General features: G+C 39.6%; 4 protein-coding genes across 12 annotated transcripts in view; 2 read left to right on the top strand and 2 right to left on the bottom strand.

Annotated features, from left to right (window-relative positions):
• Positions 1–2982, bottom strand: part of tcp11l1 (t-complex 11, testis-specific-like 1) — a 19483-nt gene extending 16501 nt beyond the window's left edge. Inside the window, exons 1-4 of one of the 2 annotated variants that reach the window (XM_063906273.1) lie at positions 2699–2982; positions 2214–2352; positions 789–921; positions 1–98 (exon numbers count right to left, since the gene is read on the bottom strand). The exon at positions 1–98 is cut by the window's left edge and continues 23 nt beyond it. In XM_063906273.1, coding sequence (XP_063762343.1) covers positions 1–98; positions 789–921; positions 2214–2349 — 367 coding nt within the window. In that variant the 5' untranslated portion in view covers positions 2350–2352; positions 2699–2982. Of the gene's footprint in view, positions 99–788; positions 939–2213; positions 2355–2698 lie in introns of those variants that run through there. The other variant, XM_063906281.1, reaches the window with a different exon arrangement.
• Positions 2983–10102: 7120 nt separating this feature from the next.
• LOC134859960 (DEP domain-containing protein 7-like) lies at positions 10103–28424 on the bottom strand. Its single transcript, XM_063876772.1, has 12 exons — positions 28219–28424; positions 27249–27434; positions 26967–27108; positions 26705–26800; positions 24765–24949; positions 23143–23344; positions 22151–22272; positions 20512–20667; positions 20258–20400; positions 19264–19389; positions 11071–11146; positions 10103–10488 (listed from the first exon to the last, which is right to left on the bottom strand). Exons 1-12 carry the CDS (start codon positions 28283–28285, stop codon positions 10277–10279), a joined length of 1713 nt encoding a protein of 570 aa, XP_063732842.1. The 5' UTR covers positions 28286–28424; the 3' UTR covers positions 10103–10276.
• On the top strand, positions 28027–52073 carry LOC134859915 (coiled-coil domain-containing protein 73-like). 8 transcript variants are annotated; one of them, XM_063876759.1, is made up of 17 exons: positions 28027–28104; positions 31299–31390; positions 31755–31895; positions 38399–38470; positions 38615–38686; positions 38777–38812; positions 39002–39076; positions 41914–41952; positions 43552–43687; positions 45546–45625; positions 45766–45888; positions 46037–46096; positions 46317–46421; positions 49653–49763; positions 49943–50083; positions 51050–51266; positions 51756–52073. In XM_063876759.1, exons 2-17 carry the CDS (start codon positions 31346–31348, stop codon positions 52070–52072), a joined length of 1770 nt encoding a protein of 589 aa, XP_063732829.1. In that variant the 5' UTR covers positions 28027–28104; positions 31299–31345; the 3' UTR covers position 52073. The 8 variants fall into 8 exon arrangements, with proteins under 8 accessions (XP_063732829.1, XP_063732824.1, XP_063732815.1 ...); XM_063876754.1 differs by lacking the exon at positions 28027–28104 and adding an exon at positions 28165–28339 and having other exon boundaries at positions 31302–31390; XM_063876745.1 differs by lacking the exon at positions 28027–28104 and adding an exon at positions 28165–28339.
• Positions 52074–52178: 105 nt separating this feature from the next.
• On the top strand, positions 52179–57314 carry LOC134859970 (uncharacterized). Its single transcript, XM_063876783.1, has 5 exons — positions 52179–53214; positions 53795–53888; positions 54074–54207; positions 56377–56462; positions 56919–57314. Exons 1-5 carry the CDS (start codon positions 52207–52209, stop codon positions 57094–57096), a joined length of 1500 nt encoding a protein of 499 aa, XP_063732853.1. The 5' UTR covers positions 52179–52206; the 3' UTR covers positions 57097–57314.
• The last annotated feature ends 9248 nt before the right edge of the window (positions 57315–66562 follow it).

The following is a 66562-nucleotide window of genomic DNA, read 5'->3' as shown; positions in this document are numbered from 1 at the left end:
TGATGGAATGTCCGTACGTCTGCGGCTCGTCCGTCAACTGAGCCTCCAAACAATCCCAGAATGCTTTGTGCACAATCTCTTTCACTTTGTGCTCCAAACTGTACAGGGGCACAGGAGAGGCTCTTACTACTTAACAGTGGTGGAAGAAGTACTAAGAGAGTAATACGTCCTGCATATAGACGTATACTTAAACGCATTACATTTAAATATACTTTAGATTATCTCAACTAATCCAATTGTTTATTAATTAATGTTCTCACATTAGATCTCACTGATCTCTAGTACAGTATATCTATTATTTTATTAAAAATATTCTAATGTGAATGTACACAAATTAAAGAATGCTTTTTTTATGCAGAATGGCTGATTTCAGACAAATATATATTATTTATATATAGTTAGTGATACAATAATGGGAATATCATTTAAATCTGATGCTCATAAAGGTGGAGCTAACTTTAATGATGTTTTTATACTTAAACATATCTAAATCAATAATAGTCCATCATAATCCAATACTTGTTTATGTTGATAAAATGAACCTGTATATAACTTGTGACTGAGGGTGTCAAATAAAAGAAGAGGATTATTTAGTTAAATGTTTGCCTGCAAAATGTACTGGAAGGATTTGGTTGCATAAAATAAAATACTCAAGATAAGTCCCTTACCATTGTACTTAGGTAAAGTACATGAGTAAATATAATTTCCACCCCTGCTTCTAAAGCAAGAAAGGGGTACGACAATGACAGCAACTTTAAAACAGTGACTGTATTTGACCAAATCCTCACCTCCCCTCAGGAGGCGCTGCAGGTTTGACTTTGAAAGCGCTGTTGACCATTATTTCATGGGCCAGAGCCATGTTGGAGACTCCTTTAGCCGTCTGCATCAGCTCCTCCATAGACACAAACTTAGGGGGACTGGCTGTGAGGGAAATCCATCTTTTAATGATTTAACAACATAACACATCAGAGAGTAATTTCCAAAGAAAATCATACCGTCACAAAGCAAACAAACTGCAGCTGAACTAATTGCATCCCTTACTTTTAAGTGGATTAAGTGTAAAAGCAGACACACACCAGACACACTACCTCACAGGATATATATTACTCTGAATTTCAAGCTACTGTACACTTTTTTATGTATTTAATGCGTTTAATGTATATAATACAGTATGTTTAGTAGACTGGTATATTAGGGAGTTTTTTCATTTATTCTGTATATGTTATAGTGTTTAGCTTATCCTCTGAATAAATGTATCTTTTACTGAGAATATGTTGATATTGTTTTTACATTTGTAATGTTTATCTATATTTTTACTCTATTTTTAAGTCGAGAATAATTTCCCGACTTGGGATAAACAAAGTGTATACTGTATATATCTATCTATCTATAAAATGTGCTAATCCTTTCAGGCAAAGGTTTTATCTGTGGGTGTGAATGATAATCCAATTTATACAGAGAGAATGAAAAAAGTCCAAAATGCAAGATTTGTAAAACATAAAGAATACATTTAGCATTTGAAAGTGTCGCTTCTTTCTTTCTTTTTATTTGTTTGGTCATGGCTTTGTGGGAAAAGCTTTATATTGATAGCCCTCACTAAGGCTATACAGTTAATGTCTGAATAAATTAGTCCTAGTAGTCAGACATTTACTTTTTATAGGATCTGCTATGAACTGTATAATTTATCTGCTAAACATAAAACAAATATGATTGTATTGGTATACGTGATCATAGTTCTGCAAAAGTTCTGTAATATAGTATGCTTAAGATACAATTTTACAAGTATAATCACTTTATATTATAATTAGGTTCTTATTCCTTAAATAAAAATATAAACTATATCAGCCCGTCAAGTTCCAGATGATTGTGCTTATCAAGAACTGTGGTAAATAGGTAGCAGACTCAAGTCAATGGAGGTCACGAACTGGAAAGCGTTATCCTGAACATCAGGTCGAAATAAAAGACACCACTTGCAAAAGTAGCTTCCTGGACCACAGCTGTCAAACATAAATGATTTATCCAGGAAGTTAGTTGCCCTGATAATATATGTATGAGCATATATTCTCACATATGTACATTATTATTATTTTAAATATGACTTTAATTTCTCTGGGAATGTTTATATAAACCTGACGTTGGATTAGAAATACATGATCCATTTTGAATCATGGCTGTTTCTCTGTGTAGCTGCAGTAAATCATCCTGTTTCTCACCTTGGGGAGTGTTCCCTCTTTGTGGGCTCGGAGTATTTGTCCGGATCCTCTTGCTCACAGTCTCCTCAGTAGCATCCTGTGTCCTCTCCTCTTTTGACTCCTTGTCTCCTCCAACTTGGTCTTTCTCCTTTTGCATGCTCTGCAGTAAATCAGATGCAGTTCAAATTTCCAATCGGCAGTTATTTCAAATGATAAAAGACAATTAAATGATTGCAGCACACATACAGTAACTGTGATTTTTCTATGTACACATGCAGTATTGCTCCATCAGTGAACAGCATTTTGTAATATGATTGGATTTCATAATACGGTCCAAATAGGAAATCAAGAGATGCAATTTGTTTTTGTTGTCACCCAGGCATGATGACATCACCTATAAGGCAGGGGAGTCAGTGTGCCAATGCGACGCTAAGGTGGTGAATACGACAGAGGTAAACAGAATAAGACGTAACAGTGCTATGGCTTTCTGTAGAAACGTTACTAACCTTGTAGTCAGCAGGAAAAAGGAAAGAGAAAAAGATGTGTTAGCTCAACTTCTCTACCGATAGCTTTGGGGAACAACAACAAAGCCTCCTTATGACACAGTTCCTTTATAGCCCGGCCGGCAATAGGGAATGATCACTGACAAATGTATTCACAACTTCAGCACTGCCAGACACCGTCTCCAACAGAATGAAGGTTTTGTTTAACACAAAGAAACTCAAGCTTACAGATGTCGCACCCTGTTCTCTTTTAACATGCGTAGAGTCGCCGCTAAGCTAACCAACACTTCCTGTTCTGGGCGGGGCTACCTTGACGTAACAGGCGAGCCCACTCGCGCACCCAAATAAACGCGCACTGAGTTAACGTTTGATGAGCCAATAATAATATTAGACAATTTCAATGTTTTTAAACAATTTATTTCAAATTTAAAAAATCACAAGTTATTAACCCCCTAACAAAACACTCATTGTTTACCTTATTGCATTGCAGATTTTTATAAAATAGACAAAACTCGTCTATTAGACTACACAAAGTGTGTCATATATTTACCAGCTAAAAACACCAACAAAAAAAGTTGAAAAACATTTCTTTCAACACTATGTTTTCTCAGTAATATACTGACAACTGTTTTACTATGTCTGTATGAAGGTAGAACATCACAGAAAAGGTAGATTAGTTGTGATAATCCAATAGACCAATGGTGAATTATGTCCTTTAAATCCGCTGTGGTGGTCGTCAATTAAATAGTGCTTACAGTGTGCCTGGGATCTGGCAAAGAGGGAATTCCCTCACAAAAACATGGGTAGAAAAAAAAAACGTTTGTACCCAGGAAAGGCAGAAATTCTAGCTGTATTTCTTTTAAACTAGACTAAATGACCCAGTGAATAATATCATGTTTACTTTAACAACACTTCTCAGTATTGCATAACATAACAAAACAGACAAGAATACCGAGTTAAATGTCCTTATCGCTTTATGGCATGACAAATCACAATCAGAGTCTCAACGTGAGGGTGGGTTGAGAAATGTATCGTTTAGGAAAAAAACAGGTTCATTGTAAAGTGTCCTTCTACATTGACTGGACTAGGGTTTGTTTTATCTTTGGAAACCTTACAGGATTATCAAATGGTTGCCAAACCAAATATGGTGTGGCCAGAGGCTAAATTGCAGACCAGCAACATGCTAGTCATTCATTTATTCCATTAACATGTAAGGGGAAAAAGCCAGACAATAATTTATCATATGTCTGTTTCTGGTTGATTTACTTCAGTGTTTTTCTTTTTATGAGATTTACCTCATAAATGTTCCATAACACTTCCGCTAAGGCAACATGTACATATAGCAACATTGATCTCATTAAAATGGGAGAAAACATCTAATCCACTTGGAAAACACTGAGGTTAATGCTGACGTTTTATTAGATACAGTGGGGCAAAAAAGTATTTAGTCAGCCACCAATTGTGCAAGTTCTCCCATTTAAAAAGATGAGAGAGGCCTGTAATTGTTATCATAGGTACACTTCAACTATGAGAGACAAAATGAGAAAAAAAAATCCAGAAAATCACATTGTCTGATTTTTAATGAATTAATTGGTAAATTCCTCGGTAAAATAAGTATTTGGTCACCTACAAACAAGCAAGATTTCTGGCTCTCACAGACCTGTAACTTCTTCTTTAAGAGGCTCCTCTGTCCTCCACTCGTTACCTGTATTAATGGCACCTTTTTGAACTCGTTATCAGTATAAAAGACACCTGTCCACAACCTCAAACAGTCATACTCCAAACTCCACTATGGCCAAGACCAAAGAGCTGTCAAAGGAGACCAGAGACAAAATTGTAGACCTGCACCAGGCTGGGAAAACTGAATCTGCAATAGATAAGCAGCTTGGTGTGAAGAAATCAACTGTGGGAGCAAGTATTAGAAAATGGAAGACATACAAGACCACTGCTAATCTCCCTCGATCTGGGGCTCCACGCAAGATCTCACCCCGTGGGGTCAAAATGATCACAAGAACGGTGAGCAAAAATCCCAGAACCACACGGGGGCACCTAGTGAATGACCTGCAGAGAGCTGGGTCCAAAGTAACAGAGGCTACCATCAGTAACACACTACGCCGCCAGGGACTTAAATCCTGCAGTTCCAGACGTGTCCCCCTGCTTAAGCCAGTACATGTCCAGGCCCGTCTGAAGTTTGCTAGAGGGCATTTGGATGATCCAGAAGAGGATTGGGAGAATGTCATATGGTCAGATGAAACCAAAATAGAACTTTTGGTAAAAACTCAACTCGTTGTGTTTGGAGGAGAAAGAATGCAGAGTTGCATCCAAAGAACACCATACCTACTGTGAAGCATGGGGGTGGAAACATCATGCTTTGGGGCTGTTTTTCTGCAAAGGGACCAGGACGACTGATCCGTGTAAAGGAAAGAATGAATGGGGCCATGTATCGTGAGATTTTGAGTGAAAACCTCCTTCCATCAGCAAGGGCACTGAAGATGAAGCGTGGCTGGGTCTTTCAGCATGACAATGATCCCAAACACACCGCCAGGGCAATGAAGGAGTGGCTTCGTAAGAAGCATTTCAAGGTCCTGGAGTGGCCTAGCCAGTCTCCAGATCTCAACCCCATAGAAAATCTTTGGAGGGAGTTGAAAGTCCGTGTTGCCCAGCGACAGCCCCAAAACATCACTGCTTTAGAGGAGATCTGCATGGAGGAATGGGCCAAAATACCAGCAACAGTGTGTGAAAACCTTGTGAAGACTTACAGAAAACGTTTGACCTCTGTCATTGCCAACAAAGGGTATATAACAAAGTATTGAGATGAACTTTTGTTATTGACCAAATACTTATTTTCCACAATAATTTGAAATAAATTCATTAAAAATCCTACAATGTGATTTTCTGGATTTTATTTCTCATTCTGTCTCTCATAGTTGAGGTATACCTATGATAAAAATTACAGGCCTCTCTCATCTTTTTAAATGGGAGAACTTGCACAATTGGTGGCTGACTAAATACTTTCTTGCCCCACAGTATATCTGTGAGCAAGCTTTTTCACGCATGAAGCTGATAAAAAATCCGATGAGATCAAGACTCTCAGATCAACACCTGCATCAGTCTCTGAGACTGGCTGTAACTGGGATAGAACCTGACATCAATCTCCTCACCAGTCAGAAGCAAGCCCACAGCTCACACTGATATGGTAAGCCTGCTGATTTCAATAACTATGCATTTATATTATGAATTTATACATACTATACTATGTCAGTATAGTAATGCTTTTTTCATAGGCAACATGTTTCTTGAACAGTGATTTCACAGACAAAATGAGACTGCAGCATGTCATCTGCTGATCGGCTGCTTGTGTTTTTTATCTAGCATTCCTGAAGGGCCTGCATGCTTCCAGGACCACGGTGAAGTGAGGAGGAGAGATTGTGGTTGACCGCTCCCATCCTGGAGCCAGGATCCTCATCATCACAGCACAACAACCTCATCTAAGAGTCAGGTAAATACAAAATCAGATCACCTTATATACCTGTTTATTACACTTGTTCTGCATTAATGTTATTTCACTGTAGCCTTAGTAAACAAATATACCGGTGTAGACAACATACTTGTTAACTCACCTTTATCTGAAAATATAGAATCAGCTCACCAAGATAAGACTACCTGATTGTTACCATTATTCTGTATTATTAATATTATTTCACTGTGTGGCCTTAAGAAACAAACAAACCAGTAAAGACAAAATATGTACCTGTTGTTAACTCACCTTTACTTCACTCTGTATATACACATTCACTCGGCTCACTTAGATAAGATTACTTCACCTGATTTTTACTTTTATTCTGTATTAATATTATTTCACTATCTGTAAATACAAAATACCTACCAATTGTAATTTCACCTGTACCTGTTACAAAATCACATCACCTCATTGTTACCTGGCATCAGCTTGTGTTTTTATTTTCTATAAAATAAAAGGAGTATCTGCGGTACTTCAAATAAACACGTGAAGACTTTGTATTACTTTTTTTTGCAAACCAACAGGTGGTGCCAAGGCCAAGCAAAGGGCAGCTGCAACAAATGATCATTATATTTCCACAATAATACTGGTTTTAACTTTGGTCCATATTATTTCCTGTTATAGACTGACCCCAGCCCCCCATCACAGAAAGGAAAGTTGATGTGGCCCCCACCGATAAAAGTTTAGGGACCCCTGGTGTAGATAGAAGAGAGGACCACTACATCAGGACACATAGAGCAGTGCAGTCCAGATGAAGGTACTTACCGGAGGGAAGGGTACCATTAGTACATATTTAATACTTTAAAAAAAAAATTTGAGTTAATCATTAGACTCAAACAATGTCTTTTCACTCAGTGCATTTAATTTCTTGTATTTAGGTTCTGCTGTTTAATTGAACCAGAAACATGTTTTCTACTTTTTTATAAATTTTTTTACATTTTGAGTTTATCAAAGACTATTTTGAAAGACTCCTGCCCGTCCTCCAGAGGCGTCTCGCCGTCTTCCAGTCCTTCCTCCAGAGGCGTCTCGCCACCCTCCTGCCCGTCCTCCAGAGGCGTCTCGCCACCCTCCTGCCCGTCCTCCAGAGGCGTCTCGCCACCCTCCTGCCCGTCCTCCAGAGGCGTCTCGCCGTCCTCCAGAGGCATCTCGTCGCCCTCCTGCCCAGCCCCCAATGTGTCCCCGTGGCGGCCTCCGGCCCCGTCTTTGGCCCCGTCTTCGTCGCCGGCCCTGTCGCTGGCCCTGTCTCCGCCCCTGCCTCTGCCCCCTAGAGTTCCCTAGCCTCAACCTTTGCCCCTGTCTCCGGCCCCCAGTGTTCCCTCGCCGTGACCTACGCCCCTGTTTCTGGGGCCTCAATGCCTCTGCCTCGCCCCCGGGTCGTCCGCCCGAATCCCGCCTCCGGACCCCCTCCACCCACCGTTATGGCCTTGGTCAGGCGTGCCTCCTCCAGACTTTGTTGGGATGTCTGGAATCTGTCCCTTGAGAGGGGGGTTCTGTCATGATCCTGGTTTCGTGTCTGTCATGTCTTCGTGTTGTGTGTTTTATTTTGAAATGTTTTCTCCTCTTGTGTCAGGTTAAGTTTCACTCCCTGTCTTTAGTTTCCCTCCTTCCCCTGATTGTGTCATTGTGTTCACCTGTTGCCCCTGTGTTTCTCCTCCCCCTTCCAGCTGTGTGATGTTTGGTGATTAGCCTTGTGTATTTAGTCTTGGTTCCCTTTTTGTCTCTTGTTCGGTCGTTGTCATTTCTTCCCTGATCTTGTACATGTTACCTGCCTGTTCCTGCCCGTCCATCTGTCTGCTCCTGTTCCCAGTGTCCCTGTATCCCCTGCTTTAATTTAAATAAAGCTTGCCTTTTGTTTGGACCCATACCTGCCTCCCGTTCATTTTACTGCACTTGGGTCCTGTTTCCCCAAACCCTGACACAAAAGGGAACCATAACATCCTGAAGCTGGAACAAGTGCTCTCTGAACTCAGAACAAGTAGATTAGCATGCCTTTTTGTTTTTCTGTCTTTTTCAGAAAATAACCACAACAGTGAAAAAGGTGATTATTTCTGCAATGCCAGCTTTGGAAGCATGTGGGCCTTGAACAAGTCCTCAAAGCCAACAGGTTGGGTGCCAATTGTCATTTCGGGCTATCGGAATAATGACACTGTCATTCATAGACCAGACCACAAAGTAGCAAGTCTCTCTTGCATTGAGGTGAAGCTGACCTTGCACTTGGTGCCAGTAAGGATTTTCCTCACGCTGGCTGAATGTTTCTCCTTCCTTACTGACACAGAAGCCCTTGAATTGCAATGCTTCACTACTTGTCATTTCCCTGGCTCCATAGGGACACTTTACCTCCAGCACAGCGGAAGACCCTACCAGACCATCTGGAGATGCCCCCAACAATCCTGATTGGGAGAGCCACAATGGACCTACATCTGGGTTGCCCTCACATTCATTCATAGTCCCCCACTCTACAGAGAAAACACCACAAACGTCACACGCTTTGACCTCAGGACAGTTCCAAAGTTGCTGGCAGTCAACCTTCCTTTCCTGAACAAATGCGAGTTTGATATGGTTTGCTGGCCAGTGGTAGCCACCTGAATTGCCCTCTGTTGCCCTTCAGATAATGCCATGCTGGCCACAATTGTCTCAGGTCCCTGATGCCAAACAGATTTGAGAATTTCAGGAACAGTAAGTGTTTCCAAGGTGTAGTGTTCCTCTTGGCTCAGGGGAGAAAAGCCAAGACATCCTGAGAACCTGCCCCCGAGTCTGTCCCTCAGCCAGTCAAGATCTTCAGAGTGGGCTCTCTTGTCAGCGGGTTAAATTAATTATTGGTTGGAGGAAACAGCTCCTCCACTGAATGTGTACTTTTAGCTACCTTTGGCTTCTTCCAGTGACATGTGGTGTCAGTGCAGCTGAAATTGTGGATGGCAAAGATGGCTAATGCAGCTGCATGACTGCATTTCCATTCTCCACGTGGGCATTGAAATTTTGCAGAGAGAATTCCCTCTTCTCCTGTAGACACCTGTGTGATGGTGGGATTGTTTTATTATTTCAAATATATTTACATTTTTAATGCCTTCCCAATTATCCCTTTAATTGTTTATACTGTATGTTTATTTCATGGATATTTCTGTTCGGCTTAAGTGTTTTCTGGTGTGTAATATTTGTAATAAAGATTTCATGTGACACATAAAATTGAGTTGTTGATGGGAATTAATGTCACTAATATGAATAAATTAACTCTAGGTTAACGGTACTGTTCCCTCTCTTGATATCACTACTCACCGACACTCTATAGACCTTGTCCCTCATGCTAGCCCTGACAACACTGATAAGTACACCTTCATCTAGACTGCACTGCTGTACGTGTCTTGTAGTGGTTCTCTCCTTATCTACACTCTTCTTGTCATCTTTGCAAAACGATATCAGATTGGTAATTGAAACAGCCATGACTTCTAGTTAAATTCAGTGTGGCTAAAAGGAAAGTCTTTGTTAAAATATGAAAGCGTGCGAAAGTCAGTTGAAACGATCTTAAGTTGGAGCCGTGCGACCCTGCTGTACTCGTCTGTAGTTCGTTTATAGCATAACGTTAGCTTTTTGCTTCTGGTGATGAGATTTATGATCTGAAAATGATAAAAGTAGGGTAGATAGCACATAATGGATTAAGTCAATTGTTCTGTTTCTGACACATTTCACAACTGATGCACTCTCATTCATTAATTCTATTCGATTTGTTTTGTATTACCCTCACTGATACACACCCATAAATGAAACAAACAAGCGTAATAACAGTAACACTTTATGTTTTAAATGTATATTCAAGAGAAACACGGCCAAAGTATATCAACACTTTATTTATTTTGTCAATAACAAAGCAAATACACACATACACAGGCAATAGTATGCTGGAGGAATCTTTGTCATCTCCAATAACATTTTAAGTAAGTCTCATACGTTAAGACAGTTAGCAAGAGTCTGTAAGAAAATGACCAAAGATGGTAATACCTAACTTCTGGAGAAACTGACTGTACAACACAGAGAGATAAAGTGCCTGCGTTTTTGTCTTCACAAAACTACAGCACATTAACAGCAGATTCACCAAAGTACTTGTTAAATATCTCAGGGTGCGCTTGATAAAACTGTCTGAGTAGGCGCTTTTTTTCCTTGGCAGAGACCTTGGTGTCCTGGTGAATGCTACTCAGCAGATTCCACAGGGCCTGGTTTGTGGTCTCCTTTGCAGAGTCAGTGTGAGTCCTTCTGGACACCTGCTGACAGAATGTAAAACCTGAAGGACAGAAACGGAAAAAGTGTTAACAGGGAAGGAACTTAGATTAAGAGTGCCACATTGCACTCAGTAGTTTTTGCTCCCCAGGGGCAATACAACATTGCTTTTTAAGGGAAATTTGTTAGCAGGCAAATGCCGACTTGCAACTCCAGCAGGAATGTATCATCAATTGCATTTATTTAATGGGCCAACTGTCAAATGCATTGTCTATATTTCAGTTTTTTTTATACTCTGTTTTGGTGTCCTCCATCTCTTGGGGTTGGTCTCCAGCTCTATACCGGCCAAATACTTTAATTTGTTAAGTATTAGACCTTATTTGAGATTGATAAGAGTCGAAAGAGTGAGTGAACTAAAGCAAATTAAAGTTATGGAGTGTAAAACTAAAAACTGCTGGGGAACTCACACTAAAGAGAAAGTTGTATACATCTATGATTCTTTAACAAGTATGAGTTAGTGTTACACTACATTTGACCATTTACTATCAATAGTCCACAGTCCACACACATGGCTTCTGTTCAGAGTCCATATAAGTCTGTATCCTTTTGTGTTAGACATTGTCGTTGGATTGACACTCAGTCTTACCGGTCACGTCGAGCTGCTTCCCTTGTACGAGGCCGGCCAGTTTCTCGCTCACTATTTTGTGCAGAGCCCCTGGTATCTGGAGAGAGGAGAGGAAAGTCTTAAGGTCGAACTATATAATAGCAGAAATGGGTTTGTCGATTAAATAACACTTGACATTTTTTTTGTAAAAGCATTTAATTTTTTTAAATTCTCACTTATCCAGTGAATGCCGGAGACGGTCATTTCTTAACTACATTTTGCAGCTCAAGATGACAAAGCAACAATGAGTTTCAGTATCACTGTATGTGAAAGCTCAAACCAATTGTAAATAACCCCATGAAGGTATAATTCATTTTTAGTTTAATTTGTACTTATTTGCATAATTGTGAACACGGAATTAATTTAAGAATTTTATACAGGCCTTATGCCATTCATTTTCCTATAGACTTTTATTTTGACAACGGTAAAGGTAAAATGTTAATCATACTTCACTTTGTTAGCGTGTAACTTTTTAGTACAGTGTATGATCTGGTCACGAACGGATGTACGTGTGTAAAATAGAAGGATTTTATAGTTTTAATGGACCCGTATGAGGCCAAACAGTTCTTACGGTGGTGATAGTTTGAAAGTATAAGGAATGTAGTATTGAACAAGAGAAAATAAAACAGTAAATTTGAACCAGCAGTAAAGACTCAAACCAGTTATATACGGGGATCCGTTACAGTAAGAACTTATCCTCCACGGAAAAAGTAAGAACTTTATCCTCCCCTGCAAAAGCTTCACCTCTTCAGTAAACCTGCTGCATCGACGACTTCAACGGACGAAAAGGACAACTTCTACGGACGGAAAGGAACACTTATGGATGAAAGGGATACGTGCAGCGGTGAATTGAAGACGGTTTGGCGGTAAAGGCAGCAAGAAGGCGAACAAAGGATAACAAAAATGGAGGGAAACGATGCTACTCTGCACGGCAAGGATAAAGAGGAGCAGATTGATATCCTTCAAAAGGTAATTCAGGAATACAAGGAAATCATAGAAAGGGAAGCAGAACAAGGTGCTGTTAGTAACGAACTAAAAGATTCATTGCAAATCAAGCAGAAAATTCTCGACGAACTGTTAAGCAATGAAGATGTTGATACAGATTTAGCCAGACGTTCTGACAGAGCGCGAGTTCCCACTGAAAAGATGCTAGCATACCGTGAAGATGAACAGTGCAAACGAGCAAAGAAACTTGTTAGCTTGTATGAACAGTGGAAAGACCAAGCTCGTCAAACACGCAATGAACTCAAATCTGAGCTAGCTGAAAAATGCCTAACATCCCTTATAGACAACTTGGAAATAAGGAAAATGGATATCATGAATGTGTATGAAGAATTGAGAAAGCACGGCACGCCCGATACTGAGCTAAGGTGTAAAGTTGATGCTTGTGCAGCGGTGACGATTGACATTGTCAAAATCTTGAACGAAAGACTGACTGAAGTAAATGGAGAATATGATGCAGAATATGAAGGGCAGCGTTTGCATGAGCTGCTTAAGCATGACTATGCGCGGTCCATTTATGGCTCCACTGCTTCAATACTGACTGGCAGTCATCGTTCCACGCACTCAAGTGTTGCAGCCAAGCGAGCAGAAGCAGCGGCGGAGTTAGCTGCTAAGGAGGCTGAATATAAGGTGCTAATGGAAGAAAAGAAACAGAAGGAAAAAATGTGTGTTTTAGAAGAAGAACACAGAAGGGAATTAGAAAAGCACAAGGCCGAATTAGAACAATTACGAGCTGAAAAAGACTTGAAAGCTGCCCACGCCAGACTTGAAGCATACAACAGAGAAGTGAAAGAGGAGTCTGATGCCCAGTCTTTTCAGTCATGTCATGATCCTATGCCACACAACTCTATTCCCCCTGCCATAACGCACCCTTACACGGCTGTCACTCCATCTCATGCCATCGATGTATCCTGCCTAGCCCAAGCCGTTCAGGACAGCATTGCCATTAACAGACTTCCAATGCCAGAGCCCACAGTGTTAAATGGCAATCCAATTGACTTTGTTGAGTGGAAGGCTTCATTCACATCACTTATAGATAGAAAGAACATCCCCACTACCGATAAGCTGCACTACCTCAAGAGATATGTAGGTGGCTCAGCTCACAAATGCATAAAAGGGACTTTCTATCGTAGCGACAGTGAAGCTTACAGTGATGCATGGAACAAGCTCAATCAGAGGTACGGCCAGCCGTTTATCATTCAAAAGGCCTTTAGGGAAAAGTTATCCAACTGGTCAAAAATACAGTCTAAAGATGCTGAAGGACTGAGAGATTTCTCAGATTTCTTAAATGCTTGTCTGCAGGCCATGCCCCATGTAAAAGGCTTAAACATCTTAAACGACTGTGAGGAAAATCAGAAGTTGATGCGGAAACTGCCAGAGTGGATAGCCTCACGATGGAACCGGCAAGTGACAGCACGTCTCACGGAGGGAAAGGATTTCCGTAGCTTCAAGGACTTTGCCAAGTTCATGTCAGTGGAGGCCGAAACTGCCTGCAATCCAGTCACCTCTTTCCTCGCTCTCCATCCAGCAGAATCCTGTCAAGACAAGTGGAGCACAAGGGAAGGCAAAAGAAACAAAGCCAGTGCCTTCAACACACATACAGTGGTGGAAAATAATAAGCATACATCAACAAACGAAAAGGTCAAGCCCCCCTGCATGCTATGTCAGAATGTCAGTCACCAGCTTTGCAAATGTCCAGACTTCATGAAAAGAAAACTGGAATATAGAAGAGCGTACATCAAAGACAACAGACTGTGTTATGGATGTCTAAAACCTGGTCACAGCGCAAAGGAGTGCAGGCACCGCCACACATGTGACTCATGCAAAAGACGACATCCCACATGTCTTCATGATGACAACTACGGAAAAGGTCAAGACAAAGATTCAGCACAACGCAGTACAACGAACCCAACACCTGCTCTGTCCCTCAACGTCACCAGCCAAGGTCAGTCAGAAAACACCTCCATGATAGTGCCGGTGTGGGTGTCTAACGAAAAGAATCCATCCAGAGAAAAACTTGTGTACGCCTTGCTGGATACACAAAGTGACACAACATTCATCGAGCAAGATGTGTGTACAGAGCTGCAGCTGACTACTTGCCCAGTTAAACTGAAACTCACTACCATGATGGGTGAAAATATGGTCTTTAAAAGTGAACGCACATCTGGTCTGCGAGTGAGAGGATTCAATTCCACTGTGCACATCAAACTGCCTCCCGCATACACCAAAGACTGCATACCTGTGAACAAACAACACATACCAACACACAAAACGGCAAAAAGATGGCTACATCTCACGGCAATAGCAGACCAAATACCGCCCCTCCTTAGTTGCGAGGTGGGGCTACTGATAGGCTACAATTGTCCAAGGAGTCTTGTACCGAGACGGGTCATAACAGGAAAGGATGATGAACCCTTCGCCATTCTTACCGACTTAGGGTGGAGTATTGTTGGCTTTTCTGCACCTCACTCTGATTCGCACATGTCAAACAGTCACTGTCACCGAGTAACTGTGAAGGAGCTGCCTGCAGTGACTCCAATGGATGCAATCAGAATTCTGGAGACTGATTTCAGAGACATTCAAAGTGATGACAAAACAGTCTCGCAAGAGGATTTGATGTTTCTTGACAAATTAAAGGAAAACATAAAGACAAACGAACATGGACATTATGAAATGCCCCTCCCCTTCAGAGAGAGACCGTGCTTACCTGATAACAAGCAGCTTGCTGCCGTGAGGCTCAGTCACCTGAAAAGGAAGTTCATTGCAAATGAAAGTTACAAGAACGACTACATTAACTACATGAAAGACATCATTGAAAGGGGTGACGCAGAAGAGGTAAGCGCAGAAGGCACGTCTGGAGAAAAATGGTACATACCTCACCATGGTGTTTATCACCCCAAAAAGCCTGAAAAGCTGAGAGTAGTTTACGACTGCTCGGCAAAGTACAAGGGAAGTAGCCTCAATGAACACCTTCTCCCAGGCCCAGACATGATTAACAGTCTCACAGGTGTTCTCATTCGTTTCCGCCAGCATCACATTGCTATGATGTGTGACATTGAAAAGATGTTCCACCAGTTCCATGTCTCAGAGAAGGACCGTGACTACCTACGCTTCTTATGGTGGAAGAACGGCGATGTAAGCACACCTCCCGAAGAATTCAGGATGAAGGTCCATCTGTTTGGAGCCGTGTCTTCACCAGGATGTGCGAATTATGGACTAAAGCAGCTCGCCAAAGAACACAGTCACACACACCCATTAGGATCACAGTTCATTGCCAGAGACTTTTATGTTGACGATGGCATCACTAGTGTTGAGTCTGTTGAAAGGGCCATTCAGATAGCAAAGGAGGCACGTGAGCTGTGTGCAAAGAGAGGCTTACGCCTTCACAAATTCGTGTCCAATAGCTGTGCTGTTCTCCAGAGCATCCCCTCAACAGAGCACGCTATAGACATTAAAGCAAAGGATCTCAGATTCAATGACGCAGCCTTAGAGAGAGCATTAGGAATATACTGGAGCATCGAGAGTGACTGTTTCACCTTCAAAGTCGCACCAAAGAACCAGCCCGCAACACGGCGCGGCATCCTGTCATCTGTTGCCTCCATATATGACCCGCTAGGCTTCCTAGCTCCGTACCTTCTTAACGGAAAGAAAATTCTCCAGGACATGTGCCATCAAGGAACAGGATGGGATGACCTAATTCCAGAGCAGTTGAAGCCAAGGTGGGAGAAATGGCAAGATGACCTTGTTAAGATGGAAAAGATACGCGTAGCTCGCTGCTACCAGCCAGCTGGCTTTGGAAAAGTGATCAAAACAGAGCTACATCACTTCTCAGATGCAAGCACCACAGGCTACGGCCAATGCACATACCTAAGACTGAAGAACGAAAGAGAAGACATTCACTGTGTTCTTCTCATGGGAAAGGCACGCGTCTCGCCACAGAAGGTCACAACTGTACCCAGGTTAGAGCTTACCGCAGCAGTTGTCTCAGTCACAGTGAGCAATATGCTCAAAGAAGAATTAGGCTACTGTAATGTAGAAGAGTTCTTTTGGACAGATTCAAAAGTTGTCTTAGGCTACATAAATAATGATGCTCGCCGCTTTCACACCTTTGTAGCAAATAGGGTGCAGAAAATTCGTCATGCCTCAGACCCCAAGCAATGGTTCTATGTACCAACTGACGAAAACCCAGCAGACTATGCATCTCGAGGGAAAACAGTAGATGAGCTACTTTCTTCTGATTGGTTCACTGGCCCTAGCTTTCTGTGGAAAAGGGAGATCGAAATGCCAACAGAGGTGCCTTCAGAGCTGCCTGTCGGTGACCCAGAGGTTAGAAAGGCTCAGACATTTCAGACAAAGACCTCAGAACAAGTTGACCTTGTAGACAGACTGAATAAGTTCTCATGCTGGTCTCGGGCAGTCAAAGCAGTGGCGCGGCTCATACGGCGTGCAAGAAAGGTAAAATCATGTGACCTCTCATCAGTTAGTGAAAGACAGAGTGCAGAGCAGCTCATCATCAAAGACATGCAAAGTCAAACATACGGAGAAGAGATAAAGCTACTAAGCAAAGGACATCAGCTACCAAAACAAAACAAGCTGTATCACCTCGATGTTTTCCTAGATGCAGAGGGTGTGCTCAAGGTGGGAGGTAGGCTCAGCCGCTCATCTTTCCCTAACACATTCAAGCACCCAACAGTCATTCCTCAGGGACATCACGTGACGAGTCTGATCATCGCCCACCATCATGAAAGAGTGAAACATCAGGGCAAAGGCTTCACCATCAATGAAATCAGGTCCAATGGCTATTGGATCTGTGGACTGAGCAGAGCAGTGGCAACCTACATCCGTCACTGTGTGACATGTCGAAGGCTGAGAAGGCCTGTTGAAAGCCAAAAGATGAGTGACCTGCCTGTCGAACGAACAGAACCCACCCCACCATTCACATACTGTGGGATGGACTGTTTTGGTCCTTTTTGGACTAAGCAAGGGCGAAAAGAAGAAAAAAGGTATGGGTTGCTCTTCACCTGTTTCTGTTCTAGAGCCATTCATATTGAAATGTTAGAGGACATGTCCACAGACACATTCATTAATGGACTGAGATGCTTTATTGCTTTAAGAGGTGCAGTGCGACAAATTAAGTGTGACCAAGGCACTAACTTCATTGGTGCAAAAAATGAATTGAATGCTGCATTGCAAGAGTTGGACATGAATAGGCTGAATACATTTCTCACAGAAAAGCAGTGCGACTTTGTCATGAATGCACCTCATGCCAGCCATGCAGGGGGTGTGTGGGAACGACAAATAAGAACTGTGAGAAGCGTTCTCAACGCCACTCTGCTACTCTCCCCTGGTAGGCTTAATGATTCTTCACTGCGCACCTTCTTTTATGAGACCATGGCTATTGTGAACAGCCGTCCACTCACAGTTGACGCTCTGAACAGCCCCAACAGTTTAGAGCCACTTACTCCTAACCACCTCATCACTATGAAATCCACCACAGCCTTGCCTCCACCTGGCAAATTTGAAAGAGAGGATCTTTATGGACGAAAGAGGTGGCGCCAGGTGCAGTACCTGACCGAACAGTTTTGGAGTAGATGGAAAAAGGAGTACCTCCACAGCATCACAGCAAGACAGTGCTGGCATGGCACTAAAAGGAACCTACAGGTCGGTGATGTAGTGATGGACGCTGAGGACACTTTACCACGAAGCAAATGGAGACTTGGGACAGTGACTGAAGTCATTCAAGGCAAAGATGGACTTGTGAGACGGGCCAAAATCTTGTTTGGAGAGAAGGAGCTGAACCACAAAGGAGAGCGCACCATCAGGACCTCTTTGGAGCACCCTGTCCAGAAATTAGTTCTATTGCTAGAAGCTGTTTAGGCACTATGCAGTTATGAAATGCAATATAGTTTTCTGTGTGTTGTAGCCATATATATTTGAAGGGTTATCCCTATAAGTTGAAATTGTGTGTTTTAAATGTTTCCATTTTGGAAAAACACTAGAATTTGGTGGGAGTGTAAATAACCCCATGAAGGTATAATTCATTTTTAGTTTAATTTGTACTTATTTGCATAATTGTGAACACGGAATTAGTTTAAGAATTTTATACAGGCCTTATGCCATTCATTTTCCTATAGACTTTTATTTTGACAACGGTAAAGGTAAAATGTTAATCATACTTCACTTTGTTAGCGTGTAACTTTTTAGTACAGTGTATGATCTGGTCACGAACGGATGTACGTGTGTAAAATAGAAGGATTTTATAGTTTTAATGGACCCGTATGAGGCCAAACAGTTCTTACGGTGGTGATAGTTTGAAAGTATAAGGAATGTAGTATTGAACAAGAGAAAATAAAACAGTAAATTTGAACCAGCAGTAAAGACTCAAACCAGTTATATACGGGGATCCGTTACACCAATTCTGAGTTGGCTCTTTGATAACGAATGTACAGGGCCTTATCTAGTTAATTAGCCTAAATGTAATCATTAGTTACACTAGTAAGTTATTGTCTTTATTTTATCTGGTAGAGGATATAACTTGACTCATTAACTGCTACTCTTTTTTTGGGCGTGTTTGTGATGTAGCATGACTTAAAATCTCAAAACTGAATGATAGATTGATGACATTCTGCCACTCCAACAATTTTTGGACACTGGTTCATGAGCAAAAAACACCCTGATGAATGTAAGATGATTTTGGTGAATGAAGCATTATGTATTTTAACTTCAACGTGAAAATACCAGGAAAACTAACAAACTTCCAATCTTTAATAACCATGTTTTAGTACACCAATATGCTTAACTTATTATGGTGAACATGGTAAAAATGATACCTGCTTTATTAGCATGCTAGCGTTGTCATTGTGAGCATGTTAGCATTTAGCTCAAAAAACAACAGTGTATAGCCTTACAGAGCTGCTGAGCTACTAGCACAGCTGTGTAGATTCATCACTGAGCGTAATCACTTCCTCCACTCATTCACGACTATTGTAATAACTTTCTGCTGTAGGGAGCTGTAAATTGACATTTATGACATTAAGGATTTGTGGTAACTTTGTTTACTGACAGGTGCATCTTAATATGATGCATCTTTAGCATCATATTTAAGGAACTTATGGCTTATGTAGTGACTTTAGATGAAGTCCAGAAAAGAGGAGAAATATAATGTGTCCTTACCTTAAACATCTCCTTTATGTTGCTGAGCATGAAGACCACCATCAGATCCTCTTTGTCCTTGGATAGAACCCTGCTGTGGAGGATCACTCTGAAGAAAGACCTCTTCACTGCCTGTCTGTTCTCTATCTAGACAATCAAACGCACATCTTTAATTTCAAAATAAAGCTGGGCTATTGACAATTATCAATAAAGATTTATTTGAAAGATATAAAGCATGTAGAAGTTTGTTTGCTAGCAGAAGTCTGTAATACCCACTGGTTCAGTTCAATATAGAGCTAAAAATCACCTGTCCCAAGGGAATCCTGTGACATGAAACCTCCCCAAATAAATAAAATGTGTATGTATGTTGTGTTTTCCAATGAGAATGGAAGGTAAGCTAGCTGTATCTTTATGTATAGATTCTAGCGCTGCAACATTTGGAAAAAACGTATTGACAAAATGGGAGGGATATATGGTTTTTGCATCTTTATTCTCATTGAAACATATGTAAAAGTCGATTGTGAAGGGATTTTTTAAAAAAAGAACTGTTAACAAACATGTTTTGTTAAGATTGTAAAGTCCTATTTGTAAGCCAAGATATTTCGGCAGCTCCACAACACTTGATTCAAAATGTACACATATTTAGCATTAAACAAATATTGTACTTTATGAAATTTGAACAATGTCCTAGTCAGATTATATATTATTAACTATAAGGGAATGGGATGGTGGCTTTAACTCAACAGACTACCAAAACGTGTGTGTCACCTGAACACAACTACAAAGACAAAGCTGAAATTTGGTCCGGGAAGAAAAATCAGTTAAGGCAGAAGCTCATATCAAACACTGTATACACAGCTTTACAGGAAAATATTACAGATTTGAAAACAAACCCTCATTTTTTGCTTCAAGTGGAGAAGCTTTACTGTGGGGATGAGTTTTTATTTTGAGAGAAATATTAACACACATTTTTAAAATGCATTATCCAGCATGAGATTCAGTGCCGTGTTCTCACCTCCTTGTCCAGTTTTATCCCCTGCGGGTCGGCTGCCAGGGCCATGAATGTAAGCACCTTGCGCAGCTGGTCTCTGCAGCCGGGAGGCAGCAGCTTCAGACACAGCTGCAAAGCCTCCAGAGCCGTGTTCAATTTAGCTTTCACTGGGAGGCAAGAGACGCACATAAATGCACGATTATCAAAGTTTAAGATGAGTTGGGTAAGGGCCTGTGTTCACATCGTGCCTTTTGTCGGGATTCTGAGTGAGTTCTTACCCAGCAGGTCGGTGATGGCTGTGTAGATGTCACTCATGTGTGGGGGCATCAGGGGGGGCCTGTCTGTGTGGCTGTAGTGTTTCACCAGGGTGCCGTACAGCAGCAGCTTACACTGAGCCATACCGCTCAGGGAGAGGCGAGGCTGCTCATCACTGACTGGGATGGAAACACGGAGACTCAGAGAATGCACGGGAGACAGAAATACACACATGGACATGTATATTATTGTATATTAACAATAGCAGTGATATGCTTACAACACAAACCTGACACAGTATATAAACATGAGAAAAGCTCTTCTAAAGAGACCCTGTTATAAATATTTGTGTGCATGTAAATGGTCTGTGAGGTCTAAAATCACAAAGCTCCCTCCATTGACATCACTCTGTAACCCTCACACTTCTTTTCTTAGTGCTCCTACACATTGTACGTTATCGGCTCAGGAAGGAGACATTGCTTAGCGTTTGACCAATCACAACAGAGCCAGCTAACCAATCAGAGCAGACTGGGCTCTGGTTTCAGACAGAGGGTGAAAAGAGATGCTGCAGCACAGGCAGTATGGGAGAAATAAAGAGCTTTTAGGTCATTAAAGCATGGAGACATGTCACATAAGAGACACAAAATACAAATATGAACCTGATTAGCATAATGGGGCCCCTTTAAGAATTGAAATGGGTAGACCGTTTTTTTTCGGAAGTGTCGACACTTTACACAACCAGGTAGTGGCTCTAAGCTTTTTGAACAGATACGTGCTTTGTTATTGTAGTACAAAGTGGTGCAGTGATAACATCCAATGGAATTCTTCCATCTGAAGCTGCTGCCTCCCGGCTGCAGAGACCAGCTGCGCAAGGTGCTTACATTCATTCTTCCATTGGATGTTGGAATATTGCAGAAAATAAGCATTTACTGACATATTGTATGTCGTAGAACCAACCATAAAAGTATTTTCAGCTTGTGTAAACCTAAGACCTTATTTCAGGCATCTAACCCTTTCCACCTACACTATATAGACAAAAACATTGGGACACTCTGGTATATGGGGGTTGTTTATGTGGGGTTGGCCTAGGCCCCTTAGTTCCAGGGAAGGGGATTCTTAATGCTTCATCTTACCAAGTCATTCTAGACAATTCTATGCTTCCAACTTTGTGGATACACTTTGGGGAAGGCCGGTTTCTGTTCCAGCATGACTGTGCCCCAGTGCACAAAGAAAGGTGCATGAAGACATGGCTGGATGAGTTTGGTGTGGAAGAATTCGACTGGCCCACCCACAGCCGTGACCTGAACACTTTTGAGATGAACTAGAACAGAGATTGTGAGCCAGGCCCTCTCATCCAACATCAGGGTCTGACTTCACAAACGCTCTTCTGGATGAATGGGCAAAAATTCCCACAGACACATTCCAAAATCATGTAGGAAGCTTTCCCAGAAGAGTGGAAACAGTTACAGCGGCAAAGGGGGGGCCGCCTTCATATTAATGCCTAAGAATTTGGCATTTGGGTGTAATGTGTAGGTGTCCCAATACTTTTGTCAATAAAGTGTATGTGTACTTCGAGATGAGCGAATCCAAACTAATTTCCAGGTTTTAGGACTGAATTCTGCATTGGTCCATTCTCATATTGATCCAAACCCTTGCCTCCACCTGGTTCACTGCTGTCCTGATCTTGAGGGAAACAGTGAGGCAGCTCCCGGCTCAGCTCCACCACTGGCTGATCAGGGAGGAAGTCCAGACAATCCAGAGCTGCACAGAGCCACTCGTCCTCCCTGAGGGGTCAGGAGGGACACAATCAGCAGACATTTAGAACTCAATTAATGTAACGACACATTTTCGATTGGTTGTTAATAGAATCGTATTGATTTTTTATTGAAATAGCCATATGGACTAATTCAAAAGGATCCAAATCGCAGTAAGCGCAATATTTAGGAAAGGCTAAATATATAAAAATATCATTCTGAAAGAAGTATTGTGGTGCTAAAGAATGGTAATCTACCGACCTGAAAAAAAAGAAATGGTTTAATAGAGATCTCTAAAAACAACATTTTAATATAAGTTTCACTGATAATGCAAATAATGTTCCATAAATGATCATTCCTTTTACTATTGCAAATCATATCGCAATAGTCATATCAGTCAAAAATAATTGCAATATGTCAATTTTTGCAATTCGTGCAGCCTTAAATGTTACAAATAAGAGCCCTAAATTCAAAATCCTGCATATGTAAAAGCACAGAATGTATTTTTATCAAAAAGTAACAAATGTTAAAGTGCTCAGTAAGTATAATACACGACCAGAAATTGTACTATATCTGGGTATATGTAGTTACACTACACTACTAAGCCCCTTTTTGGTTATTTACACTATATTTTAAGGATGTTAGAAGTCAGAAGATTGACACCATGTCTTATGTCTGTACCCATAGTCTGGTATTGTTTTTAATCTTTCAAAAAACATATGGAATTCAGTCTTACTGTCAATCTAACACATCTGATAACAGTGCCTATATATAAACCACTTAAGGAGGTGGTTACAGAGGAATGGATCATTTAAATATGCAAACCTGTCATAAGCTGCCTTTATTTAGCATCTTACTTCTAGCTAATATGTGTAAAACAGCAAGATGTTTTGAACGTACTGAGAGTCCCTAAAGGCCTTGAGGATCTGCCGGTCCAGGTGGTTGCTGCTGTAGATCAGGTCGGGGTTACTGCGAGGCAGCAGGTTGGATGAAGAGGAGGGGGCGGGGGTCTGGCACCACTGTAGTACCCCCTCCAGGAGGGGGAGCTCCACCAGGTTTAACAGCCTGAGCAGAGTCTGCTCCTGCCAGATCTCACCTACCACTGCGGAGTGGAATAGACAAAAACTGTTACCATTCCAATCTACCTTTTAGAGTTTAATGACTCCTTTGTGGACCAGTCAATTCTAAATTAAATACAGAGCTTGATTACAGAACATATGTATGTTAAAATATAGTCTATAGTAATCTATATTGTGATGATATGTTAAATGTCTCCTTGTTTCTTGTCTTGATGTCTGTCTTGTTAATGTTGCTAAAAGAGCTACTGTGATGCAACAAAAAAATATCATCATATTGTGAATTCTATTTATATGTATAACCAGGGGGATCAAAATTCAGTTTTTCACCATCCTGGAGAATACAAATATATTAAAACAAATATATACATATATGTATATACGCATTCACACTCATACATACACATACAGTATATATGTAAATATACACACATTTAGAGGCCTAAATAAAAAGGCGGCACAACAGGAAGTATATATAAAAAATGACGTCACAGCTGTGAGTCTAGTCTAGTACACTAGACTTCTAACTGGATGAATTTCGAAAATATTAGAAATATTAGTCTTTGGTTTAAAAAGCCACTTTTGTATCACTTTAAATTGTCAGTGAGGAAAAGAGTTAGCAATGGAAAAATATGAGAATAACTATTAATGTGATGTGGTCAGTGCTTTGCTAGGTTGAATTGATTTGAAGGAGAAATAACATTTGAATTCTGCATTCATTTGCTTTCAATTCTCCTTATACAATTTGGAGGTACTTGCAGTTTATCTGTTAACAGATCATTTTCATTTTATGCTACTTTACACTTCCATCCCACAAAATTTTACAAGCCAATATTGTATTTGTACAGCTGTTGTTACCTTACAGATTCAGATTATTAGCGAATATGAATATAAACAACATACAAATTGACGTTAAATAATGATTTAGATATTTACATTAACAATTATAGGCGAAGATACCCAGCAAAAGTATACAAAGTAATTCCAATTTGCTCCATCTTTTTCAGTTACTTAACGGATGAAGTCATTTTATTTGTATGATTCTAAAATGGGCCGCAACGAAAAATAGAACTTTTGCTTTAAGGACTTTAAGTATATTTTGATCCCAAGACTTTTGTACTTTTACTTCATATTTTAAAGCAGGACTTTAAGATGTAACAACATATTTTATCTAATTTAGTATTGCTACTTTTTTCATTAATAAATTATCTTCTTTTCCCACTGGTTGGCATTGAGATGTTGTCAAATAATAAGGTTTCATTTAAGGGGGAATTGGCACTCATAAAGACTTAAACTAAATCAGGACATTAACTTTGGATTACATCTGCGATCTAAATGGAAATACAACCCAGGTGTTAACACATATACAATAATTAAAGTATGATTCAACAGAGAAAAAGCAGCAGTGCAGGATGAAATACACACATGTTGAAATGAAAGTCTCACCTGACTGTGGTAGAGTGGTGTCATTCTGCAGTCTGCTGGGAGTCAGACTGTCCATCTGAGGGCCCAGCGACAGGCTGACAGCAGCAGGAGTGAGATGCTGGGCGGCTGGTAGGAACGTCTGGGTACATTTGACAGGAGTGGACCACTGAACATGCGGACCAGAGGGACATGTTTGTTCCTCCTGCCTGGAATACACAACAGAGTATGTATGGAATATCAGTTCACCACATAATATTAAATAAATAAATATGCAAATGAAATTAATCCTCAATTAATATGTAAACAAGACAATATTGTTAAAAGACGAACGAATAGTTAATAATCGTAATAATAAAAATAAAAAGAGAAAGGGTGTTTTTTGTTACTTAAGTCAGGGGACTATTATTTAATCAACCCAAATTTCCAGGGTGTTTTTTTTTTCATAATTCTAGGTTTATAATGATTGATTTCAAGGAACTTTTATTGCCATGACTCCACATTTATCTAATTACATATATATTTTCCCCAATATGTTAAAGGGGACTTACGTCCAGATGTATTACTTCCATTACTTCCATTTGTTATTTCATAAATCCACATTTATTTAGAACAGGCAACTTTTATTTTTATAATCCTAAATGTAATTCTTTCAGGGGACCTGCATTTAATAATTCCACATTTATATATTATGGTGAATATTCGAATGCTTCATTCAAGATTATACATAACGATTTGTATTTATCTAATAGACAGGCTAGACAAGTTAGAATTCAACATTTTGGAGGCTGTAGATCAGTGGCGGCTGGTGAAAAAAAATCTTGGTGGGGCTAGTGTGCCAACAGATTTCCCTGCCTAATTTAGCATAAGCATTCAAATGAACAGTCGGAAAATGACTACAGTTCCACAATAATAATTTAATTTCACAGTTTCCAGCTTCACAGAAAAAGTAACAATGTACAGCTATATTAGACTTTATGCTATCAAATACTATACAATACAATCAAGGGATAAATGAACAACAAGGGTATGATTTCAGCTGAATCTATACAAATCAACAGTGAGTGAGTGAATGAGTGAGTGTGGGTTGAGAAGAGAGAATGAAACAGAACTTTCCTATCAAAATGTAACATATACAAAGAATTTAGAACCAAGTTATTTTCAAAATTTTTTACATAAACAGATTATTTTAATACCCTCTCTCAAGGAAAAATGCATTTACTTGGAGAAAACAGCATCAGTGCCATACAGTTGTCATTGCATGTCACAGCCTGAGAGAAACAACAAAGCATTCTCCACAACTATATTATAATTACATACTATAATATTATTACCTATTACATCGCCATCATCTCTCTTCGTCGTCGCACGTATTTTTTCCCCACGTAGCGTAGGACAGAGTCTGGGAGTCGCACTACGAAAAAAAACTATCGCTGGCTCCTTATGTAGCTACAGCAATCCTAAACCTTCACGCATTTTACGTAGCAGTTGGGGCTAAATTTCCAGCGCCCCACCGGCGTTAAATTTGGCGACGTTGATAGGCCAATTATTCATAATTTCTCCCTAGCAACCATAACCGGATTGGCTGTTTAGCTGCCGGTCAGGGGCACTTTGCCGATCGCCCCATGAGAGAATGATACACTGTCTGTCAGTGGAAATTCACTGTTTAATGAGTGTTAGTTGGTGGAAATGTTGTTTAAATGATTTAAATTGCATGTAGGCACACACACTATTAAGTAAAACTGACATTGATTTAAAAAAAAATATGCAAAAAATATTTGTTCCCCTCAACAGCTGGTGGGGCAGAGCCCCAGCGCCCCCTATGGGCCAGCCGCCTCTGCTGTAGATATTTCTTGCATGATATTGGACTGCATTATCAGATGTTTTATTTAATGTAGTTGTGTCGCTAATAAACAGGTTACTGTGTATGTAATGTTTGCTATGAAAAGTAAATGATTTATTACCTGTCTGTGGGAGCACTGCAGAACAGTCTTTGGATCCCCTTCACAAGCACTCCTTTTTCCAACTCATCCACCGAAGGAGGACACACACCTACAAACCTGCGTGTAGAATGGCACCATGTCAACACATTCACAACAATCTGATTATACACATTGTGAATGCCAGAAAAAAAAAGTGCATGGCGTATGCATGTGTGTGTGTGTGTGTGTGTGTGTGTGTGTGTGTGTGTGTGTGTGTGTGTGTGTGTGTGTGTGTGTGTATTACCTGTAAAGAGCACTCTTGCTGTCCTGAAACACATCCTGCTTCTTGTCTTTGCCAAACACTTTGGTACCTAGCGCCTCAAACACATTGCAGTCCAACAGAGCCTGGCACACACACACCACTTTGTCCCGTGTAACATCAGCGCCTGCAATTAAACAAGCAGAAAGGAAATGCATGCGTTTTGCTCAATAAATAAATAAAACAATGGCTCAAGTCAAATTGAACCCTAAAAAGAAAATTCACCCAATTATTTCATGTAGAATTTGAAAAAGACAAAACACACACCCTCAAAGACTTTGCCACAGCTGATGTGATCTGCCAGCACATCTACAGCCTCTGAACCCAGGAAGCAGTCGCTGTGAGACTTCAGGTGGACTCGACGACTCTTCACAGTCACAGAGGACCTGAGGTGGGAGATGAGGCTGCTCCACATAGAGGATGACTGGACTGGTTTACAGGCCAAACCAGCAGCTAAGACAAAGAAACAGAGAAAGTCAAAGTGGTTAGAGTTCACAGATGACATGTAGACAGGTTATCATATAGCATAGCATATTGGACTAGTTTATTCTTGTCTATTTTTGGATTATTTTATTTATCTTATTTGCACTATGTATGTTGAGTTGTTGGAGGAGCCTGGGATATAAGATTTTCATTGCCAACATATAAGCTGTATCTGCTGTGCATATGACCAATAAAACCTTTGAACTTTGTACTATATATACCATATTAGGCAATCTAATGGGGGAATTAAAAAAACAAGAAACCAGAAGAAATGAATGATCTGCGCATGAATGACTTTTGGTCATTTTAAAATGGGTAAACTAGAGGGATTTTTTTTATGACACTGCACATTCATTTAGTATATATTTACACTGCATTTCATGTTACCATACTGTGCAAATAAACCGTTCCGCAAGTGTTTTGAGTTAACATCTCTTGGTGCAAGCTTTCTTTAATAATTTATACTTTGAAATATTTAGTCAGTCACATGTCCCAAGGCAAGCGTACCCAGTGTAAATGACACCTATGTGTACGGATAAACAGGAAGTTGTATAAGATAACTTGATGACAAGTATGGAGAAGAGTAATGGCTAGTGGAGGAATGCAAAAACAGAGATTCCAACTAAACAAAGTCAGCAGGGTGAGGGCCGTTTGTTTGATCCAAATTGGTGTTGATGATAATCAGGCGCATGAACGGGCCTCCATTAGCTGCAGGAGTCCCAACACCTCGCTGAAATGCGTTTGATTTACTCACCTTGAGGACGCACGCACAACTTGTCTGCCAGGTTTAACGCGGCGGCTCTTTCTTTTATTGAAGACATGTCTCCCAAATTATGGAAAAGCAGTGGGAAACGCACTTCCCACGTTGATAACAGGTGAGAGACAAGCAGGTGAAACAAAGCACCTCGAAGCAGAGCAGAGGCGACTTCACCAATGGTGCAATTATAATATATATCGCTAGATGGTGCCCATTACTAAATCACAGTGGCCTCTGTCACACAGGACTGTGCTGCCTGGTCGTTTTTTTCATGGGTTGTTTTATAGCCTAAATTCTGTCTTTGTTTTATACATATTGCTATGTCCACTGTGTTGACTCGTCTTCACAATGTTAATGAAAATAAATAAAAAAACATGGAGCTGGAAATATTGATTAGGAAATCAATACAGTTCAGACTCTTCTGTCACTAGCCTGATGCTGATTGAGTATGTCTAGGTTTTTCTTGTCCCATGAAATATTAAATCCAGTAAAAACGCATATTTTGACAAATACAATTAGCAATGCAAATATATAGGCACTAAGTGCTACTCGAGGAGTGCACTGTATTCATGAAAACTGCACTCTTCCCCAATGTTTCTTTATAAACAATTTTTTTTATCAGTAAAACATTTATTATTTACATATGCAGCTATTCAAAATGGTCCTAACATGTTTGTCATTATTTTAATCAGTTAATTAGTTTTTTGAACAACACTACCTCAAACGCAGTCTACTCTTGGCATTTTATGATGACATGCCCAAATGCCTGGGGGCGCTGTTTGAAAACTACTTGTCTGGCCTTCCCCTTGTCTGCTAGCTTGGCCAACTATTAAAGGTAATGTAGCAACATTAACAATCCAACATTTTACCAGAATATTTCATTAAAACCATTAGATATTCACTGCCCTAGAGACATGAAGATATTTTTTTAACAATAATATCCTAAAATGAATGGACAAACTACCATATCGTTTGTTAGCCAGTTGCAAGCTAAGGCTAGCTAACATTTTGGTATAATAAGCTAGCACTGAGTTAGCTTTTGGTTAGCTCTAATGGTTAAGTCTGATGGTAATTACAATCGAAAACGGCAATCTTGTTTACTATCCTTACATTTAGTATAATATGGTTGATTTAAGTAAACCTCGAAAGCCTTACAATATACTACTTTTTTTGGTTAACTTCAATATGTTGTAACTAAAAAAAGGGGTCGGTAAGGCATTAGCATTAAGCTGTTAATTGGCACTTAGGAACTGAACATACAGGACATTTCTTGTGTGACTAGTAAAGAAGTCAACATGTTTATGAATAACAATAAATAATGGATAACTTCAACAAAGTAACCAGAATATAACAGTTTACAGCCATTGTTTAGTCAAAACACGGTAATATTTCCAGTGGTGTAATTTCACTGAGAACATTTAGGCCTACTCAAGTGATGGTCTTAAGTAAAATGTGTGACATACTGTACCTCACTGAGTATTTTCTGTAGCGTAAAAGGTTATTCAAATAAACCCGACCTTCAGCAAGTAATGCATTAAAGATGCTTAAACTTGTTTACTTGTACTTAAGTCAAATTTTTATGCTGAACTTGTACTAGTAACTGAGTATTTTAACACTGTAGTATTGCTACCTTAGTAAATAATCTGAGTACTTCTTCCACCTCTCATTACATACCTAATTTTAATGGAAAGGTAAGCATTTATTATTAGCTTGCTAGTTTGCCTGTACTTGCAATATATTCAGTGAATGGAGTGTGTCCTCTTTATTTAAACGTTCTCAATAACCTTAAGACTCTAGTGGCCCTTCTTCATACTAGACATTTTAACTGTCTTGGTCAGAAAAGCACAGGTGTATTAACTTATAACATAAAGATGCAATTGTTCCATAAGTAAGCCATCACTATGGTACACTGAGCTAGCATGTGCAATAGGACCCTAAAACTAGAACAGCTCAATTTAATTCAGCCATCATTTATTGTGTGTGTCACTGGGGCATTCTCTACTGTGGCATGATAAAATATCTCCTGTAAAAGAAAGCCTGTTTTATTACACTTTTACACCATTATTGAAGTACTTTAGCTATTGTATTGCTGTTATTTGTAATGTGAATGCTTGTATTACACTCGGAGGGCTTTTGTTTCTTCTCTTTTGGGCATTACAGATCACTCAACCCAAAGGTATTACAGACATTATGTTGCTTGATAGAAATATTCCCATTTAATAGCTGGCAGTTCTTTTAATTTGTCTTTTCATGGCTTAGATATGGTGGTTAATACCTGCTCAACTGAATCACAGCAGAAGCAAATAAAGACAATGTGGTCTACTCCCTCCCGGTACACGTACACATTCACAGTGTGCACATAAGACACACATTCATTTTGACACACTAACACACGTTTGCACATCGCCTCCCTCCTCAGCCTGGGGTCACACTGTCATTTTATGATAGTAGCCAATTCTAGCAGGGATCATTTAATTCTTCAATGTGATTGATACCAGCTCAGGTTAAATGGGAGAAAAAAGGTCTGTTCTATTAAGAGATCAGTGGCTAGTGGAGACCTCCCACTTAAATAGTCATATTTCCTCTAAGTGTGTGTTTGCGTGTATGCGGTGTGTGTGTCACTCAGTTTCTTGGTTGTGTTGAGCTGACACAGACAGTTGCAGAAGACCATCCACAGGTCAAATTAAATATCCTAGATAATTTAAAAGCATTGACAGTGCAATTTGTCCATTCAGTGTTATTGCTCTGACCCCTATTAGTGTCAATGGGCTGCTTTATTTGAACCTCGATGGCATATCAAGGTGTTATCTTCTCGCTGCAATGGAAGTGGTGTAAAACAAAGGAAGAAAAAACCCTTATGGTCATTCCAAAGCCATTAGGTTAGATTGTAGTCATTGAGGAACATTATGAGGGTTTAATGCTCTTGCCTATTATTTCTAATAAAATCATTTAGCAGTAAAAATTGCATATGAAGAGGTAATTAGAAGCGTATGAGTGGAAAAGCAGAGTGTCCCTGCTTATTAAAAAGCCAATTCTATTAACCTTTTTCTACAAAATGTTTTTTTTTTCTTGATTAGCAGGCAGCAGAGGACGACTAGGACCTTGGCCTGCCTTTAACAACTCCATGGATCTCAGTGCTGACTCTGGGACACTCCCCACCCACACCACTGTAAGTTACTGCTACTGACGGTAGAGGACAAAGCAAAGAACATCCATCAGCTGATTTGTTTATTTATTCCAAGATTAAATTTAAACTTGAAAACCTTTGATATAAATACTTCAGGGGTTTTGTCTAGATTTAGTTCTCAAAAACAAAACGTGGAATATTTGTGTATAATGTATAATGATTTGCTCTTTGTTTAAAAAAACACACTCTTTCTTTCTATTGTATGCAGAAAAATATTACTTAGCAACTGTTTGTCTTACAGCCTTAGCATGTAGCCTGGTTTTGTATTTGAACATTGCCAAACTAAGTGCTAATTAAGTATTTGAATTGCTAAATTAAAAGCTATATTTTTTTCTTTTCGGTGTAGGTAAGAGGACCAATGTTGGAGCAGGAGCTGTCCCTGTCTAATGCCCGCTGTCAAACAGAAAGTGGAGGCACCATCTCATTACATTTGTTGGAGTTTAAAACCCATCTTCTTGAAGCTGTGGAGGAGTTGCATATTCGAAGGGTAAAGTAGCAATTGCTGTCAGTGTGTGGCTTTTTAAATTAATGGAGCATTGTATCTCCAATAGTACATTTCAAATACTATTAGTTTGAAGACACAATACAACATTTGCATGGTGTTTTAATTTCACTAAAGCAGTGATTCTCCACCGTTGTTGCTTCTATCCTTTGAAATAAACTGTTGTGCATGTGTGTGGCAATTTTCAATTACTGATTCAGGTCTGACAAAAACAGATTTTCCCCCTTCTTTTATTTGCATTTAAAAAAAAACTAAATCTACAACTCAGTCAAAAGAAAAAAAAGTTTAGAGATACTTGTCAATTAAATTAACATTTACTTTTTATAGAAATTCTTTTATATCTGGAAACGGAAAAAAAAGCTTTGAATGGTTTGAGGCTCTGTTTTTTATAAAAGCTTTATATTAAAAAAATGTTTTTTGCAAGATTGAAAAACTGTTTCAACAAAACGGACACGCAGACACATAGCAGTAACATACAGCAGTGGCTAATGAGGTATCTACTTGTCTGCACTTGCTTAAGTACCTGTTTTTTTTTTCAGATCATAAGTTCCGAAGTTTCAAAGCCACTGAACAGAGCTGTGAGAAAAAACTGAAAAATGTAGAGTTTTTTTCTAAATATATAAAAACATTATGCAAGCCTTCAAAACGTTGCTTTAATCGTGTGAAGCCTTTTAAATTAAATTGTTTGTTTTTACATAAAAAATGTTTTACACATTAGCACTTGTTTTCTGAAGTGCAATAACTAATAATAATAAGGACTAATAAGATTACATTAAACCAAACCCCCAGGAAGTGAGCCAGGCTTTGAATCACATTTATGTAGTGGTATAACAACCTCCGTGTCAATATGTGACACATTGGGTCCAAAAATACTTTATCCATTGACTAGTGTTTAGAAAGAGACATCTGTAAATGCGTATATGTGACATCGTATATTTTTTAAAGCTAAATCACCTAACCACTACAAACACTTAAATAATAACATTAGGTACTAACATTTTTAAATGTGCTAAAAGCCACATCCAGAGTTATTTTCTCCCTCTATTCATTTGACTGAGCCAGGACGGAGGCGGGGCTTAAGGTAAACACAAGTAGGTCCATATCCCCAGGTGATCCAAGAAGTGTAGTTCTCGACAGTCAGGCTATTTTGGCTTTAAGCGCCACTGGGGAAATTCCATAGGAATAGACAGGACTCCACCTCCAACACTGTATCCAATTCTTTTTATACATCCATGCTTTAATTATTCAGCCTGAGTTCAGTTAACTCACGTTTTTAAGGCAGCATGAGAACTAACATCTGAGTTGAACGAGCTTAAAATGATTCATAGTGTAAAGGAGTGTCAAAATAGTTGTTTTGTTTTCAGTATTGCATACTTCCTCTGTTCCTCTGCGTCACATCACTATTTACTGAGTAGTACTAAGACAGGAATGGCTCTCTGGCTGGGGGGGTTATTACGGTGTCTTGGAGGAAGCCAGCTGCCCAGCTGGGTTTGACGCACTATTAGTTCAGATAGGGGTCAAATAAACCATTTGACTCCTGACCAATAAGTAGCAAGTAAATTTGTTTGTAAAAATAACTACAAATAAATAATAATGCTTCTCCCCTCCAGCAAGTACTTTCAACCTAACACATTGTGGGTGTGCTTAAAGGTTAGGTCATCCAAAATGGGATGTTAGTCGTTTGTTCCCATTTAGTTTTTATTGTTATAGGCATGTCAACTGGGACACAAGCATAACATGGTGTCAGTGTTCCTCCTCAGGCACTGCTGCTACCAAGTACTTTGTATCTGTAGTGTTCCTGGGGTGGAGAGATTGAGAAGGATTCAATGATGGTGCCGGACATTCCTGAGCAGGTCAAATTCCAATGGGTTTGTTTTCTTTTTTTAATACAAGACAACCCACTGCTTTTGTTTCTAAGAATGTGTTTACTGGTAGAATTAACCCTAAATGGCAAACCACTTGATGTTGGCTTTGTATATTTATATTTTAAAAGGTGCTAAGAAGCTCTCCAATAAGCGAATACATTCTAATTATTAAAAAGTGAAAAATAAAAAAAATGCAGGAGGATTTTAATAAAATAAAATCTGCTCTTTTTTATGACACTGGAAAAGAAGCTTAGAAAGGTTTAAAATGAATGTTTTAAAGTTTGAAACTAATTAAGTTTTCTGTGGGCTGAGAATCTATTTACATTATTATTTAAATTACAAATAATGTCTTATTATTTTGAGTGCAATATAAATAATGATGAACATTTAGTTTTCTTTCTGCTCTTTTTATATTTCAAAAAGGAAAAAAAACAAACGGTGAAATCTGTGAAAGGTTGAATACCAGTATTTTAAGTATATAAATGGCGACAAATCACACTAACATGCATAATGGAAGGATTTTTATCAATAAAATTATCATCCTATTTTTGTTTAAACAGGCCCAATTATGCTTTTAGGAGTTTTGCCTTTCCTGTAGTGTGTTCTATAGGTTTTAATGGTCTGCAAAGGCTAAAATCCCAAAGTTCCCACAAGAGGGAGTTTCTCTTCCCCCCCGCCCCCCCGCCTGAAACACCTCCATTGCACTCCTTTATTTTGTTCCGTAACATAGTGACATCACTATGTGACACTTTTGCTTCTATTGGTTAGCGCTCCAACACATTGTACGTGACATTTCTTAGCAGTTAACCAATCGCAACAGAATCGGTCAGCTAACCAATCAGAGCAGACTGGGCTGTGGTTTCAGACAGGGGGTGAAAAGACAGGCAGTATGAGAAAAATAAAAAGCTTTTTGAACATTAAAGCATGGAGACATGTCACAGTGGAGGGACTAAATACACATTTGAACCTGAAATGTAGCTCATCAGAAAACTGATCAGAAAATCCTTGAAAGGTTCAAAATCGGGGTTTAGCCCTAACCCTAAAGAAAACTTAAGGATAACTATGTATAAGTTCTCCAACTATTAAATAAACACTTTTTATGCCCAGATACTTTTTTTTTTTTAATGCCTAGTAAAGGGCATCCATTCAGAACAGCAGTAAAGGGATAAAAGCCATGGCAAATATATGATGTTAACGCTCATGAATTTTCACATAAGTCAAATCAAATATTATAAGTTACCTCTTTGCAAAATATAAATCAGAAGTACCCTGAGTTGATGCAGTTGCCTATTTAGAGTGACATCTGCTTAATAAAGCTTCTAGTGTCTTCTTCAACACGTATACACACCATGATGATTCCTCAGTGGAAAAATAACAGCTTTATCTCCTGTGCACTCCTTTTTTTAAAGTGCTGGTAGCATAGTTTAATTGGAACTTGTAAAATAAACTCAGCGAGTTAACCAGCTCCCACATGCACATAAAACAGTCCTGTGGATATAGAGAGCAATTGACTTTTACCTGCCTTCTCCCAGAGAAGAGGGAGGATAGGGATGGCTTTCCACAAATATCACCTCCCCTCTAATGTTCCTTTTTCACTGTGTGCTTCTATAAAAGATACGGAGGAATGATTCAGGGGAACTTAATGCAGTTTGCAGTTCTGGCTCAACTCCAGGGAGTTATCTGATAACACAATTTCCGTCTGTACCATGCCTGCTTAGAAGCAATTTCTCCCATCTAAATTTTAAATGACAAATCCTATATTCGGCCAACGATGGGTAAAATGTATACTCTTACAACAAAGAGGATTCTGCAGATGAAAAGGTAAATGTAACAAATTAAATAAAGAGGCAAACACTTTAATAAGAACCAAATACAATAAGTACACATCCATGGTAAGAAAGATATGTAGCATCATTTTAAAAAGTGTATTTTGCACATAGCCCAGTCATATCTCAACAGTGGTGTTACAGTTTGAGTTTTCGTGTAACAGCCTGTAATAACACGAGGAAAAGGTATACATGAGTAAACACAGTATACATAAACATTCACTGTCTCATTTCATTTAGTTAAATTGATTAAGTGTCTCCATGTTATCTGATTTTGACTTGCTCCTTACTGAGTAGGTGTGATTGGTCCTAGGATGTTTAAGCTGAATGTGATGGCTAGGGCTAATTCGTTAACGTTGCAAATAATCTGGAAATGTTAACAAGTCAAATAAATTAACACAAGTAATCAGTCTGACCCAAACTTCTTCCTGTAATTCCTGCACATATTTTTGCCATGAATCACAGCGGAGTAAGCATCCAGCACTACCTCGGTGTAACGGCATACCTAACCGATTACAGACGGCAAGTGCCTTCATTCGCTTTAGGTGTGGTGAAAACAGAGGGAGGGCAGTTTGACCAACCATGCGCCAGTGTGTTGAATCTGCACAGGAGAGGGAGATAGTGGACAAAGTCACCACTGTAGGAACAGATATAATTGTCAAGCTGCATTTACAGTGGGGCAAAAAAGTACTTAGTCAGCCACCAATTGTGCAAGTTCTCCCATTTAAAAAGATGAGAGAGGCCTGTAATGTTTGTCATAGGTATACTCAACTATGAGAGACAGAATGAGAAATAAAATCCAGGAAATCACATTGTAGGATTTTTAAAGAATTTATTTTCAAATTATTGTGGAAAATAAGTATTTGGTCAATAACAAAAGTTCATCTCAATACTTTGTTATATACCCTTTGTTGGCAATGACAGAGGTCAAACGTTTTCTGTAAGTCTTCACAAGGTTTTCACACACTGTTGCTGGTATTTTGGCCCATTCCTCCATGCAGATCTCCTCTAAAGCAGTGATGTTTTGGGGCTGTCGCTGGGCAACACGGACTTTCAACTCCCTCCAAAGATTTTCTATGGGGTTGAGATCTGGAGACTGGCTAGGCCACTCCAGGACCTTGAAATGCTTCTTACGAAGCCACTCCTTCGTTGCCCTGGCGGTGTGTTTGGGATCATTGTCATGCTGAAAGACCCAGCCACGCTTCATCTTCAGTGCCCTTGCTGATGGAAGGAGGTTTTCACTCAAAATCTCACGATACATGGCCCCATTCATTCTTTCCTTTACACGGATCAGTCGTCCTGGTCCCTTTGCAGGAAAACAGCCCCAAAGCATGATGTCTCCACCCCCATGCTTCACAGTAGGTATGGTGTTCTTTGGATGCAACTCTGCATTCTTTCTCCTCCAAACACAACGAGTTGAGTTTTTACCAAAAGTTCTATTTTGGTTTCATCTGACCATATGACATTCTCCCAATCCTCTTCTGGATCATCCAAATGCCCTCTAGCAAACTTCAGACGGGCCTGGACATGTAATGGCTTAAGCAGGGGGACACGTCTGGAACTGCAGGATTTAAGTCCCTGGCGGCGTAGTGTGTTACTGATGGTAGCCTCTGTTACTTTGGTCCCAGCTCTCTGCAGGTCATTCACTAGGTCTCCCCGTGTGGTTCTGGGATTTTTGCTCACCGTTCTTGTGATCATTTTGACCCCACGGGGTGAGATCTTGCGTGGAGCCCCAGATGGAGGGAGATTAGCAGTGGTCTTGTATGTCTTCCATTTTCTAATAATTGCTCCCACAGTTGATTTCTTCACACCAAGCTGCTTACCTATTGCAGATTCAGTTTTCCCAGCCTGGTGCAGGTCTACAATTTTGTCTCTGGTCTCCTTTGACAGCTCTTTGGTCTTGGCCATAGTGGAGTTTGGAGTATGACTGTTTGAGGTTGTGGACAGATGTCTTTTATACTGATAACAAGTTCAAAAAGGTGCCATTAATACAGGTAACGAGTGGAGGACAGAGGAGCCTCTTAAAGAAGAAGTTAGAGGTCTGTGAGAGCCAGAAATCTTGCTTGTTTGTAGGTGACCAAATACTTATTTTACCGAGGAATTTATAATTAATTCATTAAAAATCCTACAATGTGATTTCCTGGATTTTTTTTTCTCATTCTGTCTCTCATAGTTGAAGTATACCTATGACAAACATTACAGGCCTCTCTCATCTTTTTAAATGGGAGAACTTGCACAATTGGTGGCTGACTAAATACTTTTTTGCCCCACTGTACATGACACATGATTTGCTATTGCTCACCCAGAGGTTGGGCAGAGCTTTGCAGTTAAAACAGCTAGTACGTTGTGTTTCTATGGTTACCTTCCCGGCTAACTTGCATCGCTTCATAAAGATCGGCGGCAGATGAGGTCAGATTTAAAATCACTTCAACTTTGAAATCGGGAGGGAGCAATTTGTCAATAAAGAAATAGGTAAACAAGAGTTGTGTAGCACACGATATCCAGAGGGGATTCACATCAGCTCTCTGGGGCTTTGTTGATGCTTTAACTCAGTCTTGGAAAAATGTCGGACTCCATCGCAATAATCCTGAAATCATCATAACGGAGCTGAGATGTTATGATGAAGTGGAAGACCCTCTGATTTCTCTTACCAGTTTTGCATTTTTTTTTACAACACCACACATGTTTTTGTTTTATCTCCCCCTAAATACTAACATTTTAAATCTTGTGATTAATTTCGTGATTACATTTTTTATTTGAGCGATAGTTTTAGTAACGATGCCTTCCCACTTTTCAGGATGCAGAGACGCGCTTCGAGGCTCAGATCAGTAAACTGGTGCTGGAGAAACAGGAGCTGGAGTGGGAGAAGGTACAGCTGGTCTTACAACTTAACTATCTTAAATTCAATACTTACATAGGTGGACATTCACAAAAGATCAGGCTGTTATTGAATAAATGATCAATTATATTATTGCTCATCAATTACTTTGATTGTTTTTGTCTTGTATGAAAGGAATCTCTACAACGTCAAATTGAAACAGTGGCCAACCAGCACACAGAGTCTCTCCTCAATGTGAAGAAAAAGGTATGATTTTCAATGTTTGTTTACAGCTTTTATATCTAAACAAAGATCGGTAACTACTTCCTGAACATTTCCTTCTTTCTTTTCCTCAAGCTTCTGGCAAAAATCCGAAAGACAGAGGAGGAGAAGGTATGAAGATCGTATTCCTCAAAACCTCAATGAGATATTCAGAGCATTTTATTTAATGTTTTTAGTGGAGTAGTAAATCCACTCATCTCAGTTGCACATCTCTTCTTGGCCCGTGGAGTAGATTCTTGTGTGCTGTGCTTGGGTATTTATTGCTTTTTGGACACTGACGATAATAATATAACATTTCAGGGGAAATACCAGGTCAGTGCTGAGATAAAAGACAAGGAGATTAACAACCTGAAGGAAGAGCTGAAGACGCTACAGGTACTGAGATGTGAAACACACATAATAAACCCTTTCCCTACTCACTTCCACTCGCGTGTTGTCATGGAGAGTCCAGCATATTAGGGCCACTCAAAACCAGGTATTGTGGAGTAGGGTTATTACACTTTCGAACCGTGAGTCGGCATCAGTCCTGATTAACCAGCTCACAATGGAACTAATGTTCTGTGCAACCTTATACTATCAAACCCTGCAAAATGTTTTGTCTGACAGTTGTACAACTTCAAGGTTACATTGTATGTTTATTTAATTCTTACTTAGATCATACCAGTGTCTAGTCTAAAAACGGTTCATTTCACTGAACGTTTTTTTTCAGGGAAAGTTGCAAAAAGCAAGCAGCTCATGGATTTAGATTTAAAAACAATGAGATGTTGACAGAAAGAAATGCCATTGAAGGCTTTTGCAGATTTATTATAATTTTTGATTTGTATTGTTTTTTTGTGGGAAAGATGCTAACTCTAAACCATAGTTATGAAAAGTTACGGCAGGTCTTGCCGCTGTATCCCTCTACCTTTTAAAGAAGGAGCCTCATTCAGCTGAGGGTGAGACAGGGTGTAGGGGTTAGTTTGGAATTGGGCCTCTGTCTTACCTATTCCCTCCTTTCTATTTCTTATGCAGGCAGGTTTGAATCCGTCCTGCGTTCCCTTTCAGTGTCATCCCCTCTATCTCCCCAATAAGGCTAATCCGGCCCAAAATAATAAATAAATGAAAAGCGAACTTCTAAATGTTCTCTGGTTCCAGATTCTCTAATATAAAGATGTGATGATTATCGGTTTTGCATCAAAGCTTTGGTTGGTTGGAGACACATCATTCATTTCACATATTAATTGACATAATTGTTCATTGAATAATAAAGATAAAATCAAAAGTTAAACGTACAATAGTCGTGTATAAATAATACATTTTCTCCACACAGTTTATTAATACTATAGAGTATGTTGACAAAGCAATCCTGTCCTTAAGGTTAGCTTTTATTTTCTGATCTTTTCCCTCAAATCTGAGAACAACTGATTTAACATTAAACTGTGCAAAGACCTGCGTACATAGAGGAAGCCCATGCCCAAACAGAGTCAGATGTGTAGTGTTTCAGAGCCCGCCTCACTCAGTCTGGCTCCCAGAGTGCTGGTCTTCAGGCCTGACACCCAGCGGTGATCTACAGCCGTCCCCTCGCTCCGCTGCACTTTAACAGCCCGGCCGCTTACAGAGACAATAGAGACTGTTTTTGATATTCTATCTGGGAGACACTAAGATTGGTGTTTGGATAAAGCGGGGCCCAGTGTTAATTCCTGTGACGGTCTGCTGGGCTCCTTTAATTTAACACACATCAGCGGCTGGCGGGATTGAAGTGATTTAATTGCCATACCTTGACGATCTGCTAAATTACAATTGTGAGCTCCATTGGAACATCATGGTTCAATTAATCCTTAATTAAATCCAAATAATTCATCATAGCAGTGGAATTTAATCTCAATAAATAACCTAGTTAATGGAAATCCATAGTATGTACTATAGTTATGGGTATCATATATCTGTATTGTATTTGATCTTTTATTGCACTTTCATACTTTACCTTGTTCCTATTCAGACTTCTGTTCAGTTTTTAAAATATTTTATTTGATATTATTCTAAAATGGGCTAACATATATTTTTTTGAAGGTCATCATTGTTGGATTGCTGCTGCTTTGTGCCTTAATCTTGAATACGGTTGTCTTCATAAGCAGGCTGGCAGATGTTCTACTCAATCTAACCCCATTAAAAACATCAGACAAAACCATTTGCCCCTCCTACATCGCTGGCTGTGTATGCTCATTAAGAAGGAATATCTTTCATTTTTCAAATAAACATTAGAAAATGTGAAAATCTTTATTTTATTTAACTCCTTCCCATGAATCCACTTGCAAACCTTTTGAAAGGTCAGAACATGAACCCAGCATGAAACAGCACCTCATTTGGAGGTTATAATTAACTGAATCTGTAACATTTAAAAAATGAAGATTGGCCCACTGTGGCCCATGTCCCAAAAAGAATTGCTAAATGTTCTCTGGTTCCAGCTTCTCTAATGTAAAGATGCAATGATTTCCAGTTTTGCATCAAAGCTTTGGTTTTTCGGAGATTGAAATTCAACTTGACAAAAATAGGATCAATACATCAATCAAAAGTTAAAACATGCCATTTTTGTGTATGAATAATAAATGTTCCATACAAAGTATATCAATATCATATAAAACAATATGTCACAAGGTTACTTTTTTAGCTCTTTTTGTAGATGTTAGTTTTGCTCTTAAATTCAAATTCTTTGTTGACCTTGGATTCAGCAGCTGACAAACCACTCTCATACAGTTGTGGCACCTTGATTGAATGTTGTATACAAATATGCGATTGTTGGATCAATGTGCAGATTACAACATTATCACACGTTTAACCAGTGATTTTCAACACCTGTGCCGTTACAGACCAGCAGGTGTGCCCTGGGAAATGGTCCAACTTCACTTAATTGGTCCAAAAAAAATATGATTTAGTTGCTGCAAGTAAAATCCAACATAGCCATGTTCCCAAGCAAGCTGAAACGTCATCTCCAAACGAACCACCTCTCAGGAACAGGCAACTCAAGCTTAGTACTTAGGAGCTGAACTCGTAGCCAAATTGAGAGACTTGTCAATAAATAGTGATTATGTTGTATTAGGCTTCAGTGCGTCATTTAGTTTTTTTTTTTTTGTGTGTGCTTTTTTTAATCAAAAACGGTTCGAAAACACTGGTTTAACTACCCACATCAGACATGAAATCCTTCATCTTGATTTTCTTCTATTTCTCTTTCGCAGTTACTGAAGTACAACTTGGAGAAGAAATCAAGTGAACTAGTAAGTACTTTTTTTTTTTTTTACTTACAAATTGTTGTCAGAGGAGGGGTGGGAGTGAGGAAAATGAAAGAGGAGGATGAGGGAACGGTGCTAAGGAGGGATGGGTTCTGAGGGAAGAGCTCATCAGGAGTAACGGATAGGGAGTGTGTGACACTTTGAACTGCCAGCACAGCAGAGAAAATATCTCTATTAAAATGTTTTATATCCGGGCCTCGCTCGGTTTAACCTTCTTCATATAACCGCGGAGTGAGAGGGAGGCAAAGTGAGCCGGTGTAGAGGAGGGGGCGAGAATGAGAGTGAGGAAAGTGAAGAAAAGAATCCTCTCAGCTTGATACACACAATCAAACTATAACGGCAGTGTGAGGAGCGATAAAGCGCTCTGAGGCATGTGCTGAGTTAATTCCTCAATCCCACAGAAGAGACGTGCAATAGCCGCGTTAAACCATGATCCTCTCAATCACAAAAACCCTAACAGGAAGAGGATACTCGTCTGACCAAACGTGCCACTGCTTTTGCTAGAGCCAGCGGCAAATTAGCCTAGCTTGACAGGATGAGTTAAAGCAACACAACCAGCTTTACTCTGCCAAAAGGTAAAACAAATCAGCATATCAGAACCTCGAAAGACCACTTATTTACATGTTGTTTAATTCATATAAAGAACACAGTTTGGAAATGAGAAGTCTTGGTCTTACAAGAAGTTATGTTCAAGCCCCCAGGAAGTTAAAATTAGCATTTTGGCTAATTGCTGTTACTACAAATCCAGGTCAGTCCAGGTCGTAACTGACCTGGAGTTGTAGCCAAAATGCACATTTTAACTTCCATTGGGACCAAGAATACTTCTTTCCCATAGACCTAACCCTCCGGTATCATTCAAATTGACTACCCTAATACAATTATCAAATATCTTTTCCACCACGTTTTGAGGGAAGGATGGGACTCCACCACTAACTCCAAATGACCAAATACCTAGCTTGTACCCACAGAGAAGCACCTCTTCATCTTACTTGCTTGTTGCGTATCACAGGAATGTAATGACCAGCCAGTCAAACTACACACATTGTTAGCCTTGGATTTGCAACCACCCAGGTGTTGTTATTTACTTGAAGGAGTGCATGTATGGCTGTGTATTTCTGTATGCTAAAGAGACTTTATCAGAGGACTTCGAAGCTCAAAACAATTCAAAACATCAAGCTGGGTCAAGATCATACACCTGTCAAAAAATGCCATGCGAACACACTTACTCCTTTCTCATTCTCACACACAATTACTCACACACATACAGTACAAGGTACAAGGAGGTTTAATATCTATGAGTGTGTGTGTGAGTGTGTGTATGAGTTTGTGAATAAGGGAAAGAGAGAAAGAAAGAGATATGATGTGAAAATTGTGACTTCCAAATCTATTGTATATTTTTGTCTCACACACACACACACACACACACACACACACACACACACACACACACACACACACACACACACACACTTTCCCACCTTTTATCTTCATTTCTGTATTTATTGTTTAGTGTTTTGCATGGTTTCTCTGCTGAGGACTTGTTTTTATATATAGGGGTCTGTTTGACCTATACCTATTCCACAGGAGCAGAAACTAGCCCTGCAGACCCGGTCAAAGGATAGCCACCTGAGCCAGCTGGGGGAAGTGGAGAAGCGTTTCAATGCTCTGTGCAGGCAGTGTGCCATGGTCAAGCAGGACCACGAGAAACTGGAGCAAAATGGTAATTAAAGGATGTAGGTATGGATATGTAAACAGAAAGGTAGATGTATGAATCTTAGATACACTGCATGGCCAAAAAAAAGTCACAAGCCTGTGGGGGGCACTGCTATGATCTGGGGTTGCTGCAGTGGGTCTGGTTATGTGCCCAAAGAATGAGGTCAGCTGACTACCTGAAAATACTGAATGACCAGGTTATTCCATCAATGGATTTTTTCTTCCCTGATGGCACGGGCATGTTCCTTTCAAATTGTGAAAGAGTGGTTCAGGGAGCATGAGACATAATTTTCACACATGGATTGGCCATATCCCGTCATCAATACAAGATCTTGGCAAAAAATTAATGCAAGACAGAAATAAATGTTGTGAGATAGGGTTGTGAGTGTTGCAGAAGCTTGTGGAAACGATGCCACAGCGAATGCGTGCCGTAATCAAAGCTAAAGGCGGTCCAACAAAATATTAGAGTGTGTGACCTTTTTTTTGGCCGGGCAGTGTATATGCTGATGATGTTGGGTTACAAATGATACTGTGCTGAAAGCATAGTAATAAAGTGTACACTATATTAGATCTCAGCAGAAGAGGCCCGTTTCTGCTCTTATATCAGCTTGAATTCTTTGGGGTATAAATGTAGCAAGGTGCTGGAAACAACTCACAGAGATGTGGGTCCCTGCTGAGTAGAGTGACAGCACATTAATTACTGTAAATGTCCACTTTCACTTCATCCCAAAGACATTATTTTGGAGTCAAGATCTGGGTAATGAGGAGAGGTCACTGTCAAGTTCCTTTAAACGCTCCTCCAGGATTGTTCATACAGAGACAACTGGCTATGAGAATATCTCCAAGGTCAGCTAGAATGTTTAGTGTAATACCTTGCTCAGTTGCTACCGCGGGGCTTTATGTTAACCAATAATACAGTCCCACAACAATAACACTACATCCTTTTGACATGGCTCCATGGATACATACTGTTGATAACAAATATGTACACTGCTGTGAGAAATATTGAAGTAGACCAAGCGTGATTATTTGCTGCTGTAGCCCAGGTGCTTTGTGAGATCTGATATGACCTTTTGAACGATAGCATGTTGTGTTGAGTGGACATCCAGTCATTGGAAGATTTAGTGTTTATCACTATTTATTATTTATTGACAAGTTTAGACTCTTTAGTCTCAAAATCAAGCTTCTTATGTTCAGAGCTGCTCAAATCATGTGTCTTGCCCATTCAGTCAAATAGAAAATATAACTCTGCACTCTGTTTTTAGATGTGTGTCATCCACCGTTTAAAGGAGCAACATTTTACATTTTTGACTAAAAGTTTAATTTAAAGGGGCCCTACTATGCTCTTTTCCGGTTCATATTTGTATTTCGTGTCTCTACTGTGACATGTCTCCGTGCTTTAAAGTTCAAAAAGCAATTTTTTTTTCTCTCACACTGCCTGTGCTGCAGCTCCTCTTTTCACCCTCTGTCTGAAACCAGAGCCCATTCGGCTCTTGTTGAAGCTCACAACTTTGAGTACATTGTCACTGCTACATTGCCAGTTTTTAAACACACTTATCTCAAATTGTATTTCCATTCCAAATTCCCTATCTCTGTTTATGTAAATGTAAGTATACAGTTGGCTCATTCTGCCTCAGTCATCACTAATTTAAAACTGAAAGTCCTACACCCTTCATGTACTGTGAGGCTTTAGGACCACCACACTGAAAATATTCAACATAGGTGAATATATAAAAAGTATAAGTATAATATAAAAGTAATTGTTGCTTTTTCTCCCTACATGTGTCACTCACACACATTAATGTAAGACTAAGGCAGTTATGTCATGTAGCATGATGGTGTCTTACCTTGTGTACTTCTTACAGTTGATGAGGCAATGAAAATAAATAAAAAAATGACAACTGCAAGTGAAAATCAAGAGGCAACCATTGTTTCACTAAAACAGGTATGTGGAAAGGAATGCTAGGTGATTTAGCATTTTAAAATTGAATCTATAATCTGTACTGTATTACATCAATTAAAGTTCCATTGTTTTCTAAGAAGTAGCAACTTGTCTTATTGTATTCATGCATGGTGCTTTCTTAGGAGGTGGAGGAGGTCAGTAACAAGCTAATCAAGGCCAAGATGTCATCAGTGAGACATGACCAGGCCCAAAGTCCTACAGGCAGAGAGCAGCATTTCCAGCAGCTGCACCAGAAACTGAACATGGTAACAATCAGTGAAAGGATATAATAGAAGATAATCGCCTCAAAGCAAGATGACACTTATCTATATCACATCAAATCTACACTGATACATGATCACACTTAGCCAGTAAACTATACGTTTTTCACCTCTATTCTGTATTTCTGGTTAGGAAACTGAAATGAACAAGAAACTGAGGGAGGAAAATGAAGCTGTGAGAGCAGAAAAGCAGGTAAGAAACTAGAACATATGAAGTAAACCACTACATCAAACCGGATTCTCTTTCTGCACTGGTATCTTTTGTGAGTGTGGTCAACTTCAAAGATTATTTTCTGTTCAAAATAATATTTTCTCCCACTGGAAGAAGTTGCGAAAATAAGGTAGAATCGTGCTTGACTGGTTAATTAAGTGTGACTTCATAATAAAGTATTTGTGTGTGTGTGTTTGTATAGGAAGTGATGAGGGCTCTGAATCACACCCAGCAGCTGCTGCTGAGTCAGACACAGACAGTCAGCAGAGTCGATCTGGAGATGAAGACACAGAGAGAGCAGCACCAGGTCACACACGTTCATCCTGCGCTGATTTATGAACATAACTGTTCATATTCTTCCCATAAACACCAGTACAGATTTATAGCTCACATGGTACTACTGTACATACTGAATTTACTTTAGAAAAAATTATACTTTTTAGGTTAGGTTGGAGAATAAATGAGATTATATTAGTTATACTTTATTGAGTAAATTGGGAAATGATTTTGTTACAGCAGGATGTAAGAAAAACAATAAATATATACATTAGAACACCAACAGTAGAAATAAACTAATATATACCAGTGGCGGGCCGTGCATTTCACACCTAGGCCTTCAGTGATGTCCTACACAGTCCTACCTGAATTATTCCACCTCTTAATGCCATCATTATGACGCCATGGCTCTAGAAACTATACATTTAGACAGAAACGCAGTATAACCGGGCGTTGCATCACCTTAACATAGTCAAGTACAACAGAGTTATATTAATATTTCTGAAGCATTTATAATCAATACATCAGCATTTACAGTTAACTTAATTAATCAGATTATCTGACAAACCGCTCCTTGACACCTGTGTCTGTCACATAACGCAGAACAAGTGCCAGCTGTGCTACATTACCCACATCTGACGTCTCGTCCACCATAACAGCGACAAAGGGTGCTTTTTTAATCTTCATTTTGATCTCTTCTCCCATCACTTCAGCAATAGCATAAATCAGGTCGTTTTGTATTTTGCCTGACGTCCCAGTAAACATGTTGTTTGTGTACAGGTGGTAATGCAAATCTGTGTTGTTCTCAGCAAGAAAGAAAGAAGCTCCACGTAGTTTCCTCTGTTTCTGGACTCGGCGCTTTCATCGTGTCCCCTAAATGAAAGTTCCTGTTTACCCAAAAACAGGACACAATCAATCAGTCTTTCAATATTTCCCTATTTTTGTTCACCCTTTCGTTGTGGACCTCCGTTTCCCTGCGCACTTGTTCGTTGAGCTGTAGATCCACTCGGGTGTCCCCAAAGGTTTTCAAAAGCACCAGTGCTTCCAAGTGCCCAGCTGTGCTTTGGTGTCTCGTTGCTGCCTTGGTTAGACAACTCAAGTTTGCAAATTTAGTGTGGCTCCAAACACCAAATCGATCAGTTGCAAATACCAGGCATTCCCGGCAGTACAATTTGCAGTGCTAGCCAGGGGTACCGCTCGTAGTTTCCCTGCTGTGCTAGGCTCGCTAGTGTTGGAGTTGGTCGTTCCCTTTTCAAGATGTGTAGCTTTACATGAAAAGTTCGTTTTGAAAATGGCGTTGTAATTATATCTTCTACCAAATTGATCTCTTCTCCTCCTTCAGCCATTGTGGGTTGAAAAAAATAGCTTGTAGAAATCTACACAAATTAGCTCGCTCAAGTTCTAGTTCTGTTTGCTAGCTTTGCCCATAGACTGTTTGGCTCTGCCTACTGCCTAGCTCTGCCTCGTATCCAATCAGAAGATGTGCACGTGCTAACGTTAGCGTACGCCTGCTAGCTGGCCCGTTGTCGCCACCTCGAAATCTGATTGGTTAACGCCACAGTTTTGTTTGCGTTCACTTTAAGCAACAGCTGCCCGCACTGTTGATTCTGAAGGCCTAAGGGCAGATTTCTTTGACCCTAGCAACACATTATGGCTGAAATATGATTGGATAAAAGCTCTAACATAAAGGCCAGCCCTCCAAATCTCGTTCTGAGGCTGGAAGCAGCGCAGCCAAGATGAACGCTATAAAATGAAGAGAATAGACTATGGGGAATAATTTAATACGTATTTGTGGAAAAAATATATCAAAATTTAATTTATATTCTGATGATGTTTAGGCCAGCAGAGAAGGCCTTGCTGGCCCTGACGGCCCACCACTGATATATACAGAGAAATGTACTCAATTACTGCTAAAATTGAATATATAAACATAATATTCCATAAACACACGGTATACAAGTGTGCAAGTTGCAGTGTTTTTTATTAAGAATTATATTATAATATTATGTCCCTCTCCAAATCATTTACTAATGTGTTAATTATATATTATTTGAAAAATATTTCTTTTGCGCTAAAAGAATGGATATGGAATGGATGAATGGAAATAGAATAGATTCATAGCTTATAGGAAACTCATACTGCATCATGAAAAGTGGACTGTTAAACCTCCTACACGTTCAACACATTTTTCACTGTCAAAATATATTCTTCTTTAAACAACATGTAGCTTTATGTACATTTGAACCTCTTTCAGTTTAATATGCACTTATAGAAACAATTTTGCTGAACTAATAAAGGTAATAGAGCTCAATGGGGTTTATTTCAAAGACACATACAACTGTCTACAATTATAATGGGCTTTTAACAGGAAACAAAGAAATTCCTCTTTTAAAGGGAGGGGTCCTTTATGCTTTTCTTGGCTGTTCCCAGAGGGAGTTTGTCTCCCACACACTCCCCCCCCTGCCTGAAACGCCTCCATTGGACTGCTTTGTTTACTTATGTAATATAGTGACATCACTATGTAACACTCGCGTTTCTATTACCCAGTGTACATGACTTCTCAACTATCTCTAAGCGATTCATAAAGCACAACAGAGTTGGCCAGCTAACCATCAGAGCAGACTGGGCTCTGGTTTCAGACAGAGGGTGAAAAGAGGTGATGCAGCACAGGCAGTATGAGAAGAACATTAAGCATGGGGACATGTCCCAGTAGAGACACAAAATACAAAAATATGAACCTGAAAATGAGCATTAGAGGGCCCCTTTAATTATTGTTCAGTTTGATGCTTTGAAAGTCAAAGTAGATGTTTATGATAGAGAATGCGGCGTATATTTACCGGTAAATCCATGTATTGGCCTCACCAGGGCATTTTCAGGGTCTGTTTAAAAGATTATGGGAATTTACACATGGACTTCCACTGTTTCTTCCCATCAATCTGATGAATGTGCTCTTGTATATCAACACATATACACAAGTGAATACAGTCCCCTCTGCAACTGAATGATAGTTAGTGTGTTTATCCCCCATGTATGGCTTTACACTTTATTATTCTCTTCTTTCTGTGCCCCTCCTCATTTTTTAATTCACCTATTCATTCATTTATTAAAATCATTATTAAAATGACACAAGCCAACTGATTTGTATTAGCAAGAAGTCCTTTCTCTATCCCTGCTCTGTTTAAGACCTTCTGTTCACGTTAAATAAACACATAAAAGTTTAGTATTGCATTAAAAATCCTATGGGTGATTAATTTTACTGCAGGCCCTAAAGCAGGAACACAGGGTGATGCGGGAGCAGAGCAAGGCCCTGGAAGACAAGGTGGCCCGACTGATGGAGAGCTACACGGCTTCACAGAACAGCTGGGACAAAGAGGTAGAAGAAAAAGTGTGGGAGCAGCCGTGTGATGGTGACATTTATATATAACAAAAAATATTTGCAAGGTAGATTATAATGCCAAAAAAAGAAAAATGGAAGTGATTTATTGTTGTTTGCTTTACGGAAACATCTGGAAAGAGAAATCATGTCTCTTTAAAGTTGTCTGCCTCCAACAGAAGGCGTTGTTTCTGGATCGCATCAGGAGTGAGCAGCAGGAACTCCACACAGTGAAAGAGGCCAACGACGAGCTTCATCAGAGAAACACTGAGCTGACCTCCCACGCTACAGTGCAGGCTCAGCATTTAGATGAATTGGAGGTACAGAAAACAACATTTATAATAATTCAATAATTGTATACATTTTATATTCATATTTATTTATTTTATTCTAAAATGGTGCATCTGTAACCAAACCTATTTTCCCTTGGGTTAAATACAATATTCTGATCATTAGAAAAATAATAATTAATACAAAAATAATGAAACTAAGGCTTTATTTTATAGCACTTTACATACACATGATGCAGACAAAAAATAATGCATCCAATTTAAGTTAGAGGTTAAAAAATCTGCACACATGCAGCACGTGTACTTAATAAATACATGATTCCAAGAAGGTAAAATAAACAACAGAATAAATATAATCAAATAATCCGAAAGTAAAAGACGGATAACCCACTCAGTTATAGTAAGACAGAAAGACACAATAATGAATACAATAGAAATGTATAAAAATATAAACTAATAAATAAAACAATCAAAAATAATGACCAATAGAAAAAGGGCTATTGATAATTTAAACTGATTTAAAAAAAGTGTTTTAAAATGTCTGTGACAAAGACAGAACAAACTTTGTGAAATGGACTCCTACATACACTCAGACACAAATGTATCTCAGTAATATCCTGACAAACTAGTTTTTTATTTCAACTCAAAATCAAAAAACCTGTTTTTCCTCTGAATACAAAGTGTATTTTGATTAAAACTCTGAATAATATAGGACTTGTTTAGGAAATTCAAAAATTAGTTAATGAACTATTTTGAGCTACTTACTAGCTTGTTTGAATAAGAGCAAATATGGTTGAACAAAGGAACATCCAACATGTGTGGTTAACAGTAACACTTAAACAAATTAACACATTGGTAATAAAAAGTAAATGTTTTTCACCATCAATGTTTTTTAGTTTGAATGAGTTTAACCACAGCTCTGATGGGTGTGTTAAAAAGCTGAAATAAAAGCAATTGTTTAACCTCAACTCCTGCCGTTTATTTGTCTATACACAGATGAGAGGCATCAGTCAGAGCCACAGTGATTCTACAGAGGTCTTCTCCACTTTAGTGAAGGGAATCAGAGGAGAGGAAACTCTTAATGAACCCATCTCCAGCACAGAGCCTAGCTCTGGCAGTGTGCATAATTTGGCCTCCGCTCAGACCAGAAACCCAGACTGTCTGGAGGACAGTGGAGCAGTGACAGAGATAGTCACCACCGGAGCAACTGGAGGTCAGCCAGCTACATCTAAACATACAGTAGATAAACATACACACTTGTTTTATAGCGAGACATCGACACAGCATTTTACTAAGATCACACAAGCAATTTGTTAAAGGACTACAAGGCATATTCTGCATAATATAGAGTGGTGCCTACATGTATCATGGGAAATGTTTAAAAGCACAAAACAGAAGTGGTGACGTCATAACGTATTTTTGTAGGAACCGGAAGTTACATCACAATTTTTAAGATGTATAGAAGCTTCAGACATTCACCAGTGGAACGTAAACATCTTTAAAGCCACCGATTTTAGGCATCCAACTAAAAACATATTCAAAACATCTTTGACTTTGAGAGGGAATTTGAATTCTTTTAATCTCATTTCCAGTTTTGAGGACTGATTCCTGCACCAATCTATTGCTTTTATTTTGAGGCTGTGGCATTTAATGACTGGTACAATTTGACCAACTGTTGAAAATGTGTTTGTTTTTTCAACAGTAGATGCTGTATCAAGCCCTGGACACAGTTCTTTCGATGTTCCTGTGGACTCACAGATCAAAGAAAAGAGTGATGAGAGGAACGGAGGAATAACTGAAAAAGAACAGGGATGGAAAGATGATGTGAAACAAGTAAAAAAAGACAGAGAAGAGGAGGAGAGAAACAAGGAAGAGCAGTGGAATAGAGAAGTCCAAGGAGAAAAGAGAGGAACGCTCATCGCCCAAACAACAGATAGAGCCGACGGAAGGAAGATAGCCAGTTCTCAACAGAAGATGCAGGGGACCCCAAACAGCCTGAAACAGAAACAAAAGATATAGCAGAGGGAGAAAAGACATGTGGAGCAGAGGAGAGAGGAAAAACAGGGCTACACTCAGAAGAAACCCAGATACGGGTCCAGACGACTACTGATACGACTACTTGGAAGAGCAACACACAGCAGGTTGTTGACTCTATGCACGCGGAGCCACCTCTGGCTGGCTGTGAGCCCTCAGACTGCTCTCAAAGTCTCCCTCAGACAATCAGTGAGAAGGATGCTCACTGCAGCCAGGTGAAGAAAGAATATGACACCAGGAAAGAAGTACATCTGATCTGTTCTGATGAGCACAAAAGTGTCGTTCTTGAGACAAACGTCAATCAAGAAGTGCAACGTCTCGGTCATGGTGAGGTCCAGACCTTTGCTGAGTCACTTGCTCATCCGCCAAGTCCCATTCCAGTTTTTGAGAAAACAACAGAAGAAAAAATATTTGAGATATCAGCGGCCAATAAACTCACTGAGCTTTCTGGACCATTAGCTGCTCAATTGGATGATAATGTCACTATTCAAGAGTTGGAGAAAGCTACAACACCATCACAACCAAGTAGTCCTTCTGGCTTCAATATCAACTTGAAGCAAATTGAAATTGGTGATACACATGTGAAGGAAGAATGTGTGTTAGCAACATTAGAGGTTGAACAACAAGCATTACCTCATAGTCAGAACATCTCAGAGCAGAATGTACGGCTGAAGTCTCCTGTAGCCAATCATGATGGTGATTCAAATGCATCTAAAAAGAAGGAAGGGCAGACAAATGTTGAGACACTTGAAAACAAAGCCTGTGAGGCCGCCCAGGAACCTGTGGAAAAGTCTAATTTGAAAGACGCCTGTGATATCACAATGGAAACTGCTGACCTTGAATCTCAGGTTGAGACTCGCAGCTGTCAGGAGCAACTGCACAATGACCAAATAGAAGATGCAGGAGATGCAAAGATGACTACAAGTGAAACTGAGTTGAAGCTGTTCGTCCATCAAAGTCATGAGAGGAATGCATTGCCGGACAATAGCAGTATAAAGGCTGATGAAATGCCGCTTGAAGGTACTACTGAGGTGTCTCTGCCCAGCAATAGACCTTACAGGTCGTCCTTTGACTGGGCCGGTGCTAAGAGAAAAAAGTCAGATGTCTCCACCTTACCGTTTGCCCAGGTATTACAATAAAATAAAATCTATACTTTGGTACTTGTGCTGTTTTTGTCTAGAGTTACAGTGCATTCTTTCAATTAATGTTTGCATTTTAAAACCAGTAGTGTATTCTATCTGTTGGACTTGGTAATGTGACACAAAACCATAGATTTGTGCAGGGGTAGCATCTATTTTTTTCAGACTTTCCTGAAGGTTTGACTCGCCAGAGCTCCAGTGACGATTTTAGAATATAGGATCTGTGGCAAACACACGTTTATGATACTTACACATTTTGTCCAGCAGGATAGGATCTACATATACACACCAGATTGCTGCACGTCATCAGTACTAGTATTCTGATTTAGCCACTTAAACATTTGTATTAACCAGAGAGCTTATTTCAGGCATTTAAACAAAAATTCATTCAAAAAAACAGTGACTTTGAGATGATAGACACAGAATTTTGCGAATGTTTTTTTTGTTTTTGACTCATTACTGCACTACTCTATTAATGGATACTATTATTAATAATGGATAAACTATATAATCTGTATTTTCATGATTGCCTTTTTGCTCCATATAAAATATGTGTGTTTGTTTTCAGGGATCCCCTATGTCTGAGCAGAATCCAAGCGATTCCAGTGGACTCCTCAGACACAGCACCATACCCTCGTTTCTCAAAAGCAAGCACAAAAAAGGTGATGGTTGCACTTGTGCTACATTCAAAATAAACGTCTCCTCATTGTGGAACAAAGTAGAACTGCTCCACTTGTGACCTCTTACATAGTGACCTCTCAGTGTACATCTGTGTTTCACACCATCACCGACAATCACTCATTCTTACCCTCTTGCCGTTCTTGTCTTTTCACCTCATTCCTTCTAGTCCCCTTGGTGATTAGCAGGGCGACGGATCTGTTGAATGCCTCCAGTATCTCTGGGACTGCAGCGTCCACACAGAGACACCAGCAGGGAGAGCGGAAGGATTTGAAAGAGACCTGCAAGGAGATGGCAAACATGGTCAGTTACAGAACAGATTATGAAGTGAGAAGCTGTTTTTTTGTCATGAATGAAACATAATCAAAGAGTTCCAACACTTTGAATTTGCAACCTACAGAAACAGGCTTCTGAAACTGATCCCAGTATTATTGCAGGTAGTAGGCATTAAAGGGGCCCTATTATGCTTATTTCAAGGTGAATTTGTGTATTTTGTGTCTCTCCTGTGACCTGCTTTAATGTTCAAAAAGCTCTTTATTTTTCTCAAACTGCCTGTGCTGCAGCTCCTATTTTCACCCTCTGTCTGAAACCAGAGCCCAGTCTGCTCTGATTGGTTTGCTTGCCGGCTCTGTTGTGATTGATGAATCACTTAGAGATGTCCCGCCCCTTAACCCGTACAATGTGTTGGGGGCACTAGCAAATACGAGCTAGCGTATGACATAGTGATGTCATTTTATTGGGTAAGTAAACAAAGGAGCACAATGGAGGCGTTTATGAAGGGGAAACCCCAAGAACTATAATAGGGCCCCCTTTTACAGCACAGATAAATAACATTCCCCTACTATATATTTATTATATAGATTTATAATGGATGTAGATTTTTCTCAATATTATTTCTCTGAACGGATCTACAATATGTGTGTAAATGTGTAATCTGTTAATGTCAAACACCACAAACTCAAAAGAATATATACAAACACATTCAATTCAAAAAAGCAATATTTTAAAATGAGTTGATATAAATTAAATGCATTTCTGACTATCTTTTAAATCTTTAAAACGTATAGTTTATATATTTGTTATTAGAAAAACCTTTCTGGATCTCAATTCTACACTTACTGATTTGCATTTTACACACATGCAATTTATGGAAAAACGTTCCACCGGTCCGAATAAACATCGATGTTTCACTCGGCCGTTTGTGGATAGTCTGCTGATATCTTAGTTTCCCGCTTTTCAAAGTAAGAGCGTGCAGTGTACCAACTGCTGTTTTTAAAAAATGTGACGCAATGAGGTTTTGTGTGTGTTTACTGGTTTTACTTTTACGTTAACGATTACAGATTTATACATGGATTGTCGATTTGTTCACACAAATAATTTACCATCAGACACATGATGTATGAGTAATAGATATATAATCGTAATATACAGCTAGGTAGAATATATGATTTCCAACTATATTCCATCACAGCAATACACAATTATACCTTGATGCTGAGCAGCAGGAAACGGCCACATTATTTTGTTGGCATAGAAACATATGAGATATTGCTCCATCAAATAATTAGTTTGAGGTCATTTCTTTTCCACAGATTCTAAGCTTCATCATTTTATAAAAAGTGTCTGAGTGGACCCCACGGGAAATGTATGCTAGAGCTTAATGCATATGTTTGTTATGTCAACCTTAGAAAGTAGACATTATAAGGTTTCTTCTACATTTTTGTGGTGCAAAGAGCTCCGAATGAGCTAGCACATAAGGCAGAATATACAGAAACAGATATTAGACGTATAAAACTCTGACAAATGAGTGAAAGGAGGTCGCTGATGCACCCTGAACTCGAACATGTCCTGTTGACAGCCAGACAGACTGAATGAATGACCTGTGGAAGAACATGTAGCTAATGACGCCTGGGTACCTCTCCTCTCTCACTTACTCAGTCTTTATCCATATCCTCACTCTTCCTCTTCCTCTCTCACTTCATCATCCATCTCTCACTCACTCACTTTCTCCGTCCTCTTGCTCTCTTTTTTGCTCTCACACGCTCTCATTGCCTCTTTTGTCACCATCACCGCAAACCGTCACTCTGTGCTTTATAAGATCCAGGTGCTGGCAATTGAGAGAGATAGAGTGGAGCAAGCCTAGAGAATGAGAAAAAGAAAAAACTGGTTTTACAAATTGTAGCCAAAGCCTTTACTTTCTGCAGACTGTGAACACTGGGAACGTCACGCAGAGTTCAGTCTGTGCCTGGCTACTTTCTCTGGGCTGGATACTGTTTCATATCAATTGCCACTGGTTAGTGTCTGCCCCGCATTTGTTTATTAGTTAATGTCCTTTTTACTCAGGAAATGTTGCTGTCAGTGGAGATATGAGAAAGAATGAATTCCTTTTCCACAGGCGAAATAGAAGTTTACAGCATATGTTTGAGCTCTGGAACTTCATTATTTGCACTTTTTGGTGTCATTTTTACACAGAAGAGCAGAGCTTCTCTGTCCACTACTTCATTTCCAGTCCCCACTTCTACAGCAGTCAGCAGACTGTCATGGCAAACGACCCCAGGGTAAGTCCATTTGTCCTACATAAAGAGGGCCAGGATTTATATTTAGTTTAGTTTTGTAATTTGCAGTGGAAACTCTCTTAAAATTTTGATTCTATAACTTTATACATTTTCAGGTAGACGTCACTTTAAATTACTTATTAGATTATGGTGTTGTCTACATACTGTACATGTCAGAAAAATAAATAATACAATAAGCTAAATAATGGAGCGAATGTTGTGTGTGACCAAGTAAATGCAGGATATTGATTAAATCCTTACGATACCCTTCGCTACTCTGTTCAAGAGACAAGAGAGCCAGCATACGATGACCCTGACATCAGAGGAGCCTTCATTAAATTCAGTATTTACTCACATGCTTTTCCTACTGTGAAAATGTCCTCCATGAGACAGGCCTATTAGGAGTCCTATTATAGTTGCATACCAAAGCCACCTAGTGATCTGTTTTTCTTACACCAGGTGTAGCAGAGCTCATCCCTCAACAGCAGGTCCCAGCACAGAGACAGACGGGGACATGTCCTGCTCCCAGGAAAGGGAAGACCAACAGGCCTCGTTCAGAACCCAGATCTCCAAAATCGAACAGTTCCTCAACACAGAGAGGCTGCGTCTGCCCAAAAGACGGAAAACTGACAACTAAACGAAAAACAGACTCTTCTGTTGGGGGATGCTAGTGTTCTGAGTTATATTACAAAAGCCCTCTGTTGCGCTTATTTGTTAAAGTGATAAGAGCCTTTGCTGTTAGATAAGGTACAACTGGTTTTGTTTGGGCGTCAATCATTGCCTGTTCTCATTTCTCTTATGACAAAACAAGAGAACAGGGGAGTTATTATTCCTCTGAATGTTTAAATATTTATGTTGCTAGATGTAAAGATTGTATCTTCACATACAGTTTTATATGTATAAAGCAGTAGTGAAATAAATGTATGCAAATATAAAACATTTGGCTTACATTTGGATTTACTTGTCATTCTTAGCTTGTTTTAGCAGTTCTCCAAATACTCAACATAAAAGATGTTAGACCACCATATTATCTCTTAGGGGGGAATTTGGATCCAACCCTGGTATGTCCCTCTTTTAAAAATGACATTTTGACTTCCGGTGACGTCATGACCAAGGCAACAGCCTGATTTCAAAGCTCCTGAGGAGAGTCTTTTAAAAACTAGCCAAAACGTAATTTCATTTTCCTTTTTAATTAAAAACAGTCATACCAAGTAATCATTATGTCGAACACACGAAAAGAATCGGAAAAGAAGACCACCAAAGACGACTAAAGACCAACAAACTGATTCTGGGCTAAGCGACGATGTTAGCATGGCGGCGGTGCTAACCGAGCTACGCACATTAAGGAAAGAGCACACTGAAGCTTCTAAGGAAACCAAAAAATCCTTAACGAGGGTAGAAACTGCTCTTAGTGAGGTGGCGGACAGGACAACACAACTTGAACAACGAATGACAGACTATGAAGAGAGACTGGTTGACACGGAGGAAAAAAATCAGCGAAATGAAAGAGCCCTCCGCTATCTGCTCCACCGAGAAGCTAGCGTGACTGCCAAGTGCGAGGATCTCGAATCAAGAGCGAGAAGGAACAACCTACGCATCTACGGAGTGAAAGAGGACGAAGGAAATGACAACAACATGTTGGATTTCATAAGCGACCTTATTCGAACATCACTTGCGTTGCCTGAGGACCTGAACTTGAACATCGAGAGAGCACATTGTTCTTTGGCCATGAAGCCTAAAGACCCGAAGAAACCACCCCGGTCCATTATCGTCCGATTTCTGGACTACAGGGTTAAGGAGATGGTAATTCAAGAAGCATGGAAACGCCGTGGAGGAGTCCCATATAAAGATCAGAAAATTATCTTCGACCAAGATTACACTACTGACACCCAGAAGAAACGCAAACAAGTAAGGGACATAATAAAGCAACTGAAAGAGAAGAATATTAAAGCACAATCGCCGTTCCCAGCAAAGTTGAAAATCCATCTTAACTCCGGCGTGAAGACCTTCGCAACCCTCGGAGACGCAGCTGAAACCCTCAAGGGCCTGGGTATCCATGTTGAACGTGATGGACGGGAAACTCTTCTCACTGAACTTTTACAGAACAACTGGATGGATACGGCACACAAGCGTGATGTGATGTCCAATGCGGATCTGAAAAGCTTTCTTCACAAAGACTTAATACCTGTAAACATACCCAGTGCAGTAAGTAGGTCTTGGTTAATTCAGACAGGTTATGATTCGTACCTTAACTGTAAGATGGACACGATTTGGCTAGTGTATCCATAGAAAGCTAAGGTAAATTATGTAAGAATTGTCTCTCCTCAATGGAGGAGTTTTCGTTTTTTCTTCCCCTCTTATTTCCTACTTTTTGGCGATCCTGCAGCCTACAGGCCACAGCAAAGACGTTGGACTTGCGTATAGCCTCTCGCACATAGTGCACACACCCGGAGAGACCGGTCACAACAATCCGTCCCTGTGGAGACTGATGTGTTTTAAATCAGTCGGTTTTTTGGAAGTCAGTTCTTTCTTGCTGTCGATTGTGTGTTATTGTTCTTTACATTGTTTGTTTATAAATGTCAACGGTTTATCTGTGCAGTCATATAAGGTGCATCCTGTTTATATAGAAGAAAGGGTGTTAATTGTAAAAAGTAAGAAGGGGTACAGTCGTCTATATGATAAGTTAAATATAGTCAGCTATAATGTCCATGATTACGTTAATGTCTTGGTAGCAGTGAAAATTTGCTAGCAGGGAGATTTAAAAGATAGATTTTAGTACAGGCGAAAAATTTTTACATATGTTTGAGTCTGCTATATATCTGCACTCTTTGGGATGTTTACAGTAAGGGGGAAATTTCTGCCACTACTTCATTCAGGTGCCATTTACAGTAGGCAGAGCAGGGCAACGACCAGGGACAGTCCAGTCCACAAAAGGGCCAGATTAAAAGGTTTACGGTAATGCAGTGGAACTTCCTTAAAAAGACTAAAAAATTTTAGTAGACTCACTTGAATATTATTAGATATGGTTCACAGTACGACAGTCAGAAAAAGAATATACCAATAGTTTCAATGTTAACAATTTTCTGTAAAGTAAAGCAATATGAAATCCTTACGAAACTTTACCGCGGACAAGAGAGCCGCATCACGTACCACTGAAGGGCCCAAATTCTTTATGTACATCACAGTTTGCCTATTTGGAAAGGTCCCATGAGAAGTGCCAAATATAATTGATAAACCACTAGTGATCGTTTTTGCTTCAAGGGTAGCATAAACAGTAGAGCCCACCCACAGAGCAGCTGGAATGCCTGCAGCCAAATAGGAAGACCAAGCCTTGGTCAGCGAAGATTGCCAAATATCAAACAGTTCCGTGTCAACACCAAGAAGGCTGTTGCAAATGGAAAAGCAAGACAACTGAAGCAAAAACAGACTTTCTGTTGTCTATTCGAGTTAGATACAATGCTACTGTTTGCGCAGTTGTTAAGAGCATTTGTGTGATAAGGACAATGGCCTTGTTGCGCAAATTTTCTATTTTTTGACAAAACATGCGCAACAGGGAGATATATTATTACCTGAATTTTAGAAATATTATCGTTGCAGAGTGTTGAAATTATTCACATACCAGAATATGTAGCAAACTGGCTTTTTGGAATTAAGATGTTGGCAATATTAACACATTGGCTGATCTTTTGGATTACTTAAGTTCATGTGCTAGTGTGTTTATGCGTTGTCAAGAACTCAACTTCATAAAAAAGATTGAATACACCCTATTTCTCTATGGCAAATTGGGAAATGCAAACCTGCTCTCTCCTTTATCATTAAAAATGCTTGTTCGTGATCTCCGGCAGCTGTTTCGCCCGTGGGAGTTTTTTGAAAACTACGCGAGACTATCTCGATTTCCTTTGTTGCGTAAAAAACAGTCTGACGGCTTCATTTCGCAACGAATAGTACGGTAACAGAAGCAGGCGATAAAGCCAACAAATGATTTTGCAGGCGACAATGGACAGTTCAGCATGGGGAGTGCAAACGAGCTCGCACTTACGAGAAGCCGACGCTTTTGAAGCTTCTAAGGACAAAAAATCCTTAACGAGTGGGAGAAACTGGCGTCTTCAGTTGAGGAAGGACCACACACTGAACAACGAATGACTAGCATTGAGAGCTTGATGGTATGTCCGCAAAAATTTCACTGAAATGAAAGAGCCTGTATCGCTCCACCGGCAAGTGGGACTGCCAAGCGATCGAACGAGCACAAGGGTACAATCTACGCTCTGTGGAAGAGGATAAGGAAATGCCCAACAACTCTGTGGATGCATAAGCGACCACGACCCTTGTTTGAACTGGAAGTTGAACAGAATTCACAGTTTTGGCTGACAAAGCAAGACGGGTCTTTGCCATTTCCACCATACGGGTTAAGGAGTGGTATTCAAAACATGGACGCCTAGTCCTATAAAAGAAATACTTACAGATTACACTACTGATCCAGAAGAAACCAAACAAGTATGTACATTTCGCACTGAGAAATATAGCACAATCCCCGTGAGTGGACTTCCATCTACCCCTAAGATTCAAACTGGAAACGAGTAGCCTAATTTCCATGTTACTGTTACGGACTCTTGGCGGACTTTACCCGACACGGGTGTTAAATAGGTGATGTGTTCTCTCGATCTGCTTTCTCACAAAGCTTATCTCTGTTACTACCCAGTCATAAGTAGGTTAAATCATCCCATAAAGCGGAGAAAAAAATTCAATCAGCTGAAAAAAACACATTGTTCAATTGCTCTGTTACAAGAGTCTCACTTAAATGAAAATGAACATAAGAAATTAAGAAGGGGAATGGGTTAGCCTAGTATATAGTGCTTCACATGGAAAGAAAAGAGGGGTGGCCATTTTAATAAATAGAACTGTGGCTTTCAATACTGAAAAGGTGGTACAGGACAAATTAGGAAGATTTGTGATGGTAGTGGGAATTGTGGGAGAACTTGAATTCTCAATTCTAAATATATATGCCCCAAATGAGCATGACCCAAGTTTTTTCATAGAGCTGGCAAATACTATAACAGATAATTCCAAAGGAATGTTGATAGTTGGAGGAGACTTTAATGCAGTACAAGATGGAAAGATGGATAGGACACCAATGGAAAAGGGACCTCCAAGCCCTAAGACACATATGTTAAATAATTGTATTTCTGAATTGGGTCTTGTAGACCCATGGAGAGTTAAAAACCCCAAGGGGAAAGACTTCAGTTTCTTCTCAAATGTCCATGGTAGTTATTCTAGAATTGGCTTTTTCTGTATTCCCCCACAATATATGTATAAGGTAATTGATTGTCATGTTGAACCTATAACCATAAGTGACCATGCTCCAGTCATGTTGACACTACACTTAGGAACGCAATCATTTTTCAAGTATTGGAGAATGATTGTATCTATACTGAATAACACTGAAATTGTTGGGGAGCTGAGGCAATATTTTAAAGAATATCTTGAGATAAATGATAATGGAGAAGTCAATCCTACAATACTATGGGAGGGAGCAAAAGTAGTTATGAGAGGGAAAATCATACAGGTCTCATCCAAACTGAAAGGAATGCGACTGGAGGAACAGCTGGGGCTAGAAAACAAAATAAAGTCATTAGAGAAGCAACACAAGGGTGCAGGCTCAAGCAATGTTATTACTGAACTTAAAGAAGCAAGAAAAGCCTTAGATAAACTGCTATCACTGAAGGCAGAAGGAGCTCTAAGATTTACTAAACAAAGGTATTATGAGAGTGGAAACAGAGCTAGCCATCTTTTAGCTTTTCAACTCCGCAAAGCCCAGGCTAACCGAACGGTCGCCAAAGTAGTCCATCCAACAAATGGTAAAACAGTATCACACCCCAAAGAAGTGGTAGAGGCATTTGCAGCATTCTATCACAATTTATATAAGGAACCCAGGTCGCAAATGACAACTGATAACACCAACACTTCCCTTAAAAATCTAAAGCTCCCCACACTATCAGAGGAAGCGTCATCACAAATGATATCACCTGTAACAGATGCAGAAATTAGAAATGCAATAAAGAGATTAAAAAATAGCAAATCCCCGGGAGTTGACGGCCTCCCTGGAGAATTTTATAAGTGCTTCATTAATGACGTAGCGCCAGTGTTAACTGAAGTGTTTAGATATGCTCTCTCTGAGCGCAACCCTCCTGAGACCTGGTCACAGGCCATCATATCTGTGATACAGAAGGAAGGAAAAGATCCAACACTTTGTGAAGGATATAGACCCATTAGCCTGTTATGTAATGACCAGAAATTGTTAACAAGCATCTTAGCGCAAAGAGTTCAGAGACATATTGGATCACTTATTAAGCCAGACCAAACAGGGTTTATTCCATGCAGACAGGGTGCTAATAATATAAGGAGAACCTTAAACATAATTACCTGTGCAAAGAAAAATAAACAGACGTCAATGCTTATAAGCTTTGATGCACAGAAGGCTTTCGACACTGTGAAATGGGAGTTTTTGTTTCAAACATTGTCTGGGATGGGCTTTCATTCAGAATTTATAGGGTGGGTAACAACTATTTATAAACAGAAACTATCATTATATATTTACAGAACGCTCCTGAAAATAAGTTTCCACTTGAAGTAGAAAAGGCTTTCGGATCGTTTCTGTGCAGTTTTACATCTTAAGTCAGAAGCATTCCTCAATAACTGGACCCCTATTGTGTTGTATCTCCACCTTGTATGACTGTATGACCTTTTTGTTTGTTTTTCAACTTTGTCATATAAGATTTTGTTTTGATGCACTGCACGACTGATGTGAAAATAAAATAAAAAGAAGTTAAAAAAAAAAAAAAAAATGACATTTTGATCACCAAGGACTGTACAGCCTGCCTTCTGCTTCCTCAATGACCAGAGATACAAAACTTGGCACAACAAACAGCCCTCTGTCCTTTATAGGAACATTTATTGGAGGAACAAAATGGTAAATGTAACATTTTGTTGATTGGAATCGAGCCAGATAGATAAACAGCGAAGGCCAAGCACTGCTGTCAATTAAAGGCCTTTAACTGTCACCATAATAATTAGCATTAATTAGCGACATGGCCAATCAGGGTTGCATGTCTCCAAGGAGCTCTAATTGTGTTGGCACCTTTGTTTGACACCATGTTGTGTCTGCTGTTGCTGTTGTTGTTTTGGGGGAAATTACAACTAAGGTAACAGCATCTTTTAACTCCCATTAACATAAATTAAGACATAACAATAAGCACCCGTCCCCACTAAACCAAATTAACAAAAATCAATTAGCAAATGCACAGTCTAATTAACACATTGTAACAAGCCTCTCGTTAACTTTATGTCCCCTAGTAGAGCAGATGGCCCTCTGTGAGCATGAAGCAGCTGAACACAGGTACTTGGCTTGTCATCAGTACTGTAGTACTTTAATATGCTTTTGGATTGGCCTGGAGGAACAACAGGTTGGTTCCACTTGGATCATAAGCAGAGTGACAGTACAGTTAAAGTGTCTTCAGAGAGATTAGGACAGTTATTCTGCACACTGATATATTGGCATATGGAAACCTCAATGATCTTCAGCCATTGAAATCACATTTTTAGGCACAGCTTTTCAAGATTCTTTTTGTTCAACAAACTATACAGTCAAACGTTTTTATATTTTTTGACATACTATTCAATGACTACTTTCGACATATTATGCTATGACTGTTTTTCATGATATTTTCATTAAATGATATATTCTTTCAACATCCTGTACACTGACCTTTTGTCCTATTTTAGACAAACTAAACTGACTTTTTTTCAGGATGTTTTCGACAAACTGCTATGACTTTTTTCAACATGCTATCCTTTTTTCTATATTACACAGTTTTTCAACAAACTATAATATATATTTTTTTTAATGTTTTGACAAACAATACTTTGACTTTTTTCCGACTTAGTAATTTGACTTTTAATTATATTTTCAACATACTATGTTTTAAAGTTTGTTCATGACCGACAAAGTCAAATAAGCATGTGAATAGCAAGAAAAAGTGCAAAGTTTGGAAGTAAGTTGAAACACTATTCTATCCTGCCTTCTAAGATCTAGAGCTGACCCTGCTGACTCGATAAAGAAAAGAGACTTCCAATCCCTTCATCTCTGAGAACATTCTGCTCACGTACTGAAATTAACACTGCACGTTTCGATGGTGGCACAAGGTCTCCGCTTGGTCCATCTTACTACACTTACTGATAATGAATACGCCTGAATGTTAATGCGCTCATAAAGAAATCTAGAGTGTTTGAGTGGCTCTGCCCACCACTGCTGACCCTTATCCTTATTGGGAGGAAGGGAGGAGAGGCGGGGGAGGTGTAGAATATATAAGGAGTTCATTTTAATACACTCACACACAAACACATACACATTTGGTTTCTTTCACATACAGTTTGTGTCTCTTCCTCTCGCTCTTACACACACACACACACACACACACACACACACACACACACACACACACACAGCCTAGGTTATGAAGTGTTGGCGCTTTGAAACAGTCAATTACCCTCCGGCTGGGGAGGATACCTGCTGTTAATTACTGCTCAGTGTTTTATATGGAGAGTAAATAAAGAGACCGCTGACATTCACATTCCATCAACGTGTCCCCCAGAACACTGCATTGTGTGTCTGTGTGTGTGTGTGTGTTATTTGACGTAAAAATAACCCTTCAGAAGTGGGCACAATGGGAAAAAAAACTTTAGACATGACTTGTATGAGGGACAATAACATTCTGTAAGTCTCACATGTTGTTTTTCTGCTAAACAATAGTCTTTCCCAAGTCCCCAGGAAGTGAGCCAGGCTTTGAAACACAATATTTGAAGTTGCCAAACAGTGGAGCAACAACTTACCTGTCAGCATTGACTTCATTTGGGCCCGAAAAGACTGTTTCCAATTGCTTTACATTGGGAAAACACATTTTTAAATAACGTAACTCAACTTGCTGAGCCCAGTATTTTTGTCCCCGAGAGTGAGGCGCCAATGAGCAATTATTTTAGCAGAATGAATGGAGCCCGCCTCAAATGCTGTATCCAGTTCTCTTTATACATCCATGTTCTTTTTCAGGGGCGAAATGAAATGAAGGCTATACCTTCCATAAATAATTCATCCCTAAACTTTTGTGAAGGCTACTGCTACGATGATGTCCAGCTAATCAAAATATCCGCCTGTTATATATGCTTTATATTTATGCCATATATTTGATTACTCATAACATCACTACCTACATTGTGTTTTGAATTGTGTCAGAATGGGTGCTCCATAGTAACTGTAGAAGCATTTTGTATGTTAGTCAAAGTAAACAGCAATGGTTCAGAAACAACAAGTTGTCTGATGAGCTGCATCTATATTTTCAGATTGTCCCGCGAGGTCACTGTATGATGTCTTTGAACTTCTGTCCCATGCCTTGGGCTACAGCTTGCAGGATTTATCTAGGCTGTGTTTCCACAGTATCGTTGGCTCTGCATAAGCATTGTTTTAGGTCTTGGGCCCTGTATTTAGTAGCTTTCTGCGGTGACTAAGATTGTGGTCGTTTTTTCGTGTTTGTTGTCATACACCTTGTGAGTATGAATTTCATCTGTTATAAATAAAAAATGTAATAACGTTTGATACGTAAGCAAATTAGCCTGTTACCTTTGGATCTCGTTATTTTGTAGCCTAAGCTATTTATTGTTTGTTGCATCACAATTAATTAGCACCTGCGTTAAACAACCATCCCCCTATTACTTCTGTTGCTGTGCGCTATCGTTGGTCAGTAGTTGCATATTGCTTTTATCAACATAATAATGTCCTCTGTTCTGTTTGAAAAAATATGATAGTTGGTCAAATATTAGCCCTTCACTTCCTGAGCTTCACCAGCCACTTATGCTAGTCCCCATAGAGATATGTACAGTATTTGTCCCACTTTATTTCATCTAAGAGGTTGATAAAAGTCAAATGACGGCACAGACATGCAGTAATAGACCGTACATGAACTCACAAACACACTCACACACACCCTCGCTGCCCCAGCTCAAATACAGAGGCCTATACGGTGCAAGAGAAGTCGCAAGTTTGAATTCAAGCCTGA

This window comes from Eleginops maclovinus, chromosome 2, assembly GCF_036324505.1.
Source record: "Eleginops maclovinus isolate JMC-PN-2008 ecotype Puerto Natales chromosome 2, JC_Emac_rtc_rv5, whole genome shotgun sequence".
Classification (NCBI taxonomy): Eukaryota; Metazoa; Chordata; class Actinopteri; order Perciformes; family Eleginopidae; genus Eleginops; species Eleginops maclovinus.
The sequence above is the reverse complement of the archived record's forward strand: the minus strand, read 5'-3'. Positions and strand labels throughout refer to the sequence as shown.

What these genes read in the sequence shown, in the direction of transcription:
- LOC134859960 (XM_063876772.1), bottom strand. Translation starts at nt 28,285, where the DNA reads ATGTCTTCAATAAAAGAAAGAGCCGCCGCGTTAAACCTGGCAGACAAG. An exon ending in TGCAGTGCTCCCACAGACAG is followed by an intron (nt 24,950 to 26,704) that starts GTAATAAATCAT and finishes TGTGTATTCCAG; the next exon opens with GCAGGAGGAACAAACATGTC. An exon ending in CACCACTCTACCACAGTCAG is followed by an intron (nt 23,345 to 24,764) that starts GTGAGACTTTCA and finishes TCCACTCCGCAG; the next exon opens with TGGTAGGTGAGATCTGGCAG.
- LOC134859915 (XM_063876706.1), top strand. An exon ending in AGAACAGCTGGGACAAAGAG is followed by an intron (nt 49,764 to 49,942) that starts GTAGAAGAAAAA and finishes TGCCTCCAACAG; the next exon opens with AAGGCGTTGTTTCTGGATCG. An exon ending in AGCATTTAGATGAATTGGAG is followed by an intron (nt 50,084 to 51,049) that starts GTACAGAAAACA and finishes GTCTATACACAG; the next exon opens with ATGAGAGGCATCAGTCAGAG.
- LOC134859970 (XM_063876783.1), top strand. Translation starts at nt 52,207, where the DNA reads ATGCACGCGGAGCCACCTCTGGCTGGCTGTGAGCCCTCAGACTGCTCT. An exon ending in CCACCTTACCGTTTGCCCAG is followed by an intron (nt 53,215 to 53,794) that starts GTATTACAATAA and finishes GTTTGTTTTCAG; the next exon opens with GGATCCCCTATGTCTGAGCA. An exon ending in TCATGGCAAACGACCCCAGG is followed by an intron (nt 56,463 to 56,918) that starts GTAAGTCCATTT and finishes TTCTTACACCAG; the next exon opens with GTGTAGCAGAGCTCATCCCT.